This window comes from Saccostrea echinata, unplaced genomic scaffold (assembly GCF_033153115.1).
Source record: "Saccostrea echinata isolate AGI-Se365-2 ecotype Australia unplaced genomic scaffold, CSIRO_AGI_Sech_v1 ptg000062l, whole genome shotgun sequence".
NCBI classification, from domain to species: Eukaryota; Metazoa; Mollusca; class Bivalvia; order Ostreida; family Ostreidae; genus Saccostrea; species Saccostrea echinata.
The window spans coordinates 157,474-229,562 of record NW_026889811.1 but is presented as its reverse complement, the minus strand read 5'-3'; the positions used below and the strand labels follow the sequence as shown (position 1 = coordinate 229,562).

At 33.8% G+C, this 72,089-nt stretch overlaps 3 protein-coding genes across 4 annotated transcripts; 2 read left to right on the top strand and 1 right to left on the bottom strand.

Moving 5' to 3' along the window:
* The first annotated feature begins 11,255 nt into the window (after positions 1 to 11,255).
* LOC133175264 (C-C chemokine receptor type 3-like) lies at positions 11,256 to 12,485 on the top strand. The gene has a single exon (XM_061310365.1). It carries the CDS (start codon positions 11,277 to 11,279, stop codon positions 12,483 to 12,485), a length of 1,209 nt encoding a protein of 402 aa, XP_061166349.1. The 5' UTR covers positions 11,256 to 11,276.
* An 8,019-nt stretch (positions 12,486 to 20,504) lies between these two features.
* LOC133175227 (uncharacterized protein C1orf50 homolog) lies at positions 20,505 to 36,562 on the bottom strand. The gene is made up of 5 exons (XM_061310334.1): positions 36,451 to 36,562; positions 33,658 to 33,773; positions 33,304 to 33,390; positions 21,597 to 21,728; positions 20,505 to 21,175 (listed from the first exon to the last, which is right to left on the bottom strand). The coding sequence occupies exons 1-5, from the start codon at positions 36,482 to 36,484 to the stop codon at positions 20,987 to 20,989; spliced, it is 558 nt and encodes a 185-aa protein (XP_061166318.1). The 5' UTR covers positions 36,485 to 36,562; the 3' UTR covers positions 20,505 to 20,986.
* Positions 36,563 to 39,205: 2,643 nt separating this feature from the next.
* LOC133175537 (mitogen-activated protein kinase 1-like) lies at positions 39,206 to 65,521 on the top strand. 2 transcript variants are annotated; one of them, XM_061310652.1, is made up of 10 exons: positions 39,206 to 39,349; positions 39,999 to 40,125; positions 41,415 to 41,470; positions 41,712 to 41,901; positions 45,813 to 45,945; positions 50,536 to 50,607; positions 52,302 to 52,381; positions 52,617 to 52,695; positions 54,127 to 54,236; positions 55,923 to 56,052. In XM_061310652.1, the coding sequence occupies exons 1-10, from the start codon at positions 39,231 to 39,233 to the stop codon at positions 56,049 to 56,051; spliced, it is 1,095 nt and encodes a 364-aa protein (XP_061166636.1). In that variant the 5' UTR covers positions 39,206 to 39,230; the 3' UTR covers position 56,052. The 2 variants fall into 2 exon arrangements, with proteins under 2 accessions (XP_061166636.1, XP_061166637.1); XM_061310653.1 differs by lacking the exons at positions 39,206 to 39,349; positions 39,999 to 40,125 and adding exons at positions 40,256 to 40,301; positions 65,105 to 65,521.
* The last annotated feature ends 6,568 nt before the right edge of the window (positions 65,522 to 72,089 follow it).

Sequence of the window (72,089 nt, the reverse complement as noted above, 5' to 3'; positions counted from 1 at the left end):
ATTAGTGGAGATTTTTACTTCGAGGACCCTATATTACGGGCTTTTTATCGTCTAATTACGGCCGTTTTCAACATTATTTCATAATTAAACGATAATTATATGTTTCAAGAATATAACAGTGTTTCATTTTTAAGAAATTTAGATACGTGATAAAAACCCTTTAAGACTACAAACTAGGTAAAAAGAAATCAAATAAGTTTTTGAAGTTATTTGGAAAAATAAAGAAAATTACCATCACGTTTTGGATATTACATAAAATTGTAACATTCTAAATACGTTTATATAAAAAAGTGACTTTTTGTATGCGTCAGATTTTATGACAATCAATATACTTTTTGGAAATCAATCTATCACGAACGTGAAGTAGCTAATTAATTAGTGCTTTTTGTAATAATATTTACACTGTTTACAAATCACGCAATGATTAATTCAAAGATGTTTTTAAACAACGAAAGATAACTCTTTCAATTATCTTTAACTATTGATAATTGTTTCATGTCAGAAAGAAATCATATCGTCCCTTTATATGTATATATGTTTTTGTGGTATTTTAATCTCGCATAATGCGATATCAAAATGAAGTCATATTTGTTTACAACAAAGGGGAACCCTATATATATTTTTTGACAAAATATGAAGAGTTTCGCCATCGCCCAAATAATCAGTGATTAAATTGTGTACAGTACACATAGTGAACAGTTTGATAAATGCAAGTATACTCGGCATCTTTTGATTAAAAATTAGAAACTTACTAACTTAAAACCGACGTCTCTGCATATTGTCGTTTATTAACCATCCATTCAGCTACCGGGTCGTGTGACAATAAGTTGGAATTTCCCGCTCTTGATATTTTCTATGCTGATCTAGTTATATCATTATTTATATAATTTTTGAAGAAAACATCACACCTGTCAAATAGTAAATATAAAAAAAATTAATCCCATTAAAAATTTGTTAAATAAAACATTTAATTTCTTTAAAAAGATGTAAAATTTGTGTTTTGAAATGAAATACGGAACAGTAATCAAGCTCAAAGGCCATTGAAAAACTAGAAATCGGGAGGAGAGCAAACACGGTCCTCTAAAAACATCAGAGGTGGGATCAGGTGCGGAACGGGAAGATCCGTAGATTTGTGATTTGTTACATTCAAATAACGTTTTCAAAAGTCACATTTAAACCATCCTAAAAAAAAAATATCCAAGTTACTCAGCAATACAGCCTATGGATACCGTCATAAATCTAGTCTAAAGAAACAACAAATGAATTTTCATGTCAATAAATGTAAACATTTTATCAATAAACGAGCTATTTTGACATTGTAAAAGTTATACGCGTTTTGACCAAATAAATTTCCAGAGATTTCTACCTATATAAATGCCACGAAAACAAAGGACGTCAGCAAAAATTAGATGTACAACTATGCAAAATAGGCGAACTAAACAAATCAGGAACAGAGCAAACACAGACCTCCAAAATTATCAGAGGTGGGATCAGGTGCCATGGAGGAGGAAGCATCCCCTGTAGACTCACACCAGCCGTGTGCTCCTTGTCATGATTGGGTAAACGGAAAAAATCCGTAGAAATTTCAGTGTGTAAATAATGGCCTAACAACTAGTATGAAAAACGTCAGTCAGCATTTGACATAATGATAGACTGTATTTGCTGATAAGGTCATTGTATCGATCATAGAACATGCGAAATGATGACTTCAAAGGAGACTGTTGATATCCTTGTTTCATCAATTTGTTGGTTAATAGCTTGCCTCGTTTAAAAAAAATATCGTAATTTAACGTAATTAATGGTATGACCACGTGGCGCAACCTCAAAATAGGACTTATTTCTACAGTGAATTTGACGAAGACGATTTTGTTTTCTTTTTGAAATTGTCGTCTAATTTTCAGGTTCATTCACACGTGTAATGTGACACATTTTTTTCGTAAAGTTTACCATATTTTTATCTTATTTTGTCAGTTCTATGAGATTTTTTTTTTGTAAATAAGAGAGTCCTAATAAATTGTGGTTAAGAATGACTCCAAAATAGGGTTGTGTGTTAGTCTTTTTGTCGCAATTTATAGTTTCACTTAAAAAAAAAAAAAAAAAAAAAAAAAAAAAAAAAAAAACTTGCATAGAGACCAGAGAGAGAGACAAAATAAGTCTAAATTACTGTTTAAAATGGCACAAAAGGTTCATAGAGAGGAGAGACATATTTAATGTCAATTCGATGTCCGGATGTCCAAAGTCAGTCACAACGAAAAGTTGTGTTGACTTCGGGATTGAGCTGCCAAAGGCCAGAAAGGATCTTTCTCTTCTGTATTTGTATAAATTCATTGGAAATATTGTGTTTGAAATTAGCTGTTCATGAAATTTTAAAGCCATATTCGGTCAGTATTAAACACCAGGGTATCTTGTCAAGAAAAGTGTTTTGAGGCAGAGGGAGCTTACATCGAGAAGCAATGACGTTGTCAAAGATCATATAACTGACAGTGCCGGTTGGTCAAATATCTTTTTTATTTTTTGATAAATAAGCAAATTATCAACGTATCAGTAAAACTTTCAACACTTCTCTCACTTTTGTTGTCTTATGTTCCTAGTGAAATGTTTGGAGATAACGAACAGTATTCAAACTCAAAAGTCCATTAAACAATACAAATTTTGGAGCAGAGCAAATTAAACACGGACCTCTAAAACATCAGAGGTGGGTTCCAGTGCCATGGAGGAGTGAGCATAACCTACATAGTTTAATTTTATCCCATCAGTCCATGACATTTTTAAGCAATATCCCCTTCTAATAACACCTATAATCATTTCAGTGATCATGACTTAATCAACTTTATTCAATTAATAGGTTATATTTGTGTCTTGAGCATCAGTAGGAAAAAATGTTGTTTGTAAAAGCCCTAGCTAAGTTACATTAACTGAAGTCTGGTTTTATATATTTTCATCATACATACGTAAATACTATGAAACTTTGATTAGCTATAGTAAATCACTTTGATATTCTGTAATAAAGGCTTTAATGTAAAATGGTAATACTTTAGAGCACAAGTGCCACCTGGAGACTGATTTACTCTGGTGAACACTACAGAACTCTTTCATAATTAAAGTATAAACCTTGCTACTTTGATTTACTACAGTTTATAATAAAAAAAAAAAAAAACAGAGTTAACAAAAGATTTTTTACGGATAAAACATGGACAAAAAACCCTTTCCCTCCTAAGCATTTATTTTTTTTAAATATTCAGAACCTTGAAAATCAAGTAAGATTACTGTTTCTGTAACACAAATACAGTGGTATTTATTCTAATAAATGAACTGTTTTAACTTCCACGTTTGTGGATTTCTTTATCCATTCTACGACTGAGATGTTCTGAACATTAGGTGTAAAACCGAGTACAAACATTACTGCAATTATCTTCTATCACTTCGTCGTTCTCTAGTTTATGTTGTTATTGATATAATTTATTTACGTAAAGTAAGTTGTTTTATTGTTTTCCGACTCTTGGTTATTGGGTTTGGTCATGTTATCTCTATACGTTAATACTAAGTGTTTTTCAGCATTTAAATTGTATGACTAATATGTAGTCATGGTAACACCTGTTTAGAGAAATAATCAAAAGAATTGTTTACATCATAATTGGCAACAATGTACTAGTATAAGGCTTTTATGTAAGCTTTTTTTAAAATTCTTTATTTATTTATTCATTGACTTATTTTTTGGGGGGAGGGGGGGTGTTAAGGCTTAGTAAAGTTTGTAGCCGTATATTTCAATTTTTGAAACTTTTGCATCTGTAACTATTGCAACCAAAAGAAATAGCAACCAAAATTTGTCAATCTATAATAAAACTTACTATAAAATAATTATATAAATAAGTGATAATACTGATGTCATGAATTTTTAAAGTGTTTGGGGTTTAGATATAGCATGTGGGTAAGTTATTTATTTTTCTCAAGCTTTAATATGCATTGTAATTTTGCTATTCTTTTGTTCTCTTTTTTAATCTTTTTTTCCTATTTTAACACTTTTAAAAAATGACTCTTTCCTTTTCCTTTATAAGTATTTTAAAAAATACCATCGTTGCTGCAAAGAAAACTTAGTGTCATTGACATTTTGAATAGAAAATATATAAATCAAAAACTTTTTTAAAAGTATGCTTTCATCGTGTCATAAGATATACACGGCAAGGTTTATGCTGAAAGCACTGGGTTCATTGTTATTGATGAAATCTGAACATTTTCAATTTTTCTACTATAGAGTTTGCTGTTAAATATCTGTTACCAGATATTGATTCCTGTCGTCCAAAGACACATTGTTTGATTTTTTAAAAGCTAATTATAGTGGTGTGGTTTTTTGAGAAAGCTTTGAAAAGGAAATGTTAATGTGACTCGAGATGTGCAAATACAGGAAAACTTCAATCAAAATGCTTAAAGATCTCAATTGTTGTGCAAACAACCTTTTTCTAAACCGTTAACGTGCAAATATTAAGTTTAAGAATATGTCATTTTAGAAATAATATTTTCCTTGTTGAATACTGACAAAAAAACGGTGATGATGTAGTCTGTTTCTACGATTGACTTCCGTTGAAGTTGAGCCTGTGTTATTAATGTAGTGTTATGACCCCCCCCCCCTCCCCTTATTTTTATATCATTGTGTTTTCGAAAGTGTTAGTAAAAGAAGTTATGGTATAGACTGTTTCTGCTGTTGACTTCCGTTGAGGTCGCTTCTGTTATTATGTTTACAGCAATCGCATAGCTTACTTATATTCATATTGCAAACATGCCTAGATACATAAGACATATCGTAAATCATTTATTGTGTTGATATACGTAAATACCAGGGAGTTGTGGAATTTTATACAGTTCTACTGTAAACTAAAAATGTCAAGGGGATAATTGGGTTAAATTATAGCTGATGCTTAGATAATTGACGATTTGGGTTTTCTGTTCTTCTTTTTCATTCAAAGGATAGACCAATTCACCATTCAAAGATTCCTGAAGTTAAATAAAGTTTTGATTTTTCTTAGAAAGTTGTTTGTGATATGTTTTGCTACATTGCAGTCAATTTTCCAATTTTAAGTGTTTAACAATGGAGTAAATAGGTAAACGCTGCAATAAAAGCAAACAACTTTAGTAGTCAATAGCCCAGGTAATATAAGCTTATGTAAATAGCTCAATTAATACTGAGGAATTAGTTCAGATAATGAACGGCGATGTATAATTGTTTGACAATATTGACAATCTACAAAGAACAAGAGTCCTGTGATAAAAACTTCTAAATTCGAACAAAAAGCTGCAATTCTGACTACCAGACTCAACTATAGGTGCAGCTGTTAAGTTAGTGACGACAAAGTTGTGTAATTTTAGTCCAAGATCTATAAGCACGCCTTGTTTAAAACTCTGAGTATTTTAACAGCTCTCTATTGATTATCTGCCGACAAATCAAAGATAACTGATTTTCTGTTGGACAACTGTTTTCCTAAGGAGAAAGACAGGTATGTGAGTTATAAAGTAATTAAGATAGCAGTAAAGTGTTAATAAAAATTGATGTTACTTCATCTACCTCTAATTAGAATTTATATATTTTAATATCATATGGAATTTTCCTCAGGGATGCGAATTTACGAATTCAATTAAATCATCACATTAATAAGGCATTATTTGTAAGAAAGAAATTTGCTCTTAGATCGACCTTCGATTGTCACACCATTTAATTAAGTTGGCACTGTAGTTATCTCATTATTGCTCCCTGGTGGGACAGAGTACAATAATGTGAAGATACTCTAATGTTTCGATTTTCCATGTTTTTAGTTGAGAGTTTTATCGTCTTACTTATTTAATTTAAATACGAAAGAACGTTTCTCTTGAAAATATCAATGGTTTTAAACTCAGAATAAATACAATGTTGTCTGCTTTAAAAGTCACTTTGTTGTTGTTTATTTATTCTATTACGTGGGCCCAACAGTTTTTATCGATCTCTGCATACATGATTTAATAAATTATGTTTTTTCCGACCAAACTAATCGCTGTCGGCAAGGAATAAGATAAAAAAAATGAGAAGCCGAAATTTAAAAAAAAAATGTTTAATGGACAACTTTATGGTAAGTGTAATCATTATTATAATCAAAATAATTTTTCATCCTCTCTCTCTCTCTCTCTCTCTCTCTCTCTCTCTCTCTCTCTCTCTCTCATGCTACACATTTACATTTTCATTATAGAGTAAGTGTATCATTAAATTGCTAAATTCATATAAACCTCTGAGATGAAAGGATGTTTCTTGAACTTACACATGCTAAATCATACTCTTGTTTACATTTTGCATAAAACGACTATTTAACAGCTTAATTTTCATAAAAGGTTCCAATGCATTAGAATGAAATACTTGATATGAATATTATCATCACTTTATGGAGTTAAAGGTGAAATATATAAAAATGAATACCAAGCCTAGCAAGGGAGAAGTAGTTAAGCTTCCGACATTTAATGACCGAAATATGGAAAAATTTAGGTTACTGTCCTTGACATTAAGATTGGTTTTTATGATTAAAACAGCCATGACATAGCAGAATAAAAAAGTCGCCCTTCTGAATTTAAAGAAAAACGTCTAAAATGCGTTGTATTATTATCAGTCTAATAACCCTCATTTTCTTATTGTTATTATTGGATTCGCATGTTTCGGTTTCTAATTATTAATCTCGGTTCAGTTTAGTCGAAATCATATAGATGTTTGATATTTTAAATGATTAAGTTTATAGTATTTAAATTCTGTACAAGTGTCAATAACTAGAAAAATACGACTTTTTTCGTGTTAGCTGTACATCTTCAATGAAATGTTTTTCTGCGACGCTAGATATTACATTTACATTCACGAGAGTAAAAGTGTTTCTTTATTTTTAAAAAAAAAATTAAGAATTAGGGGTTTTGTGTGATTTTATTTTTTGGAGGAAATATGCATGTAATTTTATTTTAAGTGTAATTGGAAACAGTGCTACTTTATGCATGATTTTATTTCTTTTTTTTTTTTCAATTTAAATGATGATTTCAAAAAGTATTGAAAATTCAATGCGGTCATGTTCTCCAAACAAAATTATGACGCACTGTGAACGTGCAATGGCCTAAATATATTGTACCCAACAAACACTATATTTATAATGATTTGTAACTTCTCAGTACAAGTTATTATACAAAACTCAATCCTTCGAAATGTGCCTGACATCTGTGTACATGTACATGTTATGACTTCGAAAAAATGACTTCGAGTAATATATGGCCTGAACTAGCAATATTATTTGATAACTTAATAGCTATTGCTGTAATCTATTCCTAAGTTTGGATTTTGTGCAAAGTCGGATCCCTAATACTTTGAGCAAATTAAATTTCAGACTAGACTTATTTATTATAAATGAAGCAAAATGCAACTCAAAAACACATCAGCAAGTTCACAGTGGAAGACATATAGAAATACATTAACCTGTTGCTTATATGACATTTTATAGAATATGTGTAAAATGCATAATTTTGTAAGGTCGCCAGCCCGGGGCCAGATTTGTTACGTTTGATTCAGATGAAAACTTCTAGATAAGGCTTAACCTTTACCTACAGTGGAAGCGCTTCTTGTTTACATTAAGGTGTTTCTTCACTTGTGAGATCGAAGGTTCTGACTCAGATAATTCTTTACAAAAAGAGTCTGGACTTCTGGGAATCAATGGATATATGAATACTTGTTTGATCTATGATGATTTCTTTTTGCTTGATCACGAAAAAGTAAACATACAGGTGAGAAATTAAGATTAATTAGCTGAAGCCTCAATCAACCAGGGCGTATAGATTGAACTCTCCTAAAACTTAGTTTTATATGTTTTTATATTCCTTGGCAGACTGTTGTGTTGATCTTTTCAAACTTTTATGGTTTTAGATTCTATATCTCTTTCAATATATTTTGTTGCATCAATAATATAGTAATGTATATTGTTTAAATGCATTCAAAAACTCCAAAGAAGCAAAATAATTACATAACATTTCACCGCTTTATCCAACCACTTCTCATGATTAATTAAAGACTAGGTTTTTTGACATCATAGATAACTGTTTCTTCAAAAAAAATGGAATTTGGAAATTTACATAATTATATTGAGATTTTCAATACTTTGTTAAAAACAGTTCTGATCCTACACGTAAATACTTTTAGGTCGAATATTCATATTAAAAAGATGCTGGAGTTCCTCATTGACAATGTTCATGTAGTCTTTTGAGACCAGGCCCGAAGACCATAAACTCAGAACAGACTTAAGTCAAAAATCTGATTTTTAATATCTTAAATTTCATTTAACGTATTAGCTTAAAAAATTGAAATTGTGCATAACACTTCAATTCAAACATATGATGAAAATTTTATTTTACAATCTAAATTATTTTGAAAGTTATATCGATTTTAAACTTTGACTTAAGTCTGTTCTCTGTTTATGGTCTTGGGGCCTGATCTTCTAACAATCTGTTGGAATCTCGATGGGCACTAAATGTGTTTCTTTATTAGCCGACCCTTTTTTTTCTTATATATTCTATAAAGCGGAATTTATTCAAGACGTTCTACATGAGAAGCAGGAAACCGTTGTTGTGGCCTTCAATTTGATATTCTGCTTATATCGACGACGTTTTGATTCTTAACGAAAATTATTTGCAATTTTTGTCGATTCGATATACCTCAGTGAACAAAGAAAAAAAGAATTTCAAAAGAAAACTAAAAGACACCACAGAGTCTGCCACATGTGTTTTATACTTGGATGTTTTACTTCCCCTTTTTGTACAGTAATATTTCACTATCACCTGTATATGGTGTTTATGTCTCCTTCTTGATTTGATACTCAAGATCATGTACGATTATTTTTTTCCAACGAGGCAGACTAATAAAAATTGGTTGACGTTATAGAGTTTTCAACAGTCTCTTTTAAAGCCTACATTCTGCAAATTCCGTTGTGGTTATATTGACTGTTTGCAATTATACATCCTATCGTTGGGTCGTATTTCAACTGACATTTTCTTGCCACTTGTTAGGCCCCTGCTCTAATATTTATATTGATTATGAATATCTCCGTCTACATGATTAATACAGAGGGCTTACGGAGGGTGTGACAGGTCAACAAGGGATGTTTACGCCTTCTAGGCACCGGATCCCTTATCTGGTGTTTCCAGAGGTCCTCGTTTTTACAATGTTCACGATTCATAATCATACGCGTACAGGTTTTAAGAGATCGATCACCTTTAAATGTTTTGAGCAGGCGTTTTTATTGTAGATTTTTTTTTTTCTTGAGGATATAATATTTAGGCATATTAGCTGTTTAGAATTAATTGTAATATTATAGGTCAAAAAGTGAAAGAGAACTTATTGACCTTTTTGACTCTAATTATAACATTAGGGGGCAGAATACAAAGGTTATTTTAATAGTGTAAAAAAAAATAAAGAACAAAATCTAAGATAATGATGAGTGTTTTAATAATGGTTCTGATCACAACTTAAAGAGAATCTTCAGACCTCAACCTTATACTTACGACAGAGATGCTAGATGTCAAGTTAAAATGATTTACTAATTTATTGTCAAGAGGTCAATAATGCTTTACACAAAATTCAAGAATATTACTGACACAAAGTTTTCAGAAGAAGCACATTGATTTAAGATAAAATGTTAGATATCAAGTTCACGCAACAAAGGCGTAGCATGAGCAATTTTAAGAGAAAGAAAGAGAGACTTTTATTGTCAAAGGCAGCGATGATCTTCTGAACTCTTCAAATATACACTTCAAAAATTCCGTCGAACCTGTACATTTTGTTAATCGGATTAATGGCAGATTGTTGGATCATATTTTACATCTTTATGAAAATCTTTGTTTTTCTTCTATTGTATAATAGGGTTGTGTATTGATTTGAAATATTCAAAGCCAGTACGATCTAAATGAAGATTGATAAATAATTTCTTCACCTTTTATTTCTAAGAATCATTATTAACTATCTAAAGTGACAATTTCCATTTATCTTACACTGTTATAAACAGATCGTGTTCATAAAATTCTGCAAAATGTAAATACTGACTTCGATTTTGTGTTCTAGACACTTAAATTTATGGCTAGAATGGTACAAAAATACAAGGTAAGCTTTATAAATATTTAATAGGATTTAGAAATGAGAAACAAATCATTCACAATGTAGCATTTACTAGAAAGAAGTATTCATTGTTTTATCGTTCAATGTTTTATTAAAATATAATTAAAGGTTTTCCTTAAATTATAAAATAAATTAACCACTTCTTCTACTCGGGAAAATAAATATACAATGCAGGGAACTAATTTAATTTGTTACATAAATCAGGATCAGCATAAGCAAAATAAGCATCAGCATTCAGATAGCATCAGGATCGGCATTTAAAAAACAGCATTACCAGGATCAGCATCAGTAAGCAAAGGATATAACTAGCATTGACCTACTTAAAATCAGCATTGACCTACTAGCATCAGAAAATCAGTTTTTTAAGTAAAAATTGAGAAAAGAGAGAGAAAACCGCTTAAAATATTTAAAATAATAATATATAATAATATTTAATGATATAAAATAATATAAGGCATTTTATTGCTCTAAACGGCGATGCTAATATTAAATCATCTACTTCCGGTAGCAGCATGCTACTTCCGGTAGCATTGACCAACTTATAAATCAGGAAAGGTAGCATCAAGATAAGGGAAACTAGCATTAAATCAGCATGCAAGCAAAGGAAGCATTCAAATCAGCATCGATGCTGTAATAAAATTAGTTCACTGCACTGTTTTTGTGTATCTACTTGGAAACTATTTACAAATAGTACAAAGTAATAAGAACTGATACTTGGGCACTTTACACATCCTGTGTTTCCAGGGTTCCGTATTTGTCCCTGTTCAATATTCCTTTTGATTACACGATTTGGGGAATTGATAACTGATCATTATCTTTACCTATTTATATAGATTACGAGATTACCAGAAGCCGTTTCAATGTTTAATAGGACTAAATCCTAGACATTGAATAGTTTATAAGTTTGGACGAATATAAAAGACTGTTGCACAAAATTAAAGCTATCAAAGAGGTAACAAACAAAACCAACAAGAAACTGAACACTATATTTCAAAAACATAGAATAGACTAAAATGATGTTTCGGAATGGTAAATTATGATTTTTATGGTTTCGAGTGAAAATCAATTTTACCACATTATATTATTTTTGTTTCAGAAGTTAATCTGAGCAGATTCTTTTCTGAAGATGATGAATTCAACAGTTGTGCCATTTTCTGCGACTGCAACATCAGAGGTGAGCGCCACAGAAACCAAAAGTCAAACGTCAGGAGACATTATAAATGCTGTTTATCCACCAATTCTCATATTTGTTGGAGTCACGTGTAATGTACTCATCATATTGGTCATGCGCACAAAACAGTTTTGTAGACAATCAACGTCTGTCTTCATGACAACCAGCGCTGTTAATGACGCTCTAAGTCTAGTGATATCCATGACAACACACTGGCTTTACGTTAGTTTTGAAGGGATTTATTATCGAAATGATGTGAAAGGCATCTGTAAATTCCTAGACTTTTACGGGTGGGGGAACTGTGACTTCGGTATTTTGATCACAAGTATGATGACCGTAGACCGGGCTTTAGCAATGACGTTTCCCTTAAGGTTCAAAACGAAATCAATCAAGCGAGCAAGAGTTGTGGTTCTTGTCACAGTCCTGATTGTTGTCGCCAAGGAATTTCATTTCCTCATTGGATCCAATATGGTTCCGGAATCGCGGAAAGAAAGGCTCTGTGATGTATTTCCAGGAACTGAGTCATACAAATTTTTCTGGAAGCAGGTTTGGCCTTGGTTACATCTTGTATATCTTTCTGTGTGTTTCATCATCATCATGGGGAGTAACTCTGTTCTCCTACTTCAGATACTCAAATCATCTAATTTCCAGAAAATCTTCAAGAAAACTAGCAAAAATTCCAAAGTGACTGAACAAACCAAATTCAATTACAGTACTCGGATGAGAAAACAATTACATACCATAGCACCTATGTTGATTGGAGAGTCCTTAGTACTGTTATTGTTAACGTTTCCTTTCTCCGTCCAATTATCCATATCAGGATACGACCCAGAGTTTTACAGTACACCAGATATGGGACTGCTATTCTCTGTGACTTTTTACATGCTTTACACCAATAAATGTGTTACATTCTTTGTTTACCTTGTGACTGGTGGTAAATTTAGAAAATCACTGAAACAGATTTTCAGAAGATGGTTCAAAGGAAAGAAGAGCGTGAGGAAAAATCAATTCAATAATTTTTCTAAGTGGTATTCAATTAAAGGAGATTTACAGACAATGAAGCCTATCTGTAGGAGCCCGAGCAGCGAGGTCTGGAACACAGGAAGCTCATTATCATCGGACATTCAGACAGAGACCAGTTTTGTTGTGTCTACACATCTGTAAACGACAAACATTTAGAATGTTTGAACAAACTATGTTAACTTCATTCATTGACTCTGTTTTTCTTTTTATTTAAATTTTGTAAAATGCAATATGTTATTTGTAAAATACTTTTTCCACGTACATGTGTTATTGATTGAAAATCTGAATTTCTAGTCAAGAGGTAAAAAACGTGAAGATAATAATGCCTTGGAATACTTTTTTTTAAAATTTCATATTGATAAAAGAAGAGCGCACGGATACCTGAAGGGATAAGTATCATATGTTGTGATTGCTTTTTTCTTATTCAATATATGGGGCTCACAGCGGGTGTGACCGGTCTACAGGGGATGCTTACTCCTCCAAGGCATCTGGTCCCATCTCTGGAATTTCCAGGGGTCCCTGTTTATGCCGTATTCACATATTTGTATTGTTTCTAGTTTTTATGAGATCGATCACTGTTCGTTATCTTCACTCTTTTTAAATATAAAAAAAAATATTGAGTGCTTATTTTCAAAGCTTCCATTTGCAAAACTTTGCTGGGAAACGTACCGCTTAGTCTAACAAAATTTGTTTTGCATCAATTTAAATAATTTATATGTAATGACTCGGCTAAACGGTCACCAATTATGCAGCCGGAGTTGTTCAAACCATAATATCCTTGGCAGGGTTGTTTAGATATGCTTAAATCGTCATTACAGAAAACATAAAATTTTAATCAGACAATGAAATCGTCTGAAAAGAATTTGACTTTTGGAAATACATCTGTATTTAAGGAATGAATATACTGTATAGCCTTGGTTGGGAAAGTTAAGGCTTTATAAACCGCGAAGAGGTTTATGAAAAAAAAACGTAAATTGTTCCAATCCAGGTCATTCTTGGGTAGGTAATAGATTTATTCCTTATAAATTTATTTTCTTTCATAAAAATTAAGGGTTACAAATAATACAATTTCATTTCAAAAATGTTTCAAGTTGTAAAAATTGTAATATATGAAGACAACGAACAGTAAGCAAGCTCAAAAGTGTGCTACTTGTCATGATCGGGCAAACGGAAATTCAGTATGAAAATAATAGCCTAAAAATTTGCATGAAAAATGTCGTCAACATTGGCCTAACTGAAAGATTGAATTTTCTGACAAGGTAATTAGATCAACCGTAGAATATGCTAAATTTTGACTTTTAACGAGACTGTTGATTTTGTTGTTTTATCAACTTTTTTTTCAATGGCTTGCCTCGTTTTAGAAGTTGTCCATGCATACAGCATGCCCGTGTGTATCGAATCAACTGAGAGACATAGACTCCATATGCAGGTGATAATAGTAAATTGCTACATTAAGGGGGGGGGGGGGGGGTTGCCGATAGAAAAGTTTCATCAAGTTTATCTTAAAGTTTTGCTGTTAGGTTAAGACTAACGTGTTTCTGGTAAAGTATCCAAATATGAAACAGATGCGTCAGACTCTATGGTATCTTTTATGTCGAGTTCAAAGGGATATATCGAATCAAAGAGGGAATGAAAACAACATTGTTAATTGATGACATGTCGTCTAATGTTGAATTGAAAGTTGCAGCAAGAGACTTCTTTCCATGCAGAAGTTTTTGAATAAAATCTGCTTCATATGAAAATAAAATAAATCTGTTAATAACGGGGCCCAATTAGTACCCTTGGGATTTCCAACAGACTGTTGGAAGACTTGATCTCCAAAACCACATCGATTTGTCAATCAGAAACTCAAGCAACTTTTTAATATCATCTTCGGAGTACTTGTGTGTACAATCAGTGTGTTTTAAACAAAATAATCTTGCAAACGACCAATGACAAGATAAGTATTTTTACAAGTACCATTTTAATTGAAAAAGCAGCTGTCAATGATGTCAAAAAAGCTTGGACTTTATCTTGGGGACTGTTGTACAAAGTGTTGAAAAGGCGAATGTTTTATTGTTGGTAAAATTTTGTGATTTTCCTAAAAATCCACCTCTGATTTACAAAATTTCTCGAATATATTGTTGTACAATACTCCTGACGTTCTTCTTCGCTGTAAGCAGATTTTTACGTTTTTGATGAAGTATGCGCAGAATTTTTAGCGAGCATTCAATTTTGGCATTATTCGCGAGGGTGAAATTGAATATCGCTAACAATTCGTTCCAAATCCATGGTAACAGATATCTATCTCCACAACTTAAAAGCGCTAAAATTGCTATTCGCTAAAATATATTTACAAAATTTTAATGATAATCCACTACATTCGCGTCCTGATAAAAATTCCACATATACGTTAGTATGATAACAATTATTTCACCATATCCAGAATGATAAGTACATGTATAATTCGTCACTTCAATTTTCCAGAGAAGTGCATCAGAGCCAGTGACAATCATATTGTACAGAAAACTCATGATGTGCAGAACTCATGTGTCTTCTCTCTGGCATAGATGTCAATTTCAAAAACTATAAATTTCCTCAGAAATGCAAAATAGGAGATATCAACAATGAAATATCTGAGTAAATCAAAGGCAATAATTACATTTACCTGTACTACATTTTCAACTGTGAAATACTGTAATTTATCCATTTAATAAAAGTGATATTTTTTTTCATTTTGAAAATATCAAAATTGCGTCAAACCCGATTTTTTTTCTCTTCAAGAATAGTGTAATAAAAAAAATACTGTCTTTTATTAGCGAAAGTAAATAAATAATCCTGACAGTCTAAAACCCCCCAAGTTTTCTCCAAATAGATATTAATATCCATGTTTACCATTTTCAATCTCACATTCGCCTAGTTATGACGTCTCAGAACCGCTTAACTTTGATATCACACCCTATGACACTGTGTTACACAGTGTAAAAGACAGAGGCAAAAGGAAAATCAAAGAAAATATGATAAACCGAAAATTTATTATTTTATAAGTGGAGATGGACCTCTTTCACTCGTGCGACAGGATTCGACCTAACGACAGACTGTATTTGCAAAAAAAGTCATTGTATCGACTATAGAATTTGTAAAATGTTTGCTTCAATTGAGATTGCAGATACCCTAGTATCATCAACTGGTTCGGCAGTAGCCCTCCTAGTCTTAGAAATTGTTCTTGCTCCTTAGTTGGCTGATATCTTTTTGGAATTTATGTGAAGGAATATTTATTCAAAAAAATTCAACATAAAAGCTCTTGCTGAATTGCCTTCAATTTCACATTCAGCTATATCAACGATGTTTCATCAATTCACATGCATTTGAAGATAACGATAAGTTATCATGCTAAATAGTACAATGAACGGTACAAATTGAGAGTAGAGCAAACACGAACTTCTGAAATGAAAAGGGTGAGAATGAAAAAAAAATATCTACAAACAATACAAATCTGTGAACAGCTAGGGCACAAAACAAGGACCCCCAGAAATTCAAGAGGTGGGTTAGGTGCCTTTGAGGAGTAAGCATATCTTGTTGACCTGCCCCCCCCCCCCCATCTTGAGCCCTATATTTTGATCAGGTAGACGGAGCATTCCGTAATCAAATAAAGTATAGAAACAAAGGCCTAACAATTTGTATAAAACACGTCAGCCAAAATACAACCCAATGATAGCTTATATTTGTTACATGTAACAAGGTCCTTATATCGACCATAGAATTTACGAAAAACTGACTTTAAACTAGGTGGTTAAATTCATGTAACATTGTATCATCAACTTATACGTCAGTAGCATGCCTCGTTTTAAAAAATTGATCATTCTCGTAGCATGCTTTTGAGTATCGAGTAAGTTGGGAGATGTAAACACCATATACAGGTGATAGAAGAATATTACGACATAAAAAGGAAAGTTCGTCGTCAACTACAATTTAGCTGTTAGCTGGCCCTTATTGTCTATATTCTGTGAAACATCCTAATTTGAAACAGATGTGGCAGACTCTGTGGTGTCTCTTTTTCAAGTTCACTATAATTTTCCGAGTCGACCTATGAATAGAATCACAAGATACGAAAATTTCCGATCGAGTTCCATTTTCATTTATTTTTTTTAAAAAAGCAGTTGTATTTGATACCAAAAATCCAAGTTTTAATTTATCGTGAGGAATAGTTGGATAAATTGTAGGAAAGTGATTTTGAATTTTCTAGGTTCTTTGTTGTTTTTGAGAATCCACAATAGTACTTCTGAAGTTTCTCCTTAACAGCAGGTAATATTTTTGTAAGGAGTAAAGAGAGGGGTGCTGTAGAGCATTTGCTGGAACCGGCCATATGTATTTTTGTTGTTAAGGATTTTTATGAAATTTAGGAATCCAGTATACGTAAGGTAGTTCGAACTCACCTTGGTTGACTGGAATGTTAAAAGTATTAAAGACTGAAATGTGATTTTGAAGAATTTCATTCATAAAAAAAACAGCAGAGGTGGGATCGAATGCCATGAAAGCATTCCATTTTGACTGGTTAAGCTTGCCATAAGTCCTTTATATTGATCGGGTAAACGGAGAATTCCGTGAACAATGCAGCATGAAATCAATTGCCTAATCATTTGTATGAAATATGTCCAGTCATCATTCGATGTAACGACAGTTTTTTTTTTTTTTCCGCTAACAGGGTTGACGGCATTGTATTCATCATAGAAGTTGCGAAATGTTGCCTTTAAACAGTATTGTCTTTACCTTTGTAACATCAACTTATTTGTTATTTCAGCCTGTCTTCATTTAGAAAGTGTTCTTATACAAAACATGCTCTTGTCTATTAACCTTACTGGAATACATAAACACCATATGCAGACAATAATAATTTACCGATATTGCTACATAAAATGAGAGTTGACTGTAAAGAGATTGAATTCACAGCGTTTATCTAGCTGTTAGTTTGCAATCATTGTCTTAATTTCTCTAGTAAAATAACCAATTTGAGAAGGATGTATCAGATATGTATTGTCTTTTATTTCGAGCTCAGTAATCAGTAAGATGTATTAATTCAACGTATTGAATGAAAATGAATATTGTTAATAAAATAATGAAAGAAAAAGTGAGCAAGCTCACATACCCCACGCTCACCCAAAACTCAACAATGCAACACGTTTTAAATACACAGTATAATAATTCAAAAAGGGGCATTACTTGCAAAAAATCATCACATCAAAACTTCTTGCATATAAGGACATTCAAATCTTTGTATGTTACAAATTTAATTGGCCTGAAGTTTCTAGATAAATAATGGAATCAAAATTTCTTGGTAATATACAAATCTATTAATTATGTCTGAAATACCTACAAAGTTTCAGGAAATTCAGTGCAGGAGTTATGCTGACAAACTGTTAGTTAAATTCCTCAGTGATTTCGATTTGTTATGAGTGTAAGTCCATGTCCAACACATGACAATTTACACATTTAAATAATTGATGGAAACAAAATTATGATGTAGTCATATGAATTTGTTTATATACTGTACTTATGAAATCATTTAAGGCAAAGCACCAATTTGAAGGGGGGTGAGGGGTGGGGTGGGGGGTGAGAACTATCCAAGATTGTGTGTGTGTGTGTGTGTGAGGGTGTGTGTGTGTGTGTTAAATCATTAATATTTTGATATCAAAACCAATAGGGGTCTTTTAAGGTCATAAAATATTTCACATAAAATTTCATTACAAAAGCTGATTCCAGTGGATTTCCTTATTACCTCACTGGAAAGTTTCTTCAATAATAGGCAGAACTCTTAAGCCAAAAATAATGCAATAGGAATTTCCTTGTAATATGCATATCTGCAAAGTTTAACCAAATTCTGTGCAGCGGTTTAAGAGGAGTTGCACTAACAAACTGTTCTTATCTATATTCAAGATATGGCCAAAAATCTAAGTTGAAAAGTGCCGAAATCCCCAGAAAAATAAAGGAATCGGAATTTCCTGGTAATATGCACATCTACACACTGTGTACTAAATATCTGCAAAGTTTGACCAAATTCTGTGCAGCGGTTTAAGAGGAGTTGCGCTGACAAACTGTTCATCTCTATATTCAAGATATGGCCAAAAATCTAAGTTGAAAAGTGCAGAAATTCCCAGAAAAATGATGGAATCGGAATTTCCTGGTAATTTGCAATTCTACACATTGTGTCCTAAATATCTGCAAAGTTTGACAAAATTCTGTGCAGCGGTTTATGAGGAGTTGCGCTGACAAACTGTTCATCTCTGTATTCAACATATGACCAAAAAAGTTGAAAAGTGCCAAAATTCCCATAAAAAATAAAGGAATCGGAATTTCCTGGTAATATGCTCATCTACACATTGTGTCCTAAATATCTGCAGAGTTTGATGAAATTCTGTGCAGCAGTTTATGAGGAGTTGCGCTGACAAAAAAACAGGACTGACGGACTGACTGACTGACTGACACACTGACTGACGGACGGGTCAAAAACATTATACCCCCCTCAACTTGTTGCGTGGGGTATAATTATAGATAAAACGTCGTCGATGTGTCTTAATGTGAATTGATGGCCACAGCATGAGACTTCTCCCCTTCATGTAGATTTTTTTTTTAAATAAATTCTACTTCATATTAGTGCAAAAATTAGTGTCAATGAGGAGCTTGATCTCTTTTTTTTTCAGTATTAATTTTGGTTCGTATGTCTCCACGTTATATCCCCATGAACTAAAAATAAAGCACAGAGTCGATCAAATCTTTTTTTAACATCGATTGCTTTATCCCATATAGACGTTAAAGGCAGGTAAACTGCAAGCTACCGATAAAATATATGATTGCAGAGAATGAAATTAAGCTTTTTATCGCGTCATCATCTCTTTTTTATGTAGTAATATCCCGCAATTACCTACATATGGTGTTATGTCTGAAAACGATCAATTTTTAAATCGATGCAGGCTACTGACAAATAGGATGCCATAACAGGTCTTTCAACATTCTCGTTTAATTCTATGGTTGTTATTACGATCTCGTTTGTAAATTATATTACATATCCTTAGGCGTAATTTGGCTGGCATATTTGATACTATTATCAACCTATTCATTTACCTTTATACTAATTTTGATTATGGGTTACCTGTACCGCTTACATAGAGTGTGACAGGTAGATAGGGAATACTTACTCCTCCAAGGCACCTGATCCCTATTTCTGATGTTTCCAGGGCTCTGAATGTCTCCCTGTTCATGATTTGTATTGCCTATATGACTTGCGAGATAGATCACTGTTCTTTTTGGATATAAATGATGTGTCTTTGTCTTTCAACTTATAAGAGATAGAAAATCGTATATATATTAATTTTGTTAGTGTCCCATATTTTTCGAAAATCATAAACAAAAATGATAATTTCATTTTATAAGCATTATTTAAGTTGAATAATGGTATGGACAATAGCTAATATCCCTCTATCATAGTTACATTGAAAACCTTCATGATTTGTCTTTCTTAAAGAAAGAAAAATATCAACTATAGTTTTTCATTATCTTTTATTCAATCCAAAATTTCATGTTTCATACTTATGAAATACTGAAAAATATGTAATTTTTTGGGGTTATGGAGTGTATATTGACATAAATTTGTTAAGGTCAAATAGATATAAAAAAATAATTTTTCTAGCTACTCTCTGTGGATTTAAGTATGTTGCCAACTTGAAACCAAAAATGTATATTTAACAATATAAAATATTCAGTAGGACAGTTAGTTTATGTAAGAGGTCACAAAAATTGATACAAAGCTATTTCAAGTTTTCTAGATTCCTCTTATGTTGAAATTCTTCATCTAAAACATATTCATGCTCAGAAAGAACATTCTCTTGCTATCTAATCAACTGTGAGACATAAACCTGACATGCAGGTGTTTCCAGAGAAGGGAAATTATCACTATTACATGTGTAGCATTTGGTGGACATTCCAAACTTTGGTGGACTCAGGCCACTGGTGTCAAACCCTCTCATTACAGTAAGTTTTTGGCTACAAATATGTGCTTGTGTTACAAATACACTATTCCTCAAAAACAAATTTGATGACTATTTCAATATGAAATATTTATTTTCATTTTTTCAAATTACCTTAAATACAAAAATGTTAACAATAAATACAAATAATGTTAACAATAAATTCAATAAAAGGGATATTTAATTTAAAATAAACCATAAGAAAAAGCATGTACATAAATATAACCGCAGGTAATTTGTACTATAGCCCTCAAGCATGGTTTAATAATTATGAAGTACATAATGGATAAAATTGTAATAATTAATAAACAAAATACTGACAATGGTACATCTATTGAACATTCAATTTATCAACTCTTCTTCTGATGGTTGCAAACATCTGATTAAAATATTAATCTAAAAAGTAATCCTTACATTTTAAAACAAAATTCAATAGCATGATTGGTAAAAGTCACCTTCAAATTCAAACTTCCCTACTTTTCATCACAGTTATTCTGAATTGCAAAATTTTCATCACATTTTTCATCTGTGACACATGTCTTCACAAATCCTTTCACACATGCATATCAAACTTGTATACACAACATTACACATGAGTCCATTCTAATCACACATTAGTTGTTGACTCCACGACCGTTCACTCTATGATTTGTCTCCAAATATACCGGTGATGGATGATGTTTCAGGCAATGCTTTCTGAGTGTCTAAGATTTTATCAATGAGAGCGAATTGTTGACTACGTTCCTCCACCTCTTCTAAAGGAGTCCATGACATATCATGTTCTAATTTGTAGGCTCCACAGAATACATGTGGACAAGATGCACCCCATTCCTGAAATATGAATTATAGAGTGCAAAGGCAAATGAAGAATATCTAGTGAAATACGGATTATTATTGATGGAGATAACTCTTTTAAGTTCCAGTTACAGTATTATCTTGGTTTCTTGCTATTTATTTTTTTAAGTTTGTCAACATTTATGCACATTTTACAATATGCATTTATTTACTACATTTGTGATGCGCTATTCAGTACTCTCAAATCTTTCAAGCAATATTTGCTACCATACATGCTATTTGTGTTGGAAAGCTACTTACGTATTTTCTTTTAAGCTTTAACAAAGGTAGCTTATCATTTACACATAAAGAACCTTTGGCAGTCCAAACCATTTAGTTCATGCAGCATTAAACCTTCTAAGGTGTGTAAGTTGTGTTATCATTTGTATTATTTTGTTTTATTTACTTAATGACTCACTTCAGGAGATAGAATTGACATATACTTCTGTCCAGATTCTCTTTCATACAGATAGTATGTGGTGCCTGGTTTCTTCACCAAGTTACAGGCGTAATGATGGAGTTTGTTGTCTCTGTTGGCCTCTTCTAAAGCCTGCAAGTACATCCAAAATCACAACCATGATGTCATAAAATTCAAGAATATCACAATATTGAAGTGGGGCAATTTCAGTGCATGAATCACATTGAAAACTAGAGCAGAGCTCGTTGCAAAGCAACGAGTAGGTCTTCCGTTGGAGCTGCGAACAGGAAGAAGTGACCTTGAGTCAAGGTCATGCCACATTCTAAGGTTATAAGCAATCTTGTAAGGGGTATCAACTTGCAATGTCTCACCAGTAGAAAGACAGTTAAGGAATGTTGTTTCTCCGTTGATAACCTTGAACTCGTTCAAATGACCTTGCATCAAACCATGACACACTCTGGTTATAAGCAAACCTCATCTATGTGTTACCGACTCGACAAGTTAACACATGTTCTTTCAGACCATTCATCCAGTCAAAACATTCTTTCCTTAGTGACCCTAAATTTAATCAACATGGCTGTAGGAACCGAGGGAGGGGGGCGTGCCCCCCAATAATTTTGCCGATATATAGATTACAATAGTAGACATAGATACTATAGCTTGTGCCACCTCAATAAAAACGTCTGATAACCTTTTTTTTTTCTTTTTTTGCTTGTCAAGGAATTTTTGGTAGTTGGTGACCTTTTTTTTTGCTTGTCAGGAAATTTATGGTAGTAGTGCCCCCTCAACTGTCAACTGAAAATGTATGGCTGTGCCCCCCCCCCCCCCCAAAAAAAAACCCTGAATTTGCTTCCTATGGGCCTGATCAAGGCAATGATACACTCTGTATGATATCAGCGATACCCTTTTGTGTGTTTCGGAATTGACAAGTTCACAGTTTGCATTTATTGCATGAAAGTGAGGGAGACATGAAGATTTCTTCGCCCATAAAAAATCATATTCCCCGAGGGCAACATGAAAATTTCTTCGCCCATGAAAAATCATATTCCCCGAAGGCAACGCCCGAGAGAAATATGATTTTTCATTTGCGAAGAAATCTTTATGTCTCCCTCACTATTATGCAATAAATTGTTTATAATACCGAATTAACCAAAATGCAGGAATTACAAAGGAGATCCAATGAATAAAGCAAACATGCATTTGATGAGAACGATATGAAAGAGATGTAAGTTACAGGTACACCAATAGCCTCGTTTCATTAAAAAAAATTCCTACGTGATAAGTTTGTGTGATCACACCAGTAACATTCAAACACCATTACATTTTTACACATTTAAATCGACACAATCAATCAACGATAATATGTTGACGGTGCGACCGTTGGGCGAGTGCATTGTTCACTTAATTTTAAGATCCGCCTCTTCAAACAGCACGAGACATTTGGAATGTCTAGACTGTGACGTCTCATGACGTATGTTAGCTGTATTTCCATAAACGAATTTTGAAAAGTGCAAACATTTTAACAAAGAACGTTTAATCTACTATCTGTATGCAATTCCATTAATTAAGGTGATTTTTTTGGGTGAATTTTTAGTTGTTGTTACCGCGCGAACGAAGTTAGCAGCGTCGCTATAAACAATCTAACTCCTCACTCGTTTAATTGTGACGTCGCAATCGTGAAACTCGACGTTTTGTTGCAGGGCAAACATGATGGACACATGACTTTCTCGGCCAATCAAATTCTATTTTACTAGTGATTTTTCACTTGTAAGCTAGTTTTCACAGAGGTATAATAAACGTTTTTTTAGACCATACATCGAAATAAATTATCATAATTTCTATAGTCGTAATTTATTAGGTTCAACTCACTGCTTTAAAGGATCATTGTAAATGTTTTATGCCCGATTTGGATACTGAACAACGTGTGATTTTTGAAACACTGATGCCCCCATATGGCATCTTATGGCAAAAGTTAAAAGTTTCTCAAATGCAAGTCAAACTCCATGGTCAAGATCAAAAGATAAAAAAAAATGTTATTACCCAAATAAAGGTCTTGAACAAAGAATATACTGTGAAATATATACTAGTATGAAAGCCACAGCAGCAACAGTTTAAAAGTTATGGCCAAGGTTAATTTCTTTAAAAGGTCAAACTCCAAGGTCAAGGGATCATAATTGTTTGTACTTGAGGGAAGGTCTTAATTGTTACAAGGAATACACATGTGGTATTAAAAAAGCCTTAGCACCAACTGTTCAAAAGTTAAAACCAAGGTTAAAGTTTTTCAACAGTAGGACATACTCAAAGGTCAAGGTAAAATGGTCAAAATTAAAGGTATACAATGACAGGCCTTGTCACAAGAAAATTACCTATGTAATATAAAAGCCCTAGTACTAGTCATTCAAAAGTTATTGTCAAGGCTAAAGTTGTTTAAAAGTTGGTCAAACTCCAAGGTCAAGGTCAAATGGTCAAACATATTTATACCCAAGGAAGAGACTTATCACAAGGGATACAGATGTGAAGTATAAAAGCCATAGCACCAACTGTTCAAAAGTTTTGGCCAAGGTTATAGTTTGGTAAAATTTTGCGAAAGAGGATCAAACTCCAAGTTCAAGGTCAAGAGGTCAAATATGTTGGTACCTGAAGGAAGTCCTTGTTACTAGGAATACACATAAGAAATATGAAAGCAGTAGTTCCAACCAATCAAATTTTATGGGCGTAGTTAAAGTTTTTGCAGACAAAGAGGCTAACACAGTCTAACAGACAAATAGACAGGTGGACAGGACAAAAACTGTATGCCCCCCGGATCTTCGATTACAGTAGCATAATAAAATGTCGGCGTCTTTGGGTTTTCGCATTGGCCTTAAATCTGATAATCCAAAGTATTACAAGATGCATTACGATACGTTTTCACATCATGTTCTATAACCCAGAACATATTGTCTGAAAAGATAAATATTTAATTCAGTATTTAATTAGCTATGCATAATTATCTATGTTGTTTTAAAAAGGAAATATAAAAAAAAATATTTGTTTTATATTTTTCGATGTAGAGATATACAGAAAATGTTTTCCAATTTTAAGTCCTATCGCAATACACATTTAAAAAAAAAGTGTGTGTTGGAGCGGGGGTCATTACATTTTTGCTGGGATCGCCCATGTATGACCGTAGAGAAACAAAGAGTGGGGAGGGTGCAAGCAGCAACTAAATCAAAATTTACATATTAAAACTACAACAAAAGACTATTTTCAGAAGGTCTGCCCCCCCCCCCCACCCCCCGTACAATCCGTACAACGGACCTGTGAGAAAAATACTGATCCTACATTCAGAGTCCCAGGGCACCAGGAAAGAGTGGCAAAAAGAGAATATCAGTTTATTTCAGTCTATAAGTCGAATCAAAATATCTTTTCCTCAAGAGTCTTCTTTCTTTGAGTTCTTCCCAGTGATCGTGTGATTTATTTCATTTAATTTACGTTCTGTACTGGACTTGGAAAATGAGGACATCTTTAGGTTCCTGAGCTGGCCTTGAAGCCCGCAGAACAGATTTTCTGCTTTATGATAAATTCAAGTGATATGTAATACGGTATTAATTTTGTGTTGATTTTATTAATGTTAATTTCATCAAGAAATATGAAAAATTAATGTTTTAACTATACATAGTGAGGCATTTTTTGTGTGGAACGATTATTTTTTTGGGGGGGGGGGCAAATAGAAATTTCCACAGGTACTTGTACTCGATTTTTTCCTATGGTACACATGATGAATAAGTGTAATAAATACAATTTGTGGAAAAAAAATGTCCGACAAACATTGGGGTTGAATTTGGGGGGGGGGGGATCCTGTCCACAAGTACCTGTGGAAATTTCTTGATACATAAACAGAATTTAAAAGCATGTATTAGACATCTTTTGAAGGGGAGAGGGCACGGCCGTAATTAAAAGTTATATAGAGACTAGGAAGGAATGAACTGTCATTAAATTTTGGTTAAGAACTATTACCTAAACTCTTCACTTTCACATTTTCAATTACAGATTCTTGTTTTTAAAAAGCTATACATGTACATTTATATGTATCTATTAGATGCATAAATTATGTTATTAATCATTTTATCTTAAAGGAAAAGTAAAAATCTCAATCAAACTTGTGCCGCATATTATGCTCTCTGATTCATTACTCAACAGATGCTTCATATACATGTAAGAAGGGAAGACTGCAGACTGCAGGTGTGATAAATTCACAGCATGCAGCTCCAGCCTTAATTCCAACTTTGTTCCAAAATATTATTATTCAACGCGAAAAATTAGAATTAGCCGATAGAATATTTTGAATCACTTCGGAAATGCTGCCGTAACACCAGACTGAGTTCACAATATCGAGTGATTTTGATTGACAGGTGTAGCGCCATTGTGCATGGATTTCGTGTAACTATACATGTACTGCAGATTGTGGTTGAAAATAATAAATAAACAGATCTAAAGAAAAGATATTGTATACTGTACATATATTTGTTAAGAACCAGTTCATTCATGAAACGAATTTAGTCGTATTATGTGGGCCCATGTTAGATTTGAGAGGTTGATTTACTAGTAGAAATTCAATGGACCACAGTCATTTAGGGAATTCCGAATCACCCCGCACATCGCGACTCTCGGTAATTTACCTTACCGCTGTACCTCGCACAACACATGCACAGGTGTGACAACCAAACAGTCATTATTAGTAAGGTCTATACTTATTGCATACAACAAATAAAGAGGTAAACATAATACGTTAACTAAATGAATTAATTATTTTAATTCATTAACTTCCTATCCTTTTGGATGAAAATGCCCGTGTAGAAATGTATTTCTCATCGATGTCGTGGTGTTCTTGGTGGATGAAACATGGCATATAAGGTATCGATAGAACGGCAATTTTATAAGCTTTTGTGAGTATTATTTGTTTTTTATAACACCTCAAAAATATACTAGTTATGGCCGCATTTGTAGCCCCCTACAGTTTCGAACCACGTGTGTACATGCCCCTAGCCAAATAAATTGCACACGCTACATGTACAGACCCTGAAACGTGCTACTACCCCACACGCACGCTGCACGAACGGTACACGCTCGCTACACGGTTTGCACGAAACGCTGCACGGTTTACACGAAACGCTACACGGTTTGCACGAAACGCTACACGGTTTACAAGAAACGCTTTGCACGAAAGGCTGCACGGTTTACACGAAAGCCTGCACAAAACGCTTTGTACACGTTTCTCACACGCTTTGTACACGATTCTCGCACGCTTTGGCCTCGATCTGGATTATCTATTCGGAATCTCTCGGACTTTATTTAAATTATTACGGATTAATAAAAGATTAGTTAAGAATTGCAATCATTCAGTTTAAGATTAAAACTCGCTACACCAGTACTATATTAACAGGTAAAATACTCAATCTTCGGTTGTAATTAATTAATACAGATGTAGTTATCATTGAGTATGTGCCCGCTCGGTGAAATGCTTATCATCGTCTATGTACAAACCTTTTTAAATAGACTCTAAATTACGCACTGAAAAAAATTATTATATTTGTAATTCATAATCTTTTATAGCATCCAATGTTTTTACAATTAGCCTATAGTTTGATATTAAAAAGTCGTTTCATTACTGATAAATAAACTCAGTTATTGATTTGAAGAAAAAAATGATTAAATTGCGTATGGTTTTTGAAAGCGAATCGATTTTCTTTTCTTTCTTTTTCAATTTTTGATTGATTTATTCATTTTTTGATTTATAAAAAATATATATATATTCATTGGATTAGTTTAGGTTCTGTTTATAATTTGAAAAAGTGACATGTACACTACATTGTGCAGGAAGGGGGGGGGGGGGGTAGATTACCGAGATCTTGCTGTTGTATCTTCGAATCTGTACACGGCTAAATATAACGGGCACTTGTTTCAGTTAGTATAACATTGGGGGAAATATTATTATAGAAACAGGTGCCCATTCTAAGAAAATAAAAGGATATCCAGAGGGACCAGATACATGTAATTCATTAAATGCACTTTATTCAGAATGATAAATAATCGTTCTCGTTTGAGGCATTGTGTTTATGAAATAAAAACAATATATCCACCACCTTGTAAAATCCTTGATTTCAAACCCCGTCTAGACAATTAAAAAAAAGTAATCAAAAGTCACGGCTTTTAGCAATACATTCAATATACATGTATGTACATGTCCTATGTCCTAAAAACTAAAAATTATGCTCTGTAATTGCGTGATTAATAAAACAACTAATAATTACACTGTACTCAAGATTTTTTTCTATATATTTTTTTATTCGCTAATACACTGGCAAATTAATTCACTGTTTACAGACAATCGGATAAATTTAAGAAATAAAATCCACGGACCGTATTTATTTGTACCCATTAAATACTAATAAAACGATTTAATTTCACTAATCAAAATCAATCGTTATTGTCCCGTGTCATCTTAGCTATGATTGACAAGAGATAATAACAGAACAAGTTTTCAGTTCCCGGCACGAGGTGCCCGTGATCGCTGTTGTGAATGACCTTGATCACTGTCGTAAGAAGAGTGTTGTAATGTGTAAAGAAGATTCTAGTATATTTTTAAGGGGTGCATCGGGCGCACCCCGAAAAAAAGCAATAGATTTCTTTAAAAACAAAATTATATATAAAACACTTAACAACAAAAGCTCAGTCCCCCCCCCCCCCCCCCCCCCCCGGAAATAATTTACCCTGTATTTGCCGAAGCACGTGAATTATAATTCATTTATGTGACAATTATTAACCAATTGTATGCATAAAAAGACTATAAATGATTCTTCGTTTCAACATTATTTGTAACACAATCCTGTGATATAAGAAAATTATGTTCGTTTATAAAGAAAATGAATTAACTGTGCTCCCCGGCCTAGAATTCCCATACTTCACATTCATAGCAACGCACTAAATTTTGTATTTTATTTTTCACGCCTGCCTTATCTATCTATTATTTTGTATTAATCACCCATATGTTCCTGTAATCTTTATATACCATAATTGTAAAATGGTGAAGAGATTCAAATGAATGAATGAAAAGGACAAGACCGGGTTCTTGGTGAATTTTCTTTTTTAAAAAATGTTTAGTATTGCCCCCTTTAAAAAATGTATTGAATCAAATACCTCTAAATTGATGTACATATAATTAATTACTTTGAACATATTTTACGTTCATCTTTATTTTTTTAAAAAAGGAAGAAAAACAAACAAATATGTAATACATTACCGAGTAATTTTATTTAATTTGTTGTTTCCGTATTTTTATTTTATACCACCGGTAATATATGCGAATAATATTACTTACAAACAACACAGAATGACATGTTGATCCATCAATATCCATATTTAAAATAAAATGACTTCCGAATGAATCCTACACGTTTTTCACACGATTCTTGCACGAAAGTCGCACGTTTCTCACACGGTTCTTACACGAAAGTCGCACGTTTCTCACACGCTTCTCGCACGCTCGCTACACGGTTTGCACGAAACGCTTTGGAGCTTACACGAAACGCTGCACGGTTTACACGAAACGCTACACGGTTTGCACGAAACGCTGCACGGTTTACACGAAACGCTACACGGTTTGCACGAAACGAAAAGCGCACGAAAGTCACACGCTTTTTTGGGGTAGTAGCACGTTTCAGGGTCTGTATACTTGTTATATGTCAGATTATTATTTTTTTTATAACATTGTTTTTCTTAAATGCAAGGGGTATGAAAGTAATGATTTGACAAAGCAAGAGCTATAATAAGACTATCCCGGGTCCCGGTATACACTTGATCAGTGTTGATCAATGTTCATATGTACGAGTACACGTATGCAAATAATTTGATAGCTTTTGAAGATTTCAACATACATTTTTGTAACACGCATATTTGTAATAACCACTTTATATACAAAACAAAATTTCATTCTCTTATATTGTAATATGGACGTCGTAATAGATCTGACTGAATGCTTGATAGCCTGTTTCAAAAACGTTTCCTAAGTTATCTTAAGATATGCCTAAGTTATAACTTTAGAAGTTCCTAAGATTTATCACAGTTGTATCGCGAAACAATCTTATCTAAAAAAAATTTATAAGTCATTTCTTAAGTTGTGCCTTTAAGGACTAATAAAATAACATTCCCGCTCTATATACAACTCTCAGTATGGTATATATTTTTAGATTCAAAAAGGAAGGGTGCGAGGATTGGGGATTGCCCCCACTTTTAAAGGATTTGGACACAAGTATGCTTAACTTTGCGAAGTGTGTTGCTAGATCTAAGCATTCACAGACACACCCTTTCAAGCCATCTTCCCTTCCGAGCACACGATATTTGTATTTTAATTTTTAAACATTGTTCTAGGTGTCATACATTTACTTTATTTTGTTCTTATAAGGTATCTACATGTAAATAAAATTTTAAAATGAGTGCTTCGTAGCGAACACATGCGAGTTTATATTTTTCAAACAATCTTTGCCAATTACACGTTAGTTGTTTGTGCGGTGTAGAGCAACTATCAGAGTACACAATGTATTTCAACATCGAGGTGCCCGCGGCTCTCTGTGGCCACGTGTATGTAAACGAGGACTGGACTACAACACTTAAAGACACAAAGCGGCAGAGATGGATGAAACTGTTTGCTATATTACAAAGACTTGAATTATAGTCCATGTATATTTGAAGGAATTTTTATTTATGTTAATGTTTATTTAATTCTATAAATAATAAATGGACATTCACAAGAGTGATGGTAAAAATAATATGTGCGTAGTAATTACAATTATTTACCGAAGCCCCCATTCAATTACAATTGCAGATGAATTAAAATACAACAACACGGGATAGAGCAATACTTTTTTTAAATGTATTGTTGCGTGAACAGACAAAAACAGCGATTAAAATTCAAAATGATTTTTATGCAGTGTTTGGAATTAAGATTATAAAAGATCGGTAAAGTAATCTTACTGATTCGATATAATTAAAAACATAACTTTCCATTAATTAATAGCTCTTTGTACAAAATTGACATTATACGCGATCACAAATACTAGCTTTGTTTATGGCCACAGGTGGCTAGTACACTGGTGACCTCGATCAACAGCGTGGGATTCGCGCGTTGGGTTACATAACTAAACATCGAGCTGAACATGGAGACCGTAATATGCATACAGCTAATGATCGTGAATTATTCAATGCATACAGTTTAAAATCACTTACAAAGTTTGTTGTAATAATAAACGTAGAAAGATAGATTTAAAATTCTCCGCTTTTGAACACTATTAACCTAATTTAAAAAAGAAGAAAAGAAAGACTAGTTGTAATAAATAATTTAATAGTGAACCATAAACCACGTTTTAAGGACATACGCAATGTAGTTTGAACTTTATTGTCATTTTCCCTAGAGTTGAAGAGTTCCAATAATTAAAGGAACTGTGTGCTACATTTTAATGTCTATATATGCTGCTGTGCACTTCTTCTAAAACACGTTTCGATAAACAAAACATCTAAAATATATCTTTAGTAATTTTTGTATATTTTTCTTTGAATTATACAAGAATTTTCATCAATTGATATCTTTTCAAAACCCCTGGTAATGCATGCTGGTTTTTTGTCTACAAACATCTGATGGCACTATAATCTTAAATTAAGAATATCTTGAAAAATTATCAGTAGGTAAGGTACGTTGCGTATGTCCTTAAACCTTCTTAAAAAGAAAATTAACATTAAATACCGCAGGGTATATTATTGATAGCAAGTCTGTTTAAGTTATACACATGAAGAGGTCTGATTTTCTTGCCGAATTAAAAACGTTACCTGTTTACCTGGCCTGCTTTCTAATAGGTATTACGCAATACCCATGGTATACTCGAACAAAACAACATTTTCATTAGATCAAAAAGGTGTAAAAGAACAATTTTGTTCCCAAGATCCAGATCGTAATACGTACCGTTTTTGAGTTATAAAGCAAAAACTTTTAAGGGCCCAAGATCCCTAATCATAGGGGCCAGCCCCTTTTAAATAGTATAATATGAAAGCCCTTGCAATTATGCACAACTTTTGTTCTACATGTCTTAACAAAATTTTTCTAGTTTTCAAGATATAAAGGAAAAAATTGTCAAATTTTTTGCTGTTTTCCGCGTTCTAACTTTTGACCCCTCTCTAGTGCCATTTTTAATGCAAAAATCAAAAAACAAAAACCGATGTGCACAACTTCAATGCTTCCTCTTTTCAATTTCAAAGTGTTTTGTGCTCCAATTATAACCATTTCTGAGCCTTTGTCTGGAAATCGGAGGCATGCAAAATTCAATCAAAGGGGAATAACTCGTGAACAGAAGGTAATTTCCGAATTGTATTACGGTATTCTGACAGTGTTTTGTAAAGTCTAAAAGCTCTGAAAATTTGAACAAAATCTGTTTAAAAATGAGGAAGATATGAAGCGTCAAAGTTGGCGTCTAGGAAAAAAAAAAAGAATAATCTTAATCATCACAATCAGTAGAAGGTCTTCCGTTGGAAACGGAAGACCTTAATTATTAGCTTGCAAGTTTGATTTTTCAAAAGTTAAAATTAAAATAGCAACTATTAAAAATTCCTTCTTAATTTCATGGATTTTTCTACACCCAATTTAGGTCCAAATATCAGCCCTTTCCCCTATCAAAAATTACCAATTTTTTCCCAATTTCAGTTGCTTTTTTTCCTAAAATAAAACCATTGTTTTTGTTATATTGAATTTTTTTACGTACGACTTATCAAAAATGGAACAATATTGTTCTCAGTCATTCAGACTCTTAAAATAGTGGTGAGGAAGAGTAGATCATTTTGTGCGTTTACAAGACAGAAAAACACATGGATCATGTCAAATGTCAATTTGTGTGTAAATACATCATAAGAAAGTGTAAGATGCATGTGAACCGGTGAAACATAGCTTTATTTTTAAATCCAAGTACTAATAGTTTTACAACAAGCATCCCTTATTCCACGAAAATCAAACCGTTTCTACACCCGGCAGATGCAACCAATATTGCAGGGTAATTGCAGCAATATGAAAGGTAATTTAGATAGCTTTTATAATGAGTTAGGAAAAAAATGATTTCTTATAAATCAAGTCAAATTACTCCATCTTTAATGGCTATTATGAGTAGGATTTTCTATTATGTCTACCATTATGGCCAAAAAAAATGGAAGTATAGGACGGTCACAATGATAACTTTCAAAGATTAAAAAAAAAGTTTAAAATGTAGAACTGTGTCTAATTTGTTATTTTGTAGTAAATATTTTGAATAAATGATGTTATATTTACTTATATATTTTATTTTACCTGTCAATTAAGGTTAATTTCAATCTTATGGATTTTTTCCCAATTTTACACAAATGTCGATGATTTTTCCCAATTGTAAAGGCCCAGGCCCCATTAAAAAAACGTAGAAAATTACTGAATTTGTCAGTTTTCATAGAAATTCACTAGTTTTAATTGTACAGATGGACAGGAATTTTGTAATCAAACATTATTTTCTGAGAAAAAAAAGAACATTTCATTGGGCATTCAATAAGATACTAATGCTGAACTGCACTTTGAACTAATTCAGTTCTGTTTCCCTTGTACAAGTACATATGAAGTAGTCAAATCCACACCAATCCAGCTTTGCCCTGCAGAATCTATTTTTACCTTTCTGGCCCGCTCCTGTAGGTAGCGGATCTGGTTTGCGATCTCCGTCAGTTTACTGCCTGCTGTAGCTTTAACAAATTCATCAGCCTACAAATGTTAATGATATATACATGTATTACTTATTCTTAACCATGTTAACATGGATCACTTAAAATTTAAACCTGGAAAAACTATAAGCAACTAACCATCGACCAATAATGCTTGACTTGTATGCTTCAAAGTTCAATATTGTATGATAACCCTCTTTAAAAGGTCTTTTATATGTGTTTTAAAAGGCCAACACATATATGTACATAAAACAATATACATAAATAGAGTGATCATACAAGCATTAGAACTGACAACCCTTAGTACCTTTTGTATGGTGGTAGCTAGCTCCACTAAGTCCATCGGATCAGCTGATTTGTTTGTCCTGGCGGTGCTGACCAGCTGGACACCACATGGTCGACTGTTGCTCTCCACTAACTGGACTACAATCAGAATCAGAATTTATTCCAAGTCAGGTAATTAATGAGTTACACGAACATGTCTGACTACCCAAGTATGCTTTAGATTAATCTGATTAAAATCAGATCCTTTGATCTGCTCACATAGATTGCTACACAAAGATCTGAGGAAACTCCATTTAGGGTCATCTCCTGGTGACCTTTCTTATAAAAATATTCATTAAAATTTTGACCAATCAGAAAGATCGTACTTAAGCGACATTCGGGAAAAGTAATGTAGAAATGAAAGTAGCTGTGAGGGAGATCTTATTGTTTCATACAAAACAAAGAGCTAAATAAACAAGGCAAAAGCAAATACCAAATATATTTCTGTACAGAAAAGACTGCAGTCATTCTTTTGACAGGCTATGGAAACCAGGTCACCATTTTCCGTTCGTGTATCATCGGGGCTTTCACTTCTGTGACTGAATTCCGAGATACTTCTAAATTCTTGCAAGCAAATGTTTGACTGGATAATTGAAAGGTCACCAGGAGATGACCCTGAATGAAGTTTCCTCAGATTCTTGTGTAGAGATCTATGCAAGCGGATCAAAGGATCTGATGTTAATCAGATTGGCTTTAGATATATCATCCACATGTAAACATTAGCTTGACTAGACACTGAGCTGACCTGACCGTCGTCTCTCATTAACAATTTCTGGAGAAAGCTTATTTATCTAACTTTTATGTTTATCTACATCTAGTATTATAATAATTCTATGTTCAAATTCAAATTTTTTTATTTTCAAATTTCTTTGTCCAATAAAACTACAAATTATTATTAATAGTAAAAATACTTGATTTCTACATAAATCTACTGCTTCATCAATTGGTGTCAAAATATTCATGTGCGGGCAGGGCAGAGAGAGACAGAAGTAGGCGGGGCTTGTAGCATGCAAAATAAACAGAATCAAGTGCATATAAATATATGGAATAACTGTCAGATTTTTTGGCTTCATGACAATGGTCAAGCAATTTGCTTGCGTGATAATGTTACAAAAACGTTTTTTGGTGTTTATGCAAATTATCACGCAAGCCCATTGCTTAATCACATCATGAAACCAGATAGACAGTTATTCCTTCATTGATTTTAATTCTCTGATTGCTTTAAGGTGGGGTAACACATACATTGGTATGACAAAATCAAATTTACATGTAGTTGTTACTCATAAAGCATTAACCCCTAATAAGCTTGTATATTTTGTAGTGTTAGGAATTATCCAAAAGTGTACACAAATTTGAAATAGAGACACCCCTCAATGGATGCATATATACAAATTTGTAAAATGCATTTTGATTTGCTAAGTAGGGGTGAAATGATACACCTCCTTCACGGTTCGATACGTTTTGTATAAATTTGTCTCGGTACAGTTATTTTCGATATGATACATTTTGATAGAAGGAAACAAATTCAACCTTGTTTTATGATTTCTTTTACTAAATCTAGTCACTTAATTTACAAATTTTTATTTGCAAGTTGACTAGAAGAAATTGATTAGAATTATTTGACTGTCAAAAATTATTTTACAAACTATCAGTCGTCAAAAATTTACGTTTGCTATACTCATTTATATTAAGTAACGTGTTTTACCTTATGCCAAACCCAATTGAATAACGATCCCGACCGAAAATGAACCGAACCAAAAATTAAAGATTTTGCACCGTGTATCAAACCAAGAAAAAATACTGCGGTGAATCGATACCGCGGTGAACCATTTCACTCCTATCATTAAGGCACTAGTGCTTGAGGCATTTAAACGAGCATCAATGAGAGTGAAATCTTTTGATTTTGACATCATAATAATGCAACGGGTTTTTACCCCTCCACTAACTTGTCGCTGGTAAAAACTCTGATTGCAATTGTTAATTCAATTAGCATTAATAGTGACAAAATATATTAAATGAGAAGACAGTTTTTCCCTTATGGGAAGTAAATATATGTAAATTAGGGAATAACTGTCTTCTCATTTGTTATTTGCGACCGTTTATACTGATTTAACGGTCGCAAACTGAGTTTTACCGGCGAGGCGTAAGTGGAGCCAGTAAATCGGATGCTTGCAACCGTTAAATCAGCATTAAGGGTCAAAAATAACAAATGAGAAGACAGTTATTCCCATTCTAATGCAATTAATGCATTTTGTTTGATGTTTACGTCTTATTTTGGTGAGTTTTGTTACATGAAATATGTCATGAAGCATTGTGTTTTTGCGTCGTTTTATTATAACGTCACAATCGAAAGGTATCATTCTCGTTAATGCATGTTTTACTGCCTCAAACATTGGTGTACTATACAATCAAAATGCATTTTACAAAACAGTTGCATAAGAATGTGAATTCGTGTATTATAATAAAATAATTACATAACAAGGTTCAATGTTCTTAAACCAGTGACATAACTTTATATATTCCATTTACAAAATATTTAACCAAAATCTAATTTTTCACGACATGACAATAGTGCAGATGGTGTCTGTCGGTAAGGATTTAAAAGATATAATCAAACCATACAATCATTAAACAGTGTTAAATATATCCAATACACATGATACATACATGTGTTTACAAAAATTTGTTACACAACATTCGAAGGTATCGATATCGTTTCAATATTCCTGATCCACGTTTTCTTTCTGAAAACTACAGAGTGTTTTTGTAAACTTACCAGCTTTGGTGTGTGCAGGGGGATTTTGACTCATTGTGTAACAGAGGAACACTCCTGACTGCTGTAGACCCTATATGATGTTTCTTCTCCTCTGAGGTTTCACCGGAAACAGACAGTGCGACGGACTCGCGTCCTAGATTTATATAAAGGATAATGACGTCACTGTACATCATGATAATTCGTACCTTTTCGTTTCGTGCAAAATTTTGTAAAAATTCCCAGGAAGGAGGTTAGGCTAGAATTTTTACGAAATGTTTAATTCAAGTAATTTTTCAAATTATTCCATCAAAAATGTATAATTAAAAGATAATTTTTCGTTGAAGATTCGGAGAAGGGGTGGTGGTTGTGTGTGTGTGTTTTTTTTGTTTTTGTTTTTGTTTTTTTTTTTTTTTGGGGGGGGGGGGGTTCCCACACAATTAGTCCTCAACATGCTCAAGCACCAGCGGAACTCGTAATTAAGAGAGCTCGATGAATACATTCCTTTTGCGGAACAGAATACCAAACCAAACAGAATCTGCATCTAGTGTTTGTGTGTGTGTGTTCGGAGGGGGGGGGGGGCGATCATGTATCTTCACTGGTGCTAAAGCAGTGGCGTATATTCCATATAGGCAAAGGCTGTAGCCTACACATCATTTTGTCATGGATAAAAAAAAAATGGTTGTAAAGGAGGAGAAAAGATGATAATAATTCTTATCTATTAAATTTATTTTGTTGCAAATGCAAAAAAAAAAAAAAAAAAAAATCCTAGCAATCCGTGTTTTTATACCTATAACAAAACTTCCTATACCTGGATTTTTTTTAATTCCGAAACTCAAGTGGTATATTAAGTCTGTACTAGACAATTTCAAAACCATCGACGGCAACAGGAGGCCATGATTACTGCAGGAAATGAAATTAATATTATTGGAAACATATTTTGGTTATAGTAGGAAATCAGAGACATATGTCTCTGAGGAAATTAAATGTATTGATCGTATTAAGATTATTCAGTAAGGAAGTTTCCATATTTTCTAAGCAGAGTAAAAAATAAGTGAAAATTGAAGTTCTCAATTTTGTTAAGTAGTCTTCATATCATAATACAAACTGAAAAAAAAAAAATGTTTACAATATTATTTTCACTTGTCAAATTGTAGATGACAATCGTACATGTCTTATAGTTCGGAAAAAAAAAACTCCCCCAGAAACCCCTCCTCCAATCCCTATCGAGAGGGGGCGAAATTCTCCTTGCCTACCCACACTTTGCGCCTCAGATTTAATCTGTGACTTCTCACTAGCCTACACATTAGCAGATAGGATGCCACTGAAAAGTATAACATCTGATCGCTAACATCTGACATTTCGTTGTAATGCTTTTGTGCTTTAAGATGGATCAGATGCCAATCTACTAGTAACATGCACCACGATATTGGGATAAAAGAATAAAATCTAGATCTGTGAAATTTAATTAGCAAGGTCTATACTCCCAGCTTTAAAAAAAAAACAACAAAGCACGCCTATATGTGACTACTGTGACAAAATAATAAGTAAAACACTCTCATCCCCACCCCGGATGTTTCGAGCTCTTATTGGCATGGTAAAAGAATCTGCTGAAATATATTAAGAAAAAAATATATAAGTACATTATTTTGTACGTCAATCCACATGCGCTTGGTTTCAAGGTGGTGTATTTCGTATGTTGTGTATTTTTCCATGTCTGTAAATACACTCGTTAAAATAAAATATCAAGAATTGCTGAAATTAGCATTCTTTTTTTAAATAAAATATTTCTGTGTGTCTTTTATGTACAAAAATATGATATCTTTTTAAATGCTAATTTTGGCGATTTTTTATTAATGAGTGTGTTTCATTGGCGGATCCAGAAGGAGGGGCGGGCCCGGGGGCTGGAATCCCCCCTCCTTTATTTTTCGCCGAGTGGAAATGAGAGAGAGAGGATATTTAAACGTTTGTTGGAATAGATACTTGTAAGTCTAACTCACGTTTTATAAACGTTGTTCGATTCAAAACAATTCGAATGGTTGGTCATATATTCCATTTGCTATAAGATAGAGTCTCACAAATTTTCTTTTACCCCATTTACCTTCACTTTTCCCGGCCTCTCTTTCAGCTTTTTTTTTTAATTATTTATGAGTGAATGGAATAAAATGTTCTACTTTTTTCAATATATGATGAGTAATTAATCTTGTTAATATGCGAGGTTAATTTGATATCGGATTCCGACGATCTTTGGCTATATATTCGTACCATTTTCGGATTATCTTTTAAAGGAACTAAATTAAATAAGTCAATAAAGGTAACATGCATAAGGCCACAGTAAATTATATATAATTCTTTGATTTAGTACAAAAGCCTACCAAGGACAAAAAGTTTTTTTCAAATTCTAAAAAAAATTCTATGTTTTCTTTGGAAATGCTGCAAATCTATTCAATTTTAAAGACTTCAGTAGTTTTTAGTTTTTTGAACTTTTTTTTCTCTTTAAATTCGGACTGGGAAGGGGGGGGGGCTTCAATTAACGTACAAATATAAAACAAGGATATTATTTACCACGATGGGGGGGGGGGGTTTAGAGGGTCACCACCCGGGAACCCCCATTCAAAGATTGCTGGATCCGCCCCCTGTGTTTAGAGACAAAGAAAAATAACCATCTGAAACCATAGACCTAAAGCATTTGCCTATGCTGAAACCAAACGCTATGCATGAGTCAAGTGCACTTGTACCAGAAATATGCAAAATATACAAAATTCCCTGTGACGTCAATTGTCACGTGACTCCTGGCTATCAACATGGCGAGCGGGGGGAAACCTGCAAATAAACCCGTGGCCGTGAAGGCACAGGAATTCCTCGTGGGTCCACGCTATGTTGACTTGAAATACATAGGGGAGGGCGCATATGGAATGGTTGTGTAAGTTATAAGCATGCACCTGCACGCAACTGCAGTCAAGGGACGTTACTCTATTGTCTTTTCTATGTTAAAAACGAGATATTTAAGACATTTATATGAAGCGTTTTGTGACTGTACTCTTTGCTCTGTTTTTATGTAAAGTGCATTGTGGTATAATAATAGTTGCCTGTAGAAGTATTTAACACTGGTAAATCACTATACAACCAGTTGACAAGTTCATAGTAATGTAGGATTTATCAAACAAGTCATTGAATGAACCAACCACATATTTTGACAACTTGTACGAAGGGAAAAAAGAATTTAATTTACATTTTTTTACAAGAAAATTTAAATCAAATTAATACATTTTTTTCCAAGACAAGGTGATAAACACAATATTGTGTTGACTGTGCAGAAGTTTATAATTTTATCATTTTAATGATAATGCATTTTAACTACTCCTTGTGATAAATAAAATAACAGTATCTACAAGCATATATTAAAGGTGAAATCTTTGATGTGTATTTATAATCTGCAGAGATGGATGCACAACTTTTCTCACCAAGTTTATGAAACCTAAAAATTTGTGTATTAGTGTAATTTGAGTAAAGTAAATTTTCTAAAGACATGTCATATCATTATTTACAGCATTATTCTCTCAAATTTTCAGATCGGCTCTGGACACAGTTACCAAACAGAAGGTTGCCATTAAGAAGATCTCACCTTTTGAACATCAGACCTATTGCCAAAGAACACTCAGAGAAATCAAGATATTAACAAGGTTCAAACATGAAAATGTAAGTAACAATTCAGATAATAACCCTAATTCTAACCCAACGAACAACCAGAGAAATCAAGATATTAACAAGGTTCAAACATGAAAATGTAAGTAACAATTCAAATAATAACCCTAATTCTAACCCAACGAACAACCAGAGAAATCAAGATATTAACAAGGTTCAAACATGAAAATGTACGTAACAATTCAGATAATAACCCTAACTCTAACCCAACGAACAACCAGAGAAATCAAGATATTAACAAGTTCAATCATGAAAATGTTACTAAAAATTCAAACAATAAGACCAAGAAAAAGTATTCTTGTTCATTAAATCCAGTCAACAAAATTTATCCTACAGGTTTTTTTTTTTTCAATCAAAATTTTCAGAAAATTAAAATGGGGGAGGGGGTGCCTTTTTTTAAAGTATCAATTTATTATGATAATAAGTTTTGATTTAAATTAAAAAATAGAAAACAATAAGAAGAGATGAAGCATGGTAAGGTGCAGCTACCATCTACTGCTTAAACAGTCAGGGGAAGGACATATTTCATGATTTGCCTTAATAACATGAATTCAATAATACAGATTTAAAAGTGAAGGAGGAAAGTTTATTTCCAATCAAGGACCCACAGAGGTTTGCATATAGACTAGTGTTTGAAACTCACTGTAAAATTAGCCAGACATGCAGGTCACTTTAACAAAAATGATAAAAATACGTACATTACATAGTTAGTAGAAATGACATTTATCAATCATTTTTCAATATGATGGATTTCAGTCTCACCCCTGACTGTATATCAGAATCTGGGGTACCGTCAGAATGGTCAGTGGCCTTAAATTAGGAAAATTAATGAGTTACTGGACATCAATGATAGATCAGAAATCAAGCCTTACAATGGGTCAGTCATTATTTATTACAGTCATTTATTATGACTTTACTGACCATACCATAAAGAGGCTAAGGGACAAAGAGGAAATGTGGCCTTGAAAGCATTTCCTTGTTCATGTCACAATAGCAGCACACATATATATTACTTACGATAAACTGATCAATACACCTGGCTTTACTGGTCTAAAATAGAAAAACATTGATGATGTGTAATGATGATGTAGAACAATTGTATAGAAGATAAAGAGAGTTCAATAAAAAATGTTTAAGTAAATGGTTCAGGTAGTCACTACTAATTATTTTTGTGCTAAGTTTGGTGCCATTAATTATATTGATTGATGCTGGAGAATCTTTATGTCAAAAGATTTTTGTTGTTGATGATATTGATTAACCATTGATTATTTACTCCTTTACAGATAATTAATATACAAGACATTTTAAGGGCACCAACTATTGAGGAAATGAAAGATGTGTATCCTTTAACAAGAATGTCATTCTTTTAGATTCTCTGTCTTTGATTGGTTAGAGTATTTATCTAAATTTGTCTTTGATTGGTCAGAGTATTTGTCTAAATTTGTCTTTGAGTGATCAGAGTATTTGTCTAAATTTAAAAAAATTGATAGTGTTGTTCATTGAGAAATAATGAAATAAAATAATTACAGTTTTTCATGCTCATCAGTGCTTCTTCAGTATTATTCCTTATTAGAGTTTAGATATATAGTACAATGTTTGATGGAAACAGACATGTACAAACTTTTGAAGACACAGCAGCTGAGTAACGATCACGTCTGCTACTTCCTGTACCAGATTCTACGAGGTCTCAAATACATACATTCTGCTAATGTCCTTCACCGTGACCTCAAACCTAGCAATCTCCTACTCAACACAACGTGTGACCTAAAGGTAGGTACTGAGTCCTCACACAACATGTGACCTAAACTAAGAACAATGTCCTTGACACAACATGTAATCTGAAGGTCCACACTGAATCCTCAAAACAGCTTGTGACTTACAGGTAGGTAGCAAGTCCTTCTCTCTCATACGGCTTTAGTTAGAAACATGAAACTTTCAGGTATGGTAGACCTATCACTGTAGATATGCGGAAGGCGTTTCATTTTTATTGGAAGTGCCGTGCGTCGGCGCTCGCTATGACCCAAAAAAAGTCCTATCGGGAATTTGAAAATTTTTAACACCTTTTCTATAATATCTTTTTACCTGTAAATATTTTGTTAAAACATATAGAACAAAAGTTGTGTAGAATGTTACGATTCTTCAAATGATACCAACAATAAGGGCCTGGCCCCTAACGTTAGGGAGCTAGAGGGGCCAAAAGTGTTTTCGTGATATCTCAAAAAGTGTTGAGAATTTTGTATAGCTTCGTAGAAGGAAAGTTGTTCCAAATGATAAGTAGCAGCTAAGGAGACCATTGAAAGTCGTCAAAATGACGTCACTTCCGGTCACACCGAGAGTAATGGTAAATGGCTCATTTTTAGCTCTACTGGTCAGAGACCAGAAGAGCTTATGCGATAGTAAGGTGTCCGTCGTCCGTCCGTCTGTCTGTCTGTCTGTCTGTCTGTCCGTCCGTCTGTAAACAATTTTTCAAAATGCTACTCCTCCTACAGTTTTGGTCTGATTTCAGTATTACTTGGCACACAAGTAGACTACACTAAGATACATAATTCTGTGTATCGGTTTTTGATTTCAATGAACGGTGTTGCCATGGTTACTAAAAATAGAAATTTCTGTGAAAAACATTCAAAGTGCTACTCCTCCTACAGTTTTGGTCTGATTTCAGTATAACTTGGCACACAAGTAGACTACACTAAGATACATAATTCTGTGTATCGGTTTTTGATTTCGATGAACGATGTTGCCATGGTTACTAAAAATAGAAATTTCTGTGAAATACTTTCAAAATGCTACTCCTCCTACAGTTTTTATCTGATTTCAATATTACTTGGCACACAAGTAGACTATAATAAGATACATAATTCTGTGTATCAGTTTTTGATTTCAATGAACGGTGTTGCCATGGTTACTAAAAATAGAAATTTCTGTGAAATACTTTCAAAATGCTACTCCTCCTACAGTTTTTATCTGATTTCAATATTACTTGGCTTACAAGTAGACTATAATAAGATACATAATTCTGTATATCGGTTTTTGATTTCAATGAACGATGTTGCCATGGTTACTAAAAATAGAAATTTCTGTGAAATACTTTCAAAATGCTACTCCTCCTACAGTTTTTATCTGATTTCAATATTACTTGGCACACAAGTAGACTATAATAAGATACATAATTCTGTGTATCAGTTTTTGATTTCAATGAACGATGTTGCCATGGTTACTAAAAATAGAAATTTCTGTGAAATACTTTCAAAATGCTACTCCTCCTACAGTTTTTATCTGATTTCAATATTACTTGGCACACAAGTAGACTATAATAAGATACATAATTCTGTATATCGGTTTTTGATTTCAATGAACGATGTTGCCATGGTTACTAAAAATAGAAATTTCTGTGAAATACTTTCAAAATGCTACTCCTCTTACAGTTTTGGTCTGATTTCAGTATAACTTGGCAAACAAGTATCCTACACTAAGATACATAATTCTTTATATTGATTTTCTGTTTTCGATGAACATTGTTGCCATGGTTACTAAAAATAGAAATTTCCTTGAAATACCTTCAAAATGCTACTCCTACAGTTTTGGTCTGATTTTAGTATTACTTAGCTCACAAGTAAACTACACTAAGATACATTATTCTTTGTACCAGTTTTGGATTTTGATGAACAGTGTTGCCATGGTTACTAAAAATAGAAATTTCCTTGAAATACCTTCAAAATGCTACTCCTCCTACAGTTTTGGTCTAATTTTAGTATAACTTAGCACACAATTAGACTACACTAAGATACATAATTCTCTATACCAGTTTTGGATTTCAATGAACGATGTTGCCATGGTTACTAAAAATAGAAATTTCTGTGAAATACTTTCAAAATGCTACTCCTCTTACAGTTTTGGTCTGATTTCAGTATAACTTGGCAAACAAGTATCCTACACTGAGATACATAATTCTTTATATTGATTTTCTGTTTTCGATGAACATTGTTGCCATGGTTACTAAAAATAGAAATTTCCTTGAAATACCTTCAAAATGCTACTCTTACAGTTTTGGTCTGATTTTAGTATTACTTAGCTCACAAGTAAACTACACTAAGATACATTATTCTTTGTACCAGTTTTGGATTTCGATGAACAGTGTTGCCATGGTTACTAAAAATAGAAATTTCCTTGAAATACCTTCAAAATGCTACTCCTCCTACAGTTTTGGTCTAATTTTAGTATAACTTAGCACACAATTAGACTACACTAAGATACATAATTCTCTATACCAGTTTTGGATTTCAATGAACGGTGTTGCCATGGTTACTAAAAGTAGAAATTTTCTTGAAATACTTTCAAAACGCTACTCCTCCTACACTTTTTGTCTGATTTCAGTATAATGTGGCATACAAGTAGACTACAGAGTTATTGTTTTTTGATTTTGTTGAATGATGTTGCCATGGTTACTTAAATCAAAATTTCTGTAAAATTGTTTTAATAGGCTACTCCTCCTACAGTTTTAGTCTGATATAATAATAAATCTTGCCACAAAAGAGACTAAACCAAGGATCATTATTCTGTTTATTGCTGTTGCAAATATTCAAGTCAAAGTGCTACTTTTATCTTCCTTTATAAATACAACCAGTAGAGCTACAGTCTCGTCAGAGACTTCTGGTTGCACATGTGACCGTAGAAGTCTCTCGATCTCAATCTCATCTCCATCAAACTTAGACGGAAGACTTATTTGTTGCTTTGCAACAAGCTCGTCTAGTAATAATTAACTTCTTTGACCTTTCTCAGCAGAAATCACTTGAAATGCCATTGTTTATTGGGTCTTTCCACCTGTCTGTATGACTTTGACCTTGACCTTTATCCAAGGGTCGGATAGGAAAGTAAAGACATGCATCCAGCGAAAGTCTCAGTGTAAAACATAGAGAGTAAATAGGTTTTTTTTTATAACATGACCTTGACCTTTGACCTTGACATATGACCTTGATATTAAGGTCAGAATGTTTACTGAGGAAGTGGAGTTGATAACAACTCCCAGTTTATAACAGGCTAAGGATGATAATATTAAACCCCCCCCCACCCCCCCACCCCCCTTTTTCGAAAAAAAAAATCACAGCAGTTGCAACATAGAATATCGCTCTAAAAATAAATTCACACATCGGATCGACACAAAACTTCAGAGAATTGTAGTTGAGACGCCAAAGTAACTTTCTGTAGAGTTTTATTGTCTATCTCTCAAAAATGTAGAAATTACAATTTTTTTTGGAAAAACTTGAATGAAAAATATCACCCTGAGAGCTATGTGAAGTCTTTCTCTAAATTTTAAATCGCACTTCGGATAGATATAAAACTTCACGGAGTTGTAGTCAAGAACCAACAGGAACTTTCTAAAGTGTTTTATTGTCCTTCTCTCTCTGTCTCAAAAACCTAATAAAAGGTGAATACAATTCACCCTCAAAACTGGAATATGTGACTTTGGGTGTCAATCTTGTCCTCAAGGTGACATTGACATAAAGATCAGTACAGTTTCATCCTCAACACAACACTTGATCTTAATATTGGTAAATAAGTAATTAAAAATACAGTTAGTAAGTTCAAGTTGGAAAAGAGAAAAGCTAGATACTATTACAAGACTTTTAAATTGCTGGATATTTTTTCATTGGTAGAATTATCTTTGAGAACTTATATTGTAGATTTGTGATTTTGGGTTGGCTCGAGTTGCTGATCCTAATCATGATCACACAGGGTTTTTGACTGAGTATGTAGCCACGAGATGGTACCGAGCTCCTGAGATCATGCTCAACTCCAAGGGCTACACTAAGTCTAGTAAGTACATTGTAATACTGTTTATTTGAAATCTTTTGACTGATTGGTCTTCTGTGTTAGGCATTGAGAAACATTTAAATTCAGATGATGAAAGACAATACTTGTAGTATTAGCCATATTTCATTCTTCAGTTTCAAAGTCCACAAGTGACCTGTTGAAAAGTATAGGTCTGTGGAGAGTATACTATAACTTGCTGGATGTTATATATATTTGTGTGCATTTTTAGCTCACCTCATGAAGTTGGGGGAGCTTATGTAATACCCTCGGCATCCCAGGTTAAAGTTTTTGGTGCAGTTTTCTTTTCAAGTACTTCTGTGCCCTATATTAATCAGAGATGCATGTAGGATGCTTCTAGTATGTTTCATTGTACCAGTCAAGGTTTCAGATACTGCAATTTCAGCTGAAGAATGACCAGGTAAATGTGTTTGGAGCAGGTTAAAGTTCTTAGAGCAGGTTAAAGTTTTTGAAGCAGGTCTCATTTCCAAGTAACTATAAGCCCTACATTGACCAAACTTGCATGGATGATACATCTAAGGATGCAAACTACCACGCTTGCTTTGGATGCTAGATCTGACCTACATTTTCCGGATGAATGACCAGTTTAAAGTCTTGAGAGCAGCCTCATTTCTAAGTAAGGCCATTCCAAGTTTTTTCTCTGTTTAGCGTCCACCCATCTTTCAAAAACCTACCTACTTATTCGCAAAAAACACACAAACCAAAAAATAAAAAAAGAATTGATAATCATAAAAATGAGGTCAGTCAAAGGATTTGGTTTCATTAATCTATTTTTCTCATAGTTAGATCTATTCTTAAGCAAAATCAGGATATTAAATGCTTAAAGTTTACCTAACATGACATATTGTAGACAACTATGTAGAGAAATTGACTGAATTCAAAGATTTTGACCAGAATAATCAGTTTTAGGACTCCTGATTCTGTTTGTTTTTAGCTCACCTGAGCTGAAAGCTCAAGTGAGCTTTTCTGATCACCCATTGTCCGTCGTCCGTCCGTCTGTCCGTCCGTCTGTCGTCCGTCTGTAAACTTTTCACATTTTCGACTTCTTCTCAAGAACCACTGGGCCAATTTTAACCAAACTTGGTACAAAGCAACCTTGGGTGAAGGGGAGTTTAAATTGTTAAAATGAAGGGCCAAGTCCCCTTCAAAGGGGAGATAATCAAGAGAAGACAAAAATAGGGTGGGGTCATTAAAAAATCTTCTTCTCAAGAACCACTGGGCCAGAAAAGCTGAAACTTATCTGGAAGCATCCTAAGGTAGTGTAGATTCTTAATTGTTCAAATCATGACCCCCGGGGGTAGGGCGGGGCCACAATAGGGAATCCAAGTTTTACATTGAAATATGTAGTAAAAATCTTTAAAAATCTTCTTCTCAAGAACCACTGGGCCAGAAAAGCTGAAACTTACGTGGAAGCATGCTGGGGAAGTGTAGATTCTAAATTGTTCAAATCATGACCCCCGGGGGTAGGGCGGGGCCATAATAGGGAATCCAAGTTTTACATTGAAATATATAGGAAAAATCTTTAAAAATCTTCTTCTCAAGAACCACTGGACCTGAAAAGCTGAAACTTATGTGGAAGCATGCTGGGGTAGTGTAGATTCTAAATTGTTCAAATCATGACCCCCGGGGGTAGGGCGGGGCCACAATAGGGAATCCAAGTTATACATTGATATATATAGGAAAAATCTTTAAAAATCTTCTTCTCAAGAATCACTGGGCCAGAAAAGCTGAAACTTATGTGGAAGCATGCTGGGGTAGAGTAGATTCTAAATTGTTCAAATCATGAACCCCGGGGGTAGGGCGGGGCCACAATAGGGAATCCAAGTTTTACATTGATATATATAGGAAAAATCTTTAAAAATCTTCTTCTCAAGAATCTCTGGGCCAGAAAAGCTGAAACTTAGGTGGAAGCATGCTGGGGTAGTGTAGATTCTAAATTGTTCAAATCATGAACCCCGGGGGTAGGGCGGGGCCACAATAGGGAATCCAAGTTTTACATTGAAATATATAGGAAAAATCTTTAAAAATCTTCTTCTCAAGAACCACTGGGCCAGAAAAGCTGAAACTTACTTGGAAGCATGCTGGGGTAGTGTAGATTCTAAATTGTTCAAATCATGACCCCGGGGGTAGGGCGGGGCCACAATAGGGAATCCAAGTTTTACATTGATATATATAGGAAAAATCTTTAAAAATCTTCTTCTCAAGAACCACTGGGCCAGAAAAGCTGAAACTTACTTGGAAGCATCCTTGAATAGTGTAGATTCTAATTTGTTCAAATCATGACCCCCGGGGGTAGGGCGGGGCCACAATAGGGAATCCAAGTTTTACATTGAAATATGTAGTAACAGGGATTTTTTTACCCTTTGATTCCAGGGGCCGGGGCCGTCAAGATTGGGAAAAATAGCGATATTTGGTTGAAATTGGGAAAAATATCTTCATACAAATAAATAGGAAAAAACAAGCAAAAGTCAAATATTTAATAATTTTTTCTTTTTTTTATAGTATGAAGCTGGCTTAAACCAGCTTTAGTGATATGAAATAATAGCAGTTGTTGAAATTCAGAAGCTTAAAAATGGCAAAGCCGCAGGGTATGATAACATTGTAAATGAACATATTTATACGTCATCTTTATTACCTTTATGCAAGAAGTTCTTTCAAATAACATTTAATAGTGGGTTTGTTCCAGATGAGTGGTTAATTGGTATTGTTTGACCAGTTTATAAGAAAAAGAGCGATTCAACACAGCCTGAAAATTACCATCCTAGGCAAACTGGAGAGACTGACATGAGCATGATGCACGTTTATTTTTCAGATAACGATCCCGACTTTAATTTTTAAACATCGATCCCGCTTTAAAAAGTATGCATGCAAACATCCGGAGTATTCCGAATAACTTCTCGGAAGTCCTCGGATGGCTGGTACATCGCACATAGAGAACATAAACACCTTTTTGTCATTATTTTATTTTAATAATTTACAACCTAATACTTTTTTTTTCATATTGGGAATTTTTAGGTATGATTTTGGGAAAAACATACACTTTTCAGCATTGGGAATGGGGCCGAATTTCGGCCCCAGAGAGACCCTAAAAAAATCCCTGAGTAAAAATCTTTAAAAATCTTCTTCTCAAGAACCACTGGGCCAGAAAAGCTGAAACTTATGTGGAAGCATGCTGGGGAAGTGTAGATTCTAAATTGTTCAAATCATGACCCCCGGGGGTAGGGCGGGGCCACAATAAGTACTATGGGGGGGGGGGGAGAAATCAGGTGAAAAACAGCAAGGCCAAAGTTACTCAGGTGAGTGCTGTGGCCCATGGGCCTCTTGTTTCTTATATTGGGTGTCAAAAACCTAGGCGCACGTGGACGCTAAACAGAGAAAAAACTTGGAATGGCCTAACTATAAGCCCTATGTTGTTTAAACTTGCATGGATGATACATCTAAGGATGCACACTACTGGACTTGCTTCAGATGCTGGATCTGACCGACATTTTCCAGTTGAGTGACCAAGTTTGAGTTTTTGGAGCAGGTCTCATTTCCAAGTAACTATAAGTCCTATATTGACCAAACTTGCATGGATGATACATCTAAGGATGCACACTACTGGACTTGCTTCGGATGCTGGATCTGACCTACATTTTCTGGATGATGACCAGGTTAAAGTTTTTGGAGCAGGTCTCATTTCCAAGTAACTATAAGTCCTATATTGACCAAACTTGCATGGATGATACATCTAAGGATGCACACTTTTGGACTTGCTTCGGATGCTGTATCTGACCGACATTTTCCAGATGAGTGACCAGGTTAAAGTAAACTATAAGGGCTATGGCTATCTGAACCAAACTTGCATGGATGATGCATCACATGATGAACACTCTCAAACTTGCTTCAGATGCTGGATATGACTTACATTTTCTGGGTGAGTGACTAGTTTAAAGTTTTTAGGTAAGTCCATTCCCAAGTAACTTCAAGCCCTATCAGACCAAAATTGCATAAATGTTACATCTAGGGATGCACACTACTAGATTATTAGTTTGGGACTTTGCCTTACTTAAAGACAACATTTGTTGAGGTGAGCTCTGTAATCTCTGATTACCTATGTCAATCATGTCTTCACTCATTGATTGATCTGTGGGGTGGGGTGTTTTATAAACATCAGATGACATAAAATGAGGTAATATAAGTTCAGTCAATTTAATACCCCACAAGTTGATTCCCCGCCAAATTAAAAATTTGATGACCAGGTGCATAACCACCCATTGGATGACTTGGATTAGCTCACGCCAATGCATTATTAGACCTATACATTTAAAGTTTTCAAACATATCAAATTTTGCACATGAAGAATACATTGAAGTAAATATTCCAGAAGTACTCAGGGTTAGGGTGTGCATGTGTATCACATTACCTTGTGTCATCAGTGATGTGTATGGCTGAATATATGGATGACAGTTTATGTTAAATAGGATATCACTGTACAGTCATTAACCAACCACAAGTAGTGATTTCATTACAAACTAGACAGAGAAGATGTGGTAAATGTATCCACTTTGATTTATGATCTCTGATCTCTTTCAGTTGATGTTTGGTCTGTTGGGTGTATTCTGGCTGAAATGTTAATGAATCAGCCTCTCTTCCCAGGAAAACACTGTATCCTTCATATGCTTTCACAAGAGAGAGCAACATTTCTTTTATTATTTAAAGTGGTGATGTTCCATGTCATGTCCTGGAGTTATTTCCCTTTTAAACCAGACCAAAGTTGTTTCACTTGAGATATTAAAAAAGTTACTTGTGTGTATCACTGCTTTACCAGATATTATTTTTTTATTTATTTAATATTTATTTTTTTTTTTTCATTAAAATGTTGTTCTGCTTATGCAGATTTAAAGTGAGTCTCAATATTTTTATTGACTTTGATTTCAAATGTACATGTATTAGATAAATGCTTCAAAAACTGGTTTACCTCTCCTGAAATTGCTCATGGAACAAGCACTACTGACATACAATAATACAATAAGGCGAACATTTTTTATTAAATGATTTACGGGAATTTTTTTTTGAAAAATTGGGTCGGGGGGTGGGGGGGGGGATAAATAAAAATAAAAATCCATATTCTGCGCAGTCGACTAAAAAAATAAAAATAAAATTGGAAAAATTGTCTGATTTTTTAATTTTCATTTATTCGAGAAAATATGATATATATGAAGTGTGGAGGTTAAAATATGATAACCGCAACACAAAAATTAAAGTAGACTATTAAACCCTTATGAGAAATGGGGGAAATCTAAGGAATTTCTTCATGTTCTTATCAAAATATTAATCATGACCACAACAAGATCTCCAAAGAAAAAAAGTTTATAATGAGAACCTCAATTTTCTCAAAGTACTGAAAAATCTGAACCAACAAATCAAAAATGGAAAATATTGTTATAAAGAGAATCTCACTGTAATATAAAACCCAGAATCATGATTTAAACCTGTATTTTGCAATGCAGCATATGTTTATGCATATTAACAAACATCTGAAAGCTTGACAGTATTAACACATTAAATACCGTTCTGTATGCAGTTTTTGTTTATATCTATTCTACAACTATTTAACACACAACAAAATACATATGAATTTCTAGTCCGTACAGTGCTGCACATATGCAAGTTAGATATGTCTCATTTTATTCTTCACAAAATTCGAACATCAATTTTCGATTTCCATTCTTTTATCACGTTCATCAAAGGTATCAAAATTGTAAAAGAGAACTACTGTTACGGTACCCACAGCGAAAGTGACAGTCCTGTCAACATATCCTTTAGTAAAATTAGGCTGATCATTTCTTTAATTTCTTTTGAACTCCAACTTAATTTCGTCATTGGACATACTCCAATTGATTTTCCTGATCTTCCTGTTAGCTATGGTTGACTTAGAAAAACTATCGTACATGTATACATGTAAGGACAAAGTATTCTCAACTTTTGTAAATGTTGACATTTCTGCATCAATGTTGGCACGTTTTATACACTTCCGAAACAATTGATAACAAATGTAAATTGATTCGATGATAATAATGGCTTTCAATAAAGCAGCCAATCAGAATTGCCGACTTATTTGCACATAATTTTATTTTCTAAGTGCACTTGCATTGACAATCGGCGGAAATTTAAAAATAAAATCAACGACAGGGACTTTTATTTTTATTTTGTTTTAGCCAAAATTGCAGTGGGCGCTCCCGTAAGTCATTTTATAAAAAAAATGTTGGCCTAATATTAAGTAAATCTACACACAAGTTTTTTGTTCTATAATGATATTGTCCCCCATCATCGGCTACAATTGTCCTTAGCGTAGACAGATCTGGATCAACTGAATCACATACTGGGAGTCCTAGGATCTCCAGGTCAGGAAGACCTGGATTGTATACTCAATGAAAAGGTATGTATCTTGTTAAAGATTTAATGATAATTTTTACACACTTAATCATCATTATCAATATTTTGAAAAAAGAAATTATCATTTTGATAGAGGGTTATCATATTCAAGGTTCGTACAGCAAGTGTGACAAGACATATCAAACTATGATTATATCCAGTGTTTAAGCATACTTTCAAGTATTTTAAATTGTACCTGCCTCAGAATGTTCAGTTCTTTGATTTTGTCTCACCCATAGGCCAGAGGCTACATCCAGTCCCTTCCCTATAAACCCAAGGTAGCTTGGAACAGACTTTTCCCCAGAGCTGATCCCAAAGGTATGAATATAAACACTCAATAAAACGGAAACCCCCCCCAGAAATTTAGTAGATAGTAATAAAGTGGTAGAAGGTAGAAGTACTCTTCTCAAATTGACATTTATTCCTTAGTGGAGCCACTATTTATAAGCAATGTAAATAACAACTGTATCCCAGTTTTTAGCTCACCTGAGCCGAAGGCTCAAGTGAGCTTTTCTGATCACATTTTGTCCGTCGTCCGTCCGTCCGTCTGTCTGTCCGTCTGTCTGTCTGTCCGTCCGTCTGTAAACTTTTCACATTTTTGACTTCTTCTCAAGAACCACTGGGCCAATTTTGACCAAACTTGGTACAAAGCATCCTTGGGTGAAGGGGAATTTAAATTGTTAAAATGAAGGGCCAAGTCCCCTCACAAGGGGAGATAATCAAGAGAAGACAAAAATAGGGTGGGGTCATTAAAAAATCTTCTTCTCAAGAACCACAGTGCCAGTAAAGCTGAAACTTATATGAAAGCATCCTGGGGTAGTGTAGATTCTAAATTGTTCAAATCATGACCCCCGGGGGTAGGGCGGGGCCACAATAGGGAATCCAAGTTTTACGATGAAATATATAGGAAAAATCTTTAAAAATCTTCTTCTCAAGAACCACTGGGCCAGAAAAGCTGAAACTTATATGGAAGCATCCTAGGATAGTGTAGAATCTAAATTGTTAAAATCATGACCCCCGGGGGTAGGGCGGGGCCACAATAGGGAATCCAAGTTTTACATTGACATATAGAGGAATAAATCTTTAAAAATCTTCTTCTCAAGAACCACTGGACCAGAAAAGCTGAAACCTATATGGAAGCATCCTGGGATAGTGTAGATTCTAAATTATTAAAATCATGACCCCAGGGGATAGGGCGGGGCCACAATAGGGAATCCAAGTTTTACACTGCAATATATAGGAAAAAATCTTTAAAATTCTTCTTCTCAAGAACCACTGGGCCAGAAAAGCTGAAACTTATGTGGAAGCATCCTGGGGTAGTGTAGATTCTAATTTGTTAAAATCATGACCCCCAGGGGTAGGGCGGGGCCACAATAGGGAATCCAAGTTTTACATTGAAATATATAGGAAAAATCTTTAAAAATCTTCTTCTCAAGAACCACTGGGCCAGAAAAGCTGAAACGTATGTGGAAGCATCCTTTGGTAGTGTAGATTCTAAATTGTTCAAACAGGACCCCCCGGGGTAGGGAGGGGCCACAATAGGTATTACAAGGGGGGGGGGGGGGGAAATCTGGTAAAGAACAGCATGGCCAAAGTTACTCAGGTGAGCGATGTGGCCCATGGGCCTCTTGTTCCTTATTTGTGTTTTAAGAGATTTTCCTGCTTTTAAAATTTTCAGTAAGGCATATAGAAAGATGAGATTATGTCAGTAATTGAAAAGAAGTTCAAAATATGTCATGTCTATTGCAGCTTTAGATCTTCTGGATAAAATGTTGACCTTTAACCCCCATAAGAGACAAACTGTGGAGGAGTTACTGGCACATCCCTACTTAGAACAATATTACGACCCTGCAGATGAGGTGAGTAATAAAGTCTTTTTCTCAAGAACAGCAAAGCCATGATTAGACAATAGTTCATACTTGTTATCACAATTACTTTACTAAATGGAACTCTTTCGAGATGGAGGTAGGAAATGTCTATTAGCTGGCGGCAAGTTTTGTTGAATACAATTCTAAGGTGAAAAAAAATAACTTGGTTCTCGGGCCAGTTTTCTCAGAAATAAATGCGTGAGGGAGGCTTTTTTCCCCCCTTTTTATCTCATAAACAGATGCGGGATTTTTGATTTTTTTTTTCATTATTTCAAAACTACCAACTTTTAATCAATGGTGCTTCAACATTGAGTGTAGAAATCAAGATAATTTATTTCCTGCTTCTTTCTCTTGCATCTTCTACATTCCAATGATTCAGGTAATGAAACGACAGCATCCTAAAAACCAGATATGTGTTAAACTTACAGAACCCAACACGTTTAGTGATGCATCTGGTCAGTTACTTACGTAACACAACTAATCTAGGAGTGTTTCAGCACTATTAATAGCACTTATGATTTTATGAAAAATTATCAAATTTATCAGTTTTTGGTTTACCCACACCAAATGAGATCTGCAAATCTTGCTGACGTCCAAGTTCCGAGGTTGATGGAGCCTTCTTTGATAGCGTTATTGATCAAGTTCTAGCATGGAAAAACCCCCAGTTTGAGAGAAACTCCCACTTTGTACCATGGAAGTATTACAGTCATTCCCTTATGACTTTGCACTGAAATCAATGCCATCATGAATAAACTTAATCTTGACGTCTTATCCTGTTAACTCGATGGTCATATTTGTGATTTTTAACTAGGCCATTAGTCTGGATCATCTTGATGTTTGTCAAACGTTTTACTGATTTCTAAAATGCAGTCAAAATGCGGTCAGGAATGGAGAGAAAATTTATTTTATTATTTAAGGATAAAAATGGGTAATGCGCATTGTTGAATTAGATGCGGGCGGGCCTGAGAACCAAGTTATTAATTTTTTTAGGCCTAATTGAATGCAACCGTTTTCTTCAGATAATCGTTACTTTTAGAAGCTGAAAAAATACTTTAAACATTCCTAATTAGACAACCTACTATTTGAAGTTCAACTCTTGGCAATATATTGTACTTTGGACATACTGATGTTCGAATCATTTGATTGTCACTAGAATAAACGATATTATGCTCCAGAAATCTTGCAAGATTTAGAAATTCTTTGACTTTACAACAGAAGAGCAGAATTAAGTGGGACATCTCTGAGGTGATCGTGATACTAAGTAATATTTATATGAAAGCATTTTCAGGTAGTGTAGACTACTTAGCTCAAATCAGGAGGGGGGTGGGGGGGGGGAGGGATGGGAAGGGGCCACAATAAGCAATCAAAATTTACATAAGAATATATAGGAAAAAGTCTTTAATTTTTCTTCTTAAGGAAAGCAAAGCCATTGTATTAAAGTCATATTTATATGGAAGCATCCTCCGGTAGTGTAGATACCATGATTCAAGATTGTTCAAATCATGACAAAAGGGGGGGGGGGGGGCTAGGGAAGCACAATATATCATCTAAATTTTACATGGGAATATATATGGAAAAAATCTGCTGCTAAAGAAAAGAAGGGTCAGTAGCTTTGTCACCCATGGGCCTTTAGTTCTACATTTGAGATGAAGTTAGATGTTGTTTTTGTTTTTATAGCCTGTGGCGGAAGAACCGTTTACGTTTGAGATGGAGTTAGACGATTTACCTAAGGAACGTTTGAAAGAATTAATTTTCCAAGAAACAGTTGACCTTAAGAAGAAAATGGGAATAGTAGATTTACAATAAGGTAGGGAAATAGTTTATAATACTTTTGACATTTAATTTTTTCTTTTACACATAGGAAAATATATTTTTGTGTGTGGAAGTCTTTGTTGACTTGTTCTGCCAACCTTTTTTTTTTAATCTTTTGTGTAGCTTTTACGAATATTGGCCAGGTTGCAATCATAGTTTTTACATAAAAATATTTTCTTCAGTTAACCAACAAGAAGGATGATAAAATGTTTATGTTTTCTTTTGAAAAAGAGAGATTTTTAGGTCACCTGAGTCACTCAGGTGACCTATTGCTATCCGTTTTTGTCCGTCGGCGTGCGTCGTGCGTTAACATTTGAACATTTTTAGCTTCTTCTCTGAAACCGCTCAACCAATTTCAACTAAATTTGGCATATAGCATCTATGGGTGAAGGGGAACAAAAATTGTGAATTTCATGGTCCCTGCCCCCCTGGGGCCTGAGGGGTGGGGCTAAAACCACCAAAATTAATGCAATCTTTAAAAATCTTCTTCTTTACTCCTGGACATCAAGCAGTCAAACTGTTGGCATCATTGTGATAAGCATTGAGTTCTCTACCAAAATTGTGAAATTCATGGCCCCAGGGTCAGGGGTTCTGGTGCTAGGGCGGGGCTATATAGATCATATAGTGAAAGTGCATTATTTCTTTGAAAATCTTCTTCTCTGCTCCTGGGTATTAAATAAACTAACTAAGTATATAGTTATGATGAGTAAGAGTGACTCTTCCAAAATTGTGAAATTCATGGCCCCAGGTGCAGGGGTTCTGGTGTTAGGGCGGGGCTCTATTGATTATATAGTGAAAATGCACTAGTTCTTTGGAAATCTTCTTCTCTGCTCCTGGGTATTAAATAAACTAACTAAGTATATAGTAATGATGAGTAAGAGTACCTCTACCAAAATTGTGAAATTCATGGCCCCAGGGGCAGGGGTTCTGGTGTTAGGGTGGGGCTCTATTGATTATATAGTGAAAATGCATTAATTCATTGAAAATCTTCTTCTCTGCTCCTGGTTATTAAATAAACTAACTAAGTACACAGTTAGGATGAGCAAGAGCGCCTCTTCCAAAATTGTGAAATTCATGGCCCCTGGGTCAGGGGTTCTGGTGTTAGGGCGGGGCTCTATTGATTATATAGTGAAAATGCATTAATCTTTTGAAAATCTTCTTCTCTGCTCCTGGGTATTAAATTCAGTAACTAAGTACATAGTTATGATGAGCAAGAGTGCCTCTTTCAAAATAGTGAATTTCATGGCCCCTGGGTCAGGGGTTCTGGTGTTAGGGTGGGGCTCTATTGATTATATAGTGAAAATGCATTAATCCTTTGAAAATCTTCTTCTCTACTCCTGGGTATTATTGAAACATATTAAATACATAGTTATGATAATCAAGGATGCCTCTTTCAAAATTGTGAAATTCATGGCCCCTGGATCAGGGGTTCTGGTGTTAGGGCGGGGCTCTATTGATTATAAAGTGAAATGTTTTAATTCTTTAAAAATCTTTTTCTCTGCACCTGGGTATTATTTAAACAAACTAAGTACATTGTTATGATAAGCAAGGATGCCTCTTCCAAAATTGTGAAATTCATGGCCCTGGGGACAGGAGTTCTGGTGCTAGGGCGGGGCTATATAGATCCTATAGTGAAGGTGAATTATTTCTTTGAAAATCTTCTCTGCCCCTGGGTATTGCTTAAACAGGCTAAAGTACATTGTTATGATACACAAGGATGCCTCTTCCCAAAATTGTGAATTTTATGACCCCAGGTTTAAGGGTTCTGGTGAAGGGGGGGGGGGGGGGGGCTTCTATTGATTATAAAGTGAAAAGCAAAATTTCTTTGAAAATATTCTTTTCTTCTTCTGGTTAAAAAAGCAAAGAATCTAAGTGTATAGTTATGATGAGCAAGTGTGCTTCTTCCCGAGGAGTGAATTTCATGACCCCTGGGTCAGATGTGCTGGTGTGAGGGTGGGGCTCTTGATTATTTAGTGAAAATGCATTAATTCTATTAAATAATCCTGTTTGCTCCTTAGTGTTAAGCAGATAAACAAAGTGATGATGAGCAAACATATGGTCCCAGGGTCAGAAGATCTGGTGTTTTGGGGGTGGGGGGTTGGGGGGGGGGGGGGACTCTATTGATAATATAGTGAATCTGTAGTAAAAATGCATTATTTATTTAAAAATCTTCTCCGCACCTGGGTATATCTGAGGCAAACAGAGTAAAAGTTTTTATAAGGAAGGGAATTTTTACCAGATTTTTGAACATCTGGACCATTTGGTCAAGTGTTCTGATCCTGGCCAGGGCTCTATTAGTTTGTATTCTACTGAGAGGAGTTATTCCCCTTTACCATTTACTTTTGATAATTTATCACTGTAAATAATGTACTTGAAAGGTAAATAGAATAAGAGAATTTTGCAAAAACTTTAATTGTATAATACAAAAAGTACTTTCATAGTTTTAATGATCAGATAGACTTGTAAGTAGTAGATAAATAAAAATGAGACAAAAATAACTTGTCTTATTAAATATTCATCAAAGACCAAGAGATGCCAATGTAAGAGATTTCAACAAGGGATTAAACTAGAGCGAGCTCGTTGCAAAGCAACGAATAGGTCTTCCGTTGGAGCTGCGGAAGGAAGAAGTGACCTTGAGTCAAGGTCATGCCACATTCTAAAGTTATACATGTAAGCAATCTTGTAAGGGGAAGCAACTTACAATATTTCACTAGGAAAAACTGTAAAGGAATGTACGTGACCTTGAACATTCCAAATGCCTTGCGTCAAACCATGACACACTCTCGTCATAAAACCCAATCTGTGTGTTACCGACTTGAAAAGTTCACAGTGACACGTCATGTTCTTTTAGTCCATACATACAGTCAAAACATCTTATCCTTAGTGACCTTGAACTTGAGTCAAGGCCATGTCACTCTCTGCATGATACCAGCAATGTTTCACTAGTACAAATACGGTAGCGAAATTACAGTTTCTTTGTCAGTGACCTTGACTCGACCAAATGACCTTGCATCAAGGCCATAACACACACTGGTTAAAAGCAATCCCAGTCTGTGAGTTTCTGAATGGATAAGTTCAGCCATGTTTTTTCAGATCATACAGCGAGTCAGAATAATTTGTTAGGTTCAACATAATGATTAAAAAATTCATTGAGAATGTTTTATGCCCAGTTTGGATAAGTAGTAAAACGTGGAGATCGGTCCTTTGGATGAGACCGTATAAGGTCTCGTGTCGGGGTAAGTGCTAGCATGAAAAGGATCTCTCATGCTATAAATTTTGAATTTACCGGGTGGCAGTAAATACTGACAACCGGTAAGTTCAAAATTTACAACATGACAGATCCATGGCACTTGATTCTACCTCTGATTTCAAAAGATTTGCACTGTTCCTGATTTGTATTGTTTGAATGGTCTTTTAAGCTTGAATGCTGCACAGGTGCTTGTGGACAGGACCCCCCCCCCCCCCCAATATACACCCCGGGGTCCAAGAATATTTTTATTCGTCTTTTTCCATAAATTAATCTTCTAGTACACATTTACAATGTATTCCATATGAAAAATCCATAAAAATAACGTAGAATTAACGTTTTATTAAAAAATCATACCCGCGGTATTATGAAATAGAGAGGGTAAGTCACTTCTATTTGTTAACGCTGGACCCCTCTTGGATATCGGGCCTAAAATATCATATACATGTACCTACCACATGTCACCAAAATATGTTATTATATCTTGTTTCATCGTCGCAAGCCACGGGTTTTGTGTCCATTCTATTTCCACAAACCCGTGGCTGCCTCCTTCAAATTTCTCTCGTTCTCATGAATATTAATAACATACATTCAACCAATGGAATAACATCTGACGCTTCAAGTCAGAACCAATGAAAATGATCAGTCTATCTTGTTTTTGGGTGTAACCATAACCACGAGCTGTACATCAACTTCGGTTCGAATTTCCTTTCTCAACGGGTAACGCTATTCAGCGTTCTCACACAACGTCTACATTCGAAACCCTGTATTTTAATGTAAAACCTTGTAAGTATTTTAGAATATACGTTACTCACATCTGTTCTTCAGGATCTATCGTATTTTTTTTTCAATAAATCTGCCACGCATAGCAAACATGATTTCATTATGGGCGCCGCCATTTAAGAGTACCAAAAATTGCTACAGAGTGATTTCATTGGTCAGGGTAAATCTGGCGTCACTTAATAAATATTCAATGATTCAGTCGCGAGAACGAGAGAATTTGGTAGGAGGCAGCCACGGGTTTGTGGAAATAGAATGGACACAAAACCCGTGGCTTGCGACGATGATCTTGTTTCGGTAGATATTTTTGTCTTTAATCGTGCTATTTAAACGTAAGACCTTAAATAGTGTCTGTGGCTGTCACTATTTCGGTGTTTTTCAGAAACTTGATCGTAGAATTAGTCAAAGTCAACAACTGGACAATAAACTGATAAATCGGCTACAGTATATTATCTGTTCACAGAAACGACATATTGAAACTGGAAAAAAAATAATCCAGAAGCAATTCATTTCATTGAAATTCTATCATGAATATTTTGTTTTAGTCGATGGACTCGATAAATCAATAAACTGACTGAAGGAAAAACGTTGCACGTGCCGTAACATTCTGTACGTTTTCTTTTTTTTTTTTAATTTTACATTCTACTTGCATAATACATGCACATGTACATATATATTAAACAGAAACATAAATACCAAGCCCGTCGGCATTTAAAAAAAGTAATAAAACATAATTTGATTTGATCTATTTTATTTCATTGAAACTCTATTAATTTGTTTTAAAAGTATGATTGATCTTTTTCCTTTTAATATACACTCAGGGTGAAAAAAAAGTATATATTGACTCGCGTAACTTTCATGGTTGTAGTTACATTTGAAAATGAAGAAATAATGAAATAATGAAACGTTGAAGGGACTGGTGTGTTGTATGGCTAGACAACGCCTTGCACATGCAGAGAAATTTACCACAGGTACTCTAGGACAGGTGTGAAGCCCCTAGGGCATGCCGTTTCCTGCTCTTGCTCTGCTAATCCCTATACACAGGAAATGATCGCAACTAATACTTAATACACAAAGAAACAGAACATATTCAAGTAAACTTGGCATTGATTTTTTTCTTGAGTATTATTGAGAATAATAAGTTTTAGTGATATACCCCCCCCCCCCCCCCCCCCCCCCCCCCCCCCCCCGTTTTAATTGTTTTGTGAAGTTCATCACCATGCACATTCCATCTTCTGTAATTGGAGAAATGTTTAAATGAAAAACAAACCACTGTTTACAAAAGAAGTAAATATCGAGGGAAAAAAATTGTTATATTTTATTGATACCTTTTATAACGTTCACGCGCCCACTCACTGCAAACGCTCGCCATCGAATATTACAGCTTTCCGGTCATTCGACAATTTCAGGGAAATGCTTGCACATTAATACAGTAAAGTGAAATTATTTAAATGAATTATATTGTTCTAAATTTGGTAAAAAAAAAAACATGAACAATATATAGATATATTTTTTTCCTCATAGGAATGCTGAAAACTGTTAATCGGAACTCGCACTGACTATTGTTTAGCACGTGTATGTAACATTGCAGTTCGCATATAATTTGAAAAGAGAAGTTATTAGAACTAATATTTCCGACATTAAAATTTGTCACGTTAAACTCTCAAATGACTCAGCTTATAAATAGTTTTCTTGATACTATTTAAAAAAAGATGTCGCTTTAGTATTGATATATAACTTAACAAAATTAATAATAATAAATAAAATATAAAAAAAATAACGATTAAATATATTCTGCTTTACAATTTTTTTTGTTCGTTCATTATTTTCACCTGTTGCGAAATAAAAGAAAATACTTTCATAAATATACATACACAGCGGGATTTTAATTTGTTATTTTTAAAGAGGGAATTTCGCAAAATTCCTGTTCGGGGAGATAACTCCCGTTTGTTTACGATACTAGTTGATCGATGATTTAACCGCGGCGGGGACAGGTAGGTGATGAATTTCCCGCGGAGGTAACGCGGTTTACCTGTCTCACCTGGCCAAATCCCGTGTTGTGTTTATACCGCGACGGGGCGCGGGAAATACGGGATCCGCGTTGCCTGTACTGTACATGTATAGTCAATCAGATTAGAAATACAGCGACTATCAGAATTTCGGGCCGTAAAAAAGATCTGATTTTGATTTGATTTCAGGTGTAGGCGAATGTGTGTGTACTAAGGGGTTAGTTAATTCATTCAAGATTTATTATATTGTTCGTTTAGACGAAGGCTTCATAAAAATATACACACTGCTTGTACAGGTACACGTCAATGAATGTTCAGATTAATTCAAAAATCGGCGGACATTAATTTATTTTAGTTATCTAAAGGCAATGTTATTTCCAGAGACATTTATATTTTCTGTTTTTTGTCTCGGATTTTTCTTTTTTGTGATTTACCGGTTTACAAAGGCCTGTGTTTTAACAGCTGTTCATAAACGCTGTCAATTAATATATGATCAGAGAAAACGAGACATCTCCCGGTAATTCATTTATTATGGAAAATATATGGATTGACATCTTAGTATTTACCTGTGTAATTACGATGTTACAAACCGTGACAATGACTGGCCAGGAGGACTACCCGTTATGAAAACAACTCATGATCAACTCAGCGGACCTATAATTGACTTTAATATATGCTGTAAATCAATAAAATCATTTCAGTTTAACCGATATTTTATTGCAAAGATAATGGGGGAAAAAAGACTTGGGATTTAGAATTTTTCTGAATTTCAAACGCTCGATATGCATATATTTGGGGCGCTCTTGCATATGCACTTATAAAATGTGCATGTTCTGTACTTGCATGCGTGTACATTGTATGTATCCGTAAAACCTTAAGAGAGCTGATAAATGTGTTCTGATTATCAGAAAAAATAATGGGAACCTATAAATAATTACATGTTTATCATTTTGTTCGCATACAATAACAAGTTTAGTAGAAAAAAATAATTTGTTCAAGGTTAGGTGTCTAATAAATTTGTAATATTCAAATACAGTTACGCATGTATGTCTCATTCTACATACTTTGGAGGCGCGTGTGAATGTGGGATTTTGTATTTCCATACGCTTGATATGCTTATATTTGGGGCGCTTTGTATATATACAGTTGTACATTTTAAGGGCGTCGACAAAAGAACGTATATTAGATTACATACATGTACATTTAAGTTTCAAAAGTTCCATTACTAGTAGGAATTAATTAAGGTTACATATTTTGAATTTTATTATGAATAAAACAGACAATTAACTCGATATCGAGAAATAAATTGTTTATAAAAATAACTATGCAACTTTCCTGTAATTCAGCGAATAAAATATTAAATAAAATATACTAGCGATTTAATCAAAAATATTATGAAATAATTTAAAAAATTCAACATATTTATCCACTCATGACTTAGTTTACAAAATGAATTTGGAATGGCCATTCTATGATTTGTTTTGTGTATGACTAGGTCGCTGGATCACACACGCCGATTGATCCCCGGTGACCTCCTTTGCCACGCGCTATCGAAGGAGGTGTTACATAATTGTAAACACACAAGGTGAATGTAAAAGGCGCACACTTAATGGCTGTAAATAGTCTATGCTTCAAAGTTATGTTTTATTTTCTCAAGTATATTGTTTGTTTTTATATGATAAGAAGAAAAGGTTATCTTTTTTCCCCTTTTTTAGTAGACTGGTTTATTCGACTTTGAAAAAAATGAAATAAAACGAAAAGTTGTCAAAAAATAACTTGGAAATAAAGCACAAAACACTTCAAGAACCTTATTCTAAAGAATATTAGCATCTAATGTAGCCAGATTTATTATTTATAGTAAGTTTATTTTAGTTACACGCATGAAGAGCTCTCGTTTACTTGCTGAATGAAAACAGTTACCTGTATATGGGTCAAGCTTCTAGCGCATTTAAAACACAAGACTCGAACAAAATAACATTTTCATGAAATCAATAAGATGTTAAAGAACAACTTTTTTAACGACAGCCATTTCGAAATATTTACCGTTTTTGAGTTATAAAGCAAAAACTTTAAAGGGCTCCAGATCCCTAATTTGAGGGGCCAGCCCCTTTTTAGTGGTGTCAAATGAAAGGCCTTGAAATTGTGCACAACTTTTATTCTACATGTCTTAGCAAAATATTTTTAGTTTTAAAGATACAAAGGAAAATATGTCTAAATTTTCGCTCTTTTAGGCGTTCTAAATTTTGACCCCTATTTAGCGCCTTTTTGAATACAGAAATCGAAAAACAAAAACCGATGTGCACAACTTCAATCCTTCTATTATCTAAATTCGGTAGAATTTCTGCTCCAGCTTTTGTAGTCTCGGAGCCTTTGTCTGGAAATGAAGCCTAATAAATTTTCATTTAAAGGGCAATAACTCAAAAGCGGAAGTGACTTTTTGAACTGTTTGACAGCATTCTGATAGAGTTCTGTAACGTCTATAAACTCTGCAAATTTGAGCAAAATCCGTTGAGAAATGAGCGAGATATGAGGTCTCAAAGTTGGCGTCTAGGAAAAAGAAGAAAAAAAAAAAGAATAATAATCTTAACCATCAGAATCAGTAGAAGGTCTTCCGTTGGAACGGAAGACCTTAAATAGTACAGAAGCATTGATAGTTTGTTAATATACTGTATAGTGATAGTGATAAATGGGGAACAGATTAGAATCTAATTTATGAACTGTTAATGAATATTAAGACCAATTATTTTGTTGATCATGATCACCCTATTTTTCTTGCTTTTGGGCAACAAAGCTTAACCTTTCAGTTCATTTTATACTCTATGCATCCTTGAAATTGTTTTATCATACTCAGGTGACCGTTAAGGCCCTTGGGCCTCTTGTTATTTTTTTGCGAGCTCCAGATGGTTTTTAAGCTATATTAATGGTCTAGAAAAATAACATTGCAGTTGAATTGAAAAATAGTAAAATTCTTGTAGACATGCTTTAGAATATCTGTATTTTCTTTCTTCCAGGTAGAAGTAAACATTGCATATCTTGAGCTTATTCCATTACTGTGGCATGACGGACTAGAATTTTACTTTTCGCATCTTTGTGTCACAAGCTTAATGGATTTAAACATTCCATACAAACGGCACAAGTCTGTTGTCTCTCTCCAATGCCTGATAATGGACCTGTCCACAGGATTTCTGAATCTGATATCAACTGATTTCAATTGATATCTATTGATATTTACTGATATCTACAGGATTTCTGGATCTGATGTCATGGCATTTAATGTTCTTTTTTTCCCCCTTTATTCATTGCATAATTACTGTTATTGCTTACAAGTCAATGTTGTTAAAATGTAATCTTCCAATTTTCATTTCTTTTGTGAAAAAAAATTTGACATTGAATATGATGGATTATATGATTGCAAATACTTACATACATTTTTGTCTCATATTTTTGAAAAGATTATGTTATTTAATGATTTTTTAAATATAAAGCTTGATGTTCAGATGTAAGAATTATATAGGAATTCCTACTCAAATAATTTTAGTTATAAATACTAGTAAAGCAAGCTGAGAAAAGTTTATCAAGATATTAATCAGAAATTGAAACGTTTCCTTATAAAATCACTTAAGTCACAACATATCTACATGTACATAATGGCAATACTTCAGTGAAATATTTATTCCTGTAACAATTTATTTTGCAATAATTTTTCAAGGATGATCCAGTGATTTTGATATCTCTCTAATTGATGAAGAAAAGTATTCTTTGAACTCATTTTATGAAATTTAACAAAAAAAAAAAAAAAAAAAAAAAAAAGACATATCTCTATATTTAAGGAAGGTGGAAAGATAATTTTGCTAGGTCTCAAAAATGTATGAAAGTGAATATTCAGTTCACTACAATTTTTAATGTCCCCATGGGGGAATGATTAATGAGGGGGGTTTACCCCCCTGTTTACTCACATGAAATTTTGCTGATGATTTTCAAAAGAAATTAAAATCATCATGATCATAATTAAACTTGAAACAATTCAAGCATATTTTGCAAGGCAATTCATTTTATTTTTTTTATAGAGAAAATTGCCTTTTAACTTAGTCATTAATTCAAGTAAGAGTTATTTCTCTTATCTCAGGGTCAATGGACCTTAAGAATGAAGGGAATGATATTGACATCATAGAAATTTTTTAAATCAATTCAATTGTACATCTGTTTTTGTTATTCATCTTTGAATAATTTCATTTATGTTTTCAATATTGTTGATTTTTTCTTCACACCAAACAGCAAATAGAAATGTGCAACTAATTTCCACATTTATTTCATGTACAGGTACATTATTACATGTATTTAATCATTCTGGATATAATTTGTAATTATTTTGATATGTTCTTCTCAGTCTATCATGTGGTAACAGGACAATGGATAAGTAGACCAGATGATTTATATCATATTGATTTTTTTAAAAAAATACTTAAAATAATACATTTAAAGTACTGTTCATGATCATTTAAGGAGATGGTGAGCACTTTTTGTCTCCTCCATCAAATGAATTTCAATTCCCCCTTGCTTTACATGTTTATTGTCAAAGATTTATTAAGTGGAATTATTGTAAGAAAAATTTTGTCCATCACTTGATGCATGGATAGTTGTTCTCCTTTCATTTCTGCCAAATATATATTGGGGGGTTTTCTATAACAAATTATTTATCAGGCATTTGAGGAATTCAAGAGTAAAATTTACCATAAAGAGATATATACAGTATATTATTTTGATCTGTTATTCATAAACATACATCACGTCCCATAGTTGGGATGTTGTTCAAACTGTTGAGGTTACATGGCAGAGAGGCATTTTTATTTTGAAATGGCAATCCCTAACACTAAGTCATAAAATTCATAGAAAAAAATCATTGTTTAAAGGCAATCAGTATCCTTTTCATAAATAAGATATATTTTCCAATTATTCACAAAAAATAAATAGTGATTATTGATTAACATTGAAATCAGGACTTAAAAATCTTTTGATTTTTTTGAAAATTTTATTTGCTGATATTTTTTCATCTTATATTTTTTGGCCTGTCTTTATACATACAACATTTGAAATATTGTAAATGATACTGTAAAATTGATATCAATTCTGGTCTCCCTTTGTAAATTGACTGGTACCCAGACTTTTGTGGTCCCCATATTGACTGATACCCAGGATCTTGTGGTCCTCTTAACATATTGACTGGTACCCCGCTCCCTATGTTTTGTATGTTTATATAGGCCTGATAACTTAGCTGAAAATAGATATGCCTGTATAATAGTTATATTCTCATTCACTTCAGGCAGGGAATCTTTATCCCTGGCTTCAGAAGTTGGTTGTACTTTATATATCATTTATATATTAAGTTAGATAAAGAAATAATTTCTACGTACACAAGTGTTAGCTGTTTACTTTTTTTAAAAAAGGAATGATGTTGTCTTTGTAAACTTTATTGTTTATGTATGTCATTTGGAATTTTTTTAGTAAACGTTGTTTGTATGAATAGTCCCTATGTCAGTCAACTCTGAAGGATGTCATACATTTAATTTTATTAACAGCAAGTGTTGTATCTTTGTAACCAAAATTTAAATCAGAATGTGCTTTTTCTGTTCAGAAAAAGACTTGTCTTTTATAATTCGTGAAATTTAAATTTTCATATACTTCGCACAAAAAATCTGCTTGCTTTCTTCACATATTCAACCAAATTCCATTAAGATTTCTCTAGATATATGTATATTTAATCATGTATATATAAGGCAATATAAGTGAAACAATTCATTAATACTTCCAAAACATTGACCTACTTTTTGGTGTTTTAGTAAACAATTACAAATCAGAAGTGGGTTAGAATTACACACACAAAAAAAAAATTGATTGGGCAAGTATTCATATTGAACGTTTTCAATCGTGCCAGTTATTTGGGTTGAAACTTGAAACTTTGAAGTTGACTTTCCTATTTTGGTAGACAATATTCAAGAAAATTGACAATATGTCTCTAAAAATCTGTAATCATGTTTTTGGGTTGTACATATGCTTACTAGTGCTAACAAATCAAATAGACCATCTTTGTAAGCAATCGAAAAATAACAAAGTATTTGCTATGAAAGCCTGTTTTCTATTGGTGCATTTTCTGATTGTTATATTTACAATATCAGACTGGAATTATGTGCTGGTCACAGTTTTTGTCTACTAATAAAAAAAAGCAGAACTGAAAGAAAATGGTTCTTGTCAATTAAATAAAATAGTTTAAGAAGCCAGATGGGGTGGAGATTTGTAAATGTATCTAATCAAATGGAACACTGAATTTCATCTGCCCTGCCTCCATTGTATGTTAGATGAAAAAATTATCACACTATCCTGTAAAATTTGATAACTTAAAGGAGATCTTTCAGTCAAACTGTTTGAATGAAGATAATGAGGGGCTGTACAAACTAAAGGTACGTACTGGGAGTGAGCTCACAAAATAATTTCCCTGCTTCAATTTGTATAAAGTGCGCATTCAAATTTTGTTAATGTGACCTTGTACTTGCCAAACAGATCTTGATTGAGAAAAATGACACATCCATGCATTGGTCATAGGTAATCTTTTAGTGAAATGCAGTAAAGCATGCTTATAACGAAGTGCCAGAAATGGACGATTTTGCTTCGTTGCAAGTGGAATTCATTATATTCGTTAAGCTTAAGTCACGTGGCATGAATCTCACTCAGCTGAAAGCGCCCATTCATTATAAGCGTGTTTGCTGTAAGCGTGGTTTACTGTATGGACATCCAATGTTTCTCCATTAGAAAATGATAGAACTCCCAAGAATTAAGCACTTTTTATACTAGTGACCTTGAACTTACAATAATGAGATTAAGTCAAAGTAAGTAAATAAGTAAGTAAGTAAATTTTATTTAAAGTCGGCATTTTTTACAAAGTTTAACAATGAACATGAGCTCTGTAGGGCTCTTAAACCGACTATCACAGCTAAAAATATCACAGAGAAAACATTTACAACATAAATTAACATGCAAAAAACACATGTACATATATACACACGCATGACAGATAAAACAAATTTAAGAATTAGAAAAAAAAAGAACAGAAAACTGAAGAGCAAAATGATTGCATTAAGAACAAAAATAAAAAAAAATAAGCATCATCATAATAACGAATTAGATAAAGCACTATATTAAACACATGGGATCAGATTAAAAAGCACTAATTGTATTAATAATAGAAAAATAAAATTGATAGCTTAGAAACTTAAAAATTCAAGCAAATACAGCTTAACCAAAAATTAAAAAAAAAAAAATAATAATAATAATAATTAAAGTTCCTCACCAACACACATCCTGTCTAGTGATTGGGTCAGTCCCTACCTACATAGACAGGATATGTATTGTTGTGAGGTTAGGAAAAAGCAGATATCAAAAACAAAAATAAAAGAAACTAGGATCCTGGAGAGCTTACACCTTTGCCATCATAGGATGTTACTCCAAAAGTTTCAGCCCCCAGGGTCCTTATTATTGAAAATTTAAGTAAATAACAAAGTTTAATATATAGATATAAAAGAAACTTAGAAAAACACAATAAAATAAATTGAGGTGGTATCAGTAAAGCAAATGAAAGACTTCAAAAATAAATGAAAAACTGCAAAAATAGAAGACTGTGACTCTAAAATAAATAAATAAATATTGTCTCATCAGCTATGCCGCCCCCACGCTGTGGTTTCTGCAGGAACTACACTTGCATTTCCCCCCCCCCCCCTTCCATGTGTCAATGAATGTTCTAAACTGGTTGAGGGTGGAAAGTTCCCTAGCATGGTTTGGTAAAGAGTTCCACAACGTAGCAGCCGCATAGCTGAAAGACTGTTTTCCATACCTAGTAGTTCTTGGCCTAGGTAGTTCCAGAGTCTTTTGATACCTAAAATTGTATGTGGAATTTCTCTGTTGAACTAAATCTTGCAGGAACAATGGGCTTTGCTTATTTACAATTTTGAAGACTTCGAGGGCCATGGCTCTCATACGCCTGATTTTCAGTGAAGGGAGGTTTGATTTTAGTAGTAGCTGGTCATAACTGCTTGTATAGTCATTATATATAAATCTTAGTGCTCGCTCTTGAATTTTTTCTATTTTTTTACAATTCTGTTCACTACTAAAATGCCACACCAGAGGGCAATAACTAAAGTTGGACATTATAAAGGAATGATAGATGGTAAGTTTACCCAGTTTACAGAGATGTTTCCCGACACGTTTTAACACATTTAACTGTCGAGCTGCTTTCTTACAAATATTTGAAATATGAGAATTGAAGTTTAAGTTAAAATCAAAAGTAACACCAAGCAGTTTCACTTCTTCCTCACAGGCAAGAGTTGTACCATTTAAGTTTAAAGTAATGTTTTTGTCATGCATCTTTTTCCCCAGAGCTATTGCTTGAAATTTTTCTGGGTTTGCCTGCATTTTATTAACTGAAAACCAGTCGATGAGAGTACCACTTTCCTTTTCAAGTGTAGTAATAACATTTTTTAAGATAGGATCTGATTTGGATAAGGTGTTGTCATCTGCATAGTTGTACAAGTCTGAATTTTTTACAAAAAAGAAAATGTCATTATTAAAAATATTAAAGATAACTGGTCCAAGAATTGATCCTTGAGGTACACCTTTAAAGATATCCAGTAAGGTGCTTATATTTTGACTAAATTTGACACATTGTCTTCTGCAAGATAAATAGTTCTTTATCAGATCTACCGCAGGTGGGGAGAGACCATAAGATTTTAGTTTGAGCAGGACAAGATCATGAGGGAGACAATCAAACGCCTTGGATAAGTCCATTAAAATAGCAGCAACATATTTATTTTCATCTAAAGCTCTCTTCCAATCCTCAGTGATTCTTAATAGGGTAGATTGGCAACCATACCCTGATCTAAATGCTGCTAAATAAGGGTTAAAAATTTTCTCAAAATAATTTGATAGCTGAGTGTTGATTGCATTTTCAAAGATCTTAGATAAAGCTGGGAGGACGCTAACTGGTCTGTAGTTTCCCTTATCTAGTACACTGTTCTTCTTGTGAATAGGGACTACCTGGGCTATCTTTAGAGAATCTGGAAAAACTGAGGATGACAAAGACATATTTACAAGTTTGGTCAAGGGTCTGGTAATAACAGGCTTCGCGTAATGCAGTATCTTTGGAGAAATCCCGTCTATGCCTGTAGCTTTTCTGACATTGATCTTACTAATTTGTTTACATATAAATTCCTCATCTATAGATTTAAATTGAAAAGATTGATCACAAAGTTGGGGTAAGTTGTCCCTAATTGCCTTAACACTTGGGTGATTATCATCAATGCTTATATTTGAATTTCCTATGTTTTTGGCCACATTAACAAAGAAATCATTAAAAATTTCTGTTATTTGGATTGGTCAGTTTCTAAAACATCATTTTCTAACAATACTGTATCTTTCTGCGCACAGCTGCCTTTATTTGTTAAGAAAGGCTTAATAGTAGGCCAGAAGTCTTTTGATTTCGGACCTCCTGTACATCTTTCAAGAAAGTAATTATTTACTGATTTATTTTTTAATTTTGTAACATAGTTTCTTTGAACTCTATAAGCTTCCCAGTTCTTACTAGACCTACGAGCTTGGTATTTGTTGTGTAGCATTTTTTTCTTAAAGATAGCTTTGCGTAATTCTTTATTCATGTATGGAACCTGGTTGGGTTTTATTTTTCTCATTTTCATTGGCGCATGTTTGTCTATAATGGTTACAAACTTGTTGGTAAAATCAGAAAAAGCTAAGTTGATATCATTGTGGTCCTCATAGTAGAAGTCCACCTGCGGCAGATCTGATATAAAAGATTCCTCATCAAAATTTTTAAAAGTACGACAACTCTTCCATTTGCACTCCAGCTGTTTGATGTTACATTTAAACTGAACACCTATAAAATTATGTACATCACTGAGCCCACAACTGAAGTTGCATATCTTGTTGAATTTAGTA

Bases quoted from the DNA above. Each gene is read 5' to 3' on its own strand.
- LOC133175264 (XM_061310365.1), top strand. From the start codon at position 11,277: ATGATGAATTCAACAGTTGTGCCATTTTCTGCGACTGCAACATCAGAG.
- LOC133175537 (XM_061310652.1), top strand. From the start codon at position 39,231: ATGGCGAGCGGGGGGAAACCTGCAAATAAACCCGTGGCCGTGAAGGCA. The intron at 52,696-54,126 runs GTATGAATATAA...TGTCTATTGCAG, and splicing joins CCCCAGAGCTGATCCCAAAG to CTTTAGATCTTCTGGATAAA. The intron at 54,237-55,922 runs GTGAGTAATAAA...TTGTTTTTATAG, and splicing joins ATTACGACCCTGCAGATGAG to CCTGTGGCGGAAGAACCGTT.
- LOC133175227 (XM_061310334.1), bottom strand. From the start codon at position 36,484: ATGAGTCAAAATCCCCCTGCACACACCAAAGCTG. The intron at 21,729-33,303 runs GTAAAAATAGAT...ATGTACTTGCAG, and splicing joins TACAGGAGCGGGCCAGAAAG to GCTTTAGAAGAGGCCAACAG. The intron at 21,176-21,596 runs GTGAGTCATTAA...TTCATATTTCAG, and splicing joins TGTCAATTCTATCTCCTGAA to GAATGGGGTGCATCTTGTCC.